The 70,350-nt window shown below is 48.6% G+C and overlaps 2 protein-coding genes and 3 pseudogenes across 2 annotated transcripts; 2 read left to right on the plus strand and 3 right to left on the minus strand.

Moving 5' to 3' along the window:
- The first annotated feature begins 2,006 nt into the window (after positions 1 to 2,006).
- On the plus strand, positions 2,007 to 8,341 carry KRT3 (keratin 3). Its single transcript, XM_003831047.3, has 9 exons — positions 2,007 to 2,639; positions 3,706 to 3,926; positions 4,816 to 4,876; positions 5,233 to 5,328; positions 5,642 to 5,806; positions 6,229 to 6,354; positions 6,619 to 6,839; positions 7,173 to 7,207; positions 7,687 to 8,341. The coding sequence occupies exons 1-9, from the start codon at positions 2,007 to 2,009 to the stop codon at positions 8,004 to 8,006; spliced, it is 1,878 nt and encodes a 625-aa protein (XP_003831095.2). The 3' UTR covers positions 8,007 to 8,341.
- Positions 8,342 to 20,667: 12,326 nt separating this feature from the next.
- On the plus strand, positions 20,668 to 29,854 carry KRT76 (keratin 76). The gene is made up of 9 exons (XM_003831052.4): positions 20,668 to 21,321; positions 22,411 to 22,625; positions 24,369 to 24,429; positions 25,133 to 25,228; positions 25,754 to 25,918; positions 26,016 to 26,141; positions 26,793 to 27,013; positions 28,429 to 28,463; positions 28,902 to 29,854. Exons 1-9 carry the CDS (start codon positions 20,722 to 20,724, stop codon positions 29,294 to 29,296), a joined length of 1,914 nt encoding a protein of 637 aa, XP_003831100.3. The 5' UTR covers positions 20,668 to 20,721; the 3' UTR covers positions 29,297 to 29,854.
- A 4,261-nt stretch (positions 29,855 to 34,115) lies between these two features.
- On the minus strand, positions 34,116 to 34,712 carry LOC100982853 (ADP-ribosylation factor-like protein 2-binding protein; annotated as a pseudogene).
- A 14,158-nt stretch (positions 34,713 to 48,870) lies between these two features.
- Positions 48,871 to 53,346, minus strand: LOC103783743 (BTB/POZ domain-containing protein 10-like; annotated as a pseudogene).
- A 15,722-nt stretch (positions 53,347 to 69,068) lies between these two features.
- The window catches only part of LOC100970993 (probable ATP-dependent RNA helicase DDX23), a 2,451-nt pseudogene continuing 1,169 nt past the window's right edge, over positions 69,069 to 70,350 (minus strand).

Here is a 70,350-nt window from a genome sequence, read left to right on the forward strand (position 1 = left end):
GATATAAGTCAGAGATGCTGGAGAGGGGATCCCAGCAATGAACGGGGCAGATTGTGTGACCTCAAATGTCCAGTCAACTTCAACTTGATTCTGTAATTGATTGATTCTTGATTGATTAGTTCTTGACTCTGTGATTCTACATTTTTTTTCCCCTGAGGAGGTGACACTCATTTTGCATGTAAATTTTTCTAAATCTGAACACCAAATTTGAGAAGTCTGGATTCCTCACATTGAAATAATCTCAATTAGCTTGTGCTACCTCATGCAATGGGAGTTGAACTAGCTTTCAACCAGTTTTATCTGGTTGTAATCCAGTATAAGGGCTTAACCGTTAGTCATTAATAATTAATTGATGGACTAATTCATTTTTTCAACAAACCAAACTTTATGGCACTTACTATTGGCAAAGCACTGTGCTTTGGTCCAAAGCACCCAGTATATTAACAAGACTGGAAACTCCTGGAGAGCTTATGGTTTCATCCTGGGGAGGAGCTAGGATGTTGCACAGCCTGGCAGGTAACACATGGGAGAGATAAGGATAAAATGGAAGAACCAGGCCACTGAAGAAAATTGTACTTCCTTTGCACTTGGGCCACTCCCAGCCCTACCCAGTGGGTGTTGAAGAAGTCTCTATCCTTTCCCCCAATTCTAAGGAGGCTCCTGCCAGGGCCATACAGACCACACCCTTAGAAGGGCCCAATGTGCAGCAGACAGAACAAAAAAGGCCTGTCCTGGAGAGATAAGCAGCTAACTTGGCCAGCTCCAGAGTGTGCAGGATGGCTTTCTTTTGGACAAACCGAGCCCAGTCATAAGCCTCTGAACAACCCCAGACAGGCAGAGTTTCAGGCTTTCGGAGTCAGACATATTCCATAGTGCTTCCGGCTCTGCCAGATCTGGCTTTCTGGGGTTTGGTGGGGCATGGGCGACTCTCAGGAGCACATCTCTCAAACAGAAAATGGTCCCACAGGGGCCCTGTGTGTCTTGTCCATGACTGGGTCTCCAGAGTTTTGCAAAGGGCCTGGCACACATTTGGCAGTCTGTAAATATTTGCTGAATTTGTTGTTGACTTGACATTTGAATTTCTTGTTCCCTAGGCCTTAAGCTAAAACCAGAGAAAGGCCAAAATGTGGGGAGCAAGAAAGGAAGCCGTAGATAAACCCCAAGATGTGTAATAGTGTATAATTTCTCTGGGAAGTTTTAAAGAGAAACAAACATTAGGCATGTTGGATTTTGCCAGTGTCTGGTCAACATGCATAGGTGTTAACTTGACTTTTTCTCCAAAGATAGTCATAAACCAAAAGGTCACTACCTCCTGAACTAAAGCTTGGGGTACAGGGAGAACCCAGGAGGCAGATTTGTGATAGTTCTGGGCTTTTTTCCAAGAAGGGCGAAGGAGAGGTCAGCGCTTCATCCCAAAGACCAGCATAGAGCTGGGCACATACTGTGCGCTCAGTCATCGTGGAGAGACCTGCATCACTCCTTCCATTAAGATACTTTCCCAGAGCTGTGAGTGGGCTCCACTGTCTCCACTACTCAGAGAAGCAGAACCTCCCCACACCTCCTCCACTCTATCCTCTCCAGAGCTGGGCACCGCTCTGCAGGGCCCAGGCGCAGCTAACAGGCAGAGGGATGGCTGCTGAGCACCTGATGCAGGTGAGTGTGCCTCCTGGGTCCTGTCAGACAAAGCCAGGAGGAGGCCATGCCCAAACATGGGGCAACACCAGGCACCACCCCCTCACCAGGTAAGCCTGCCACCTTAGCACTTTTACCATTTCAGCTTATTTTCAAGGTGTGTTTGGTAGCCTGGAACAAACTTATTGCCTTGGAGGCAAACCCAGCCCATGAATATTTGGGATTAATTATCTCTCCTTCGTTTGAGCCCAACAACCTCCTCAAATGTATATAAAGGGATTTATTTTGCACAGCTCTTCATTTCCCATCCCTCTTCCTCTGACTCTCAGCGTCCCTGCTTAACTTACACTATTCTCCTCGCCAAGCTCCTCACCATGAGCAGACAAGCCAGCAAGACATCTGGTGGTGGGAGCCAGGGTTTCTCCGGCCGCTCTGCTGTGGTCTCCGGCAGCAGCAGGATGAGCTGTGCTGCCCGCTCTGGGGGAGCTGGCGGAGGGGCCTATGGCTTCCGGAGCGGAGCAGGTGGCTTTGGCAGTCGCAGCCTCTACAACCTGGGCGGCAACAAGAGCATCTCCATCAGCGTGGCAGCTGGCGGCTCCCGGGCTGGAGGCTTTGGGGGAGGGCGGAGCAGCTGTGGCTTTGCAGGTGGCTATGGAGGTGGCTTTGGGGGCGGCTATGGAGGTGGCTTTGGTGGTGGCAGAGGAATGGGAGGTGGCTTTGGTGGAGCTGGTGGCTTTGGAGGGGCTGGTGGTTTTGGAGGGGCTGGTGGCTTTGGTGGTCCTGGTGGCTTTGGTGGTCCTGGTGTATTTGGTGGGCCTGGCAGTTTTGGCAGTCCTGGTGGCTTTGGCCCTGGGGGCTTTCCTGGGGGAATTCAGGAAGTGACTATCAACCAGAGTCTCCTGCAGCCCCTCAATGTGGAGATCGACCCCCAGATTGGGCAAGTAAAGGCCCAGGAGCGGGAACAGATCAAGACCCTCAACAACAAGTTTGCCTCCTTCATTGACAAGGTAATGAAGCTTTGACTGGCCATCCCTTCCTGGGCTGGGGACTTTGAATTTGACCTTTGTGACACAGTGTTTAAATGTTTCTTGGATGGGCCAGACTGGAGGGTGAGGAGTTAGGTGGAACTCTAGGGTCTGGGAAGATATTCAGGGTTGAGGAGTTTGTCCACATGGTCAAGTGAGGGGAGGTGTGGAAAGAAAACTGTCCCCTATTTGGACCTGAGCACCACACATCCTGTTTGTGGGAACCCCTGCTGAAGTTTCCAGTCATTGCCTCATTGAGGCCCAGGCTGGCAGGGCAGGCAGCCCAAGGCAAGGGCCACGGCTGCCATCAGCGAAGGGTCCATCAAGAATGGGAGGCTTTTCAAATACAAGCTGCCCTCTGAGGCTTTCCAGGAAGCCCTTTCCCCCTCATATTGCTGTGCCAGGCAGAGGAGGCTGATTACCTGGAGCAGGGATTAAGAGCATAAGAACCTTAGTTAGTCCCAAGGGAGCACAGAGAAATGAGTGACTTTGCATTCCTACTCAGCCTAGTCAGGAAGACAAGAGTGCTCGGTGAGCTTCTCCAGACCAGGACAGTTCTCATGGGGCTGCTTCCCCTCCAGGCCCAAAAGAGGTGTTGTCATGCTAACTGTGGCATGCCAGCCAGTGTTGCTTCCCAGCTTCCCAGCATCACTTCACTGTTTTTGAAGAGCTAGCATGTCAGTAGAGTCGTGGGTGGAAATGGTACTGCTGAGGTTTATGTGCATTTTTGTAGAGTGTACTGTAGTTTTGGAAGTTAAGATAGGGTCATGAAGTTCCCAGGAACAACAAGCAATAATTCTATTGCTTTCAGGTAGGAGCTACTTCCCCTTCCTTTGTAACTTTCCAAACCACGCTGCAAGTGTAGTGTCCTGACTCATCACCCATCTGACCATAATCTCTCTGACTACAGTAGGAGCCTATCTTTGCATCCTTTCTAGGCCTTTGTGCTGGGGGCCCAGGAGATAGACACCTAGTCCTACCTGAGTGAAGGCCCCTCTGCTCCTCTGCTACAAGTGTTGCCTGATGTTGCTTCCTGCAACCATTGCAGGTGCGGTTCCTGGAGCAACAGAACAAAGTCCTGGAGACCAAGTGGAACCTGCTCCAGCAGCAGGGCACAAGTTCCATCTCAGGCACCAACAACCTTGAGCCTCTTTTTGAGAATCACATCAACTACCTGCGGAGCTACCTGGACAACATCCTCGGGGAGAGAGGGCGCCTGGACTCTGAGCTGAAGAACATGGAGGACCTGGTGGAAGACTTCAAGAAGAAGTGAGTGACAGGGCAGGGGTGGGAAGATGCCATGGCCCACCCTGTCTCAGAGTCTTGGCCCCTTCTACATGCCCCCTGACTGCTGGGCAGTGGTGTCTCCTGGCCCGTTTCCCTCTCCTTACCTTCATGAAGGACAGCTTGGTTCATTCAGTTCCCCCTCACCTTCCTTCTCCAAGCATGGTGCTTTGCAAATAAAATTGTGGCAAGAGGATGAGTTTAGGCTGGGCTTGGTGGCTCATGCCTGTAATCCCAGCACTTTGGGAGGCCGAGGTGGGCAGATCATTTGAGGTCAGGAGTTCAAGACCAGCCTGGCCAACATGGTGAAATCTCATCTCTACTAAAAATACAAAAATTAGCTGGGTGTGGTGGCACACACCTGTAATCCAAGATAGTCGGGTGGCTGAGGAAACAGAATTGCTTGAACCCTGGAAATGGAGGTTGCAGTGAGTCAAGATTGCACCACTGCACTCCAGCCTTGGTGACAGAGCAAGACTATGTCTAAAAAAAAAAAACAAAAACAAAAAACGGATGAGTTTAGAGTTGGGGAAGCATTTCCTCATGAGCCAGGTTGGGGAAGATCCTGGTTCTGGCATGTGAAAGATTCTGGGACAACTCATGGTATGGTGATCAACCATCCAGAGGTTTGCCTGGGACTGAGGGGTTTCCTGGGATGCAGAAATTTTAGTGCTAAAACCAGACAGTTTGCCTGGGCAAATTGCCTTGGTTGGTCCCCCAACTAACAGGGAGATAGTAAAGAGGATGTGCTCAACTGAGAGAGGCAGGATAGGGATGGAGGGAGGGAAGAGATGAACTTTCAGAGTTCCAGGGAACAATGGTGTTTACGATGACCTCAAAACCAAACTCAGCTGTTTCTTTTTTATTCACACAGATATGAGGATGAAATCAATAAACGTACAGCTGCTGAGAATGAATTTGTGACTCTGAAGAAGGTAAGGGCTGTGTGTGAGGTTTCTGAGGCTTGCAGCTGCAGGTTTCTGGCTGGGTTGGGGGAATCTCCTCACTCCACTGCCACAGAGCTGCCAAGTTCAGGCCTTTGGAGCAATAAACAGAAGTCAGGTGCACCTTAGTCTGGAAGATCCCTAAAAGAGTTAGTTCATCAGTCTTTAGTTTTTTAGTAGGATTAAACTTAGACCATCCTAATGAGATACAAATTGCCCGTTCAAGTGGAGACTGGTCTTAGACAAGGACCATCACTGCACCAGTCCCCTCTGCTCTTTCTTGCTGCAGTTGTGGTTTGCTGTTTGTTCATTGGGAGAATAAGGCCTTTATCTTCCTCTTTTCTCAGGATGTGAACAGTGCCTATATGAACAAGGTGGAGCTTCAGGCCAAAGTGGATGCCTTGATAGATGAGATCGACTTCTTAAGGACCCTCTACGATGCTGTGAGGATGTTACCTACTAAGAAGGGACAGAGGGAGAGTGAGAGTGAGGTGTTTCCAGATTTGAGGCTGGTGCATTTTGGTATATAGGCCCCAGAAGACATCTGGGATGAGCCTGGAGATGAGGACCCTCGGAAGGGATTCCACAGGATAAGCTGCAGACATGGGGTTCTCTGAGTGGCTGGGGACAGGGTGTGGCTGATACACATGTGGAGCAAGGAATCAGTGAATGAGACTGTTGATCAAGAGTCTTTCAGGGCCCTGTGTGCTTGTTACAGGGACCCCAAAAGTGAACAAACTCCCTCTGTGTTGACAGGAGCTATCTCAGATGCAGAGCCACATCAGTGACACATCTGTGGTGCTGTCCATGGACAATAATCGCTCCCTGGACCTGGACAGCATCATTGCTGAAGTTCGTGCACAGTATGAGGATATTGCTCAGAGAAGCAAGGCCGAAGCTGAGGCCCTGTACCAGACCAAGGTGGGTGCTAGTCACCTCTTACGGGATCCACTGGAGATTTCAGAGAGGCCGTGGCCTATTGGACAGCTGGGTAGTGAGTTCCCAGTGGTCACTGGGTGAATGCCTTTTGGTTTTACCCTCTGAAGTCATCCTTCTAATGGTGGTTCAGTTGCAGAAAGTCTTGCCCCTGGGGGAGGTGGTTGCCTGCTATGTGGGACTGACTCCAACTTGCTCAGGAACTACAGGGTAGGAAAATCTTCTACCACAACAACCCAGATGTTCTCTTTCCTGCTGCCTTGGGGGTTTCCCTGCCGAAACACAATGCAGTATCATTTTAGCAAATGCCTTACTGAGCTTCTGAAGGTTTGGTGGGTGATGTTGGAGGTGTAGAAACAAGTCAAGCAAAGCTGCAGGAATACCCCATCTTCCCTTCTGTTCTGTAGTTGGGGGAGCTGCAGACCACGGCTGGCAGGCATGGGGATGACCTAAGAAATACCAAGAGCGAGATCATAGAGCTCAACAGAATGATCCAGAGGCTGCGGGCAGAGATCGAGGGTGTCAAGAAGCAGGTGGGATGGTCATGGATGCTGGCACCTGGGATGATTGCTGAGGGGCAGGGGCTAGGATCTCAGGACTCCTCCCCTGGAATAGACGTCTGGAGGTCATCTCAGGCTGACTGACCCACAGGGCACTATCTCCACAAATGGAGACAAGATGGAGGCACTAGGGGAGGAGTAATGTTCCCTGACTTTAAGATGGGATAATCCATTGCATGTCAGGAAGGGCCTGGGGCCCTCTTACTGAGCTCATTCCTTCTACCTCCCTTGCCCCAGAATGCCAACCTGCAGACGGCCATTGCCGAGGCCGAGCAACATGGGGAGATGGCCCTCAAGGATGCCAATGCCAAGCTCCAAGAGCTGCAGGCTGCTCTACAGCAGGCAAAGGATGACCTGGCGCGGCTGCTACGTGACTACCAGGAGCTGATGAATGTCAAGCTGGCCCTGGATGTGGAGATCGCCACCTATCGCAAGCTGCTGGAGGGCGAGGAGTACAGGTGAGCCTCCAGTCCCGTCTTCCCACACCCCCTGGATCAAGTCATAGGCCAAGGGCCAGATAAGTGATCAAGTAACTGGGGATGGAGCCCTGCTGTATAAAGAGAGGCCTTGTGGTGAAGCATTTGCGTCTACCAGCCCACTCCCTCCCAGGGCACGTATGCAACCAGTGCCCACAGGCTCTCCTTGCTATGGCCCAAAGAGGGGTGGAGAAAGCTTACCTGATTTGCCAGGCTTCTCTGTTCAGCTCTGGTTGCTATTCATGCCCTTGGTCCGTGGACTTGTTGGTGATGTGCTTTGTGACGGGGCCCACTTTCTCTTGCTTTCTCAAACAGGATGTCTGGAGAGTGTCCGAGTGCTGTCAGCATCTGTAAGTACCGAAAGTAGCTAAGAAAATGAGAGTTAATTCTGAAATATCTGCACTAATCCAGGGTAGTAGCAACTAATTTAAACATATTTTTATGGAAGTTGGAGGGGTTTTCTGGGAGAGGAGAGGGAAGCGATTGGCTTTTGTAATTGTTCTGGGTTCAGGGCACTTTTAATAGGCTTCGACGGCCAATGTGGAATATCCAACAGGGGGCCTCTTGATGGGAGGATAAATTCAGACGCTAGATCCCCTCCAAGGGGGTCATCAAGATTGTACTGTGGGAGGAACCACTGGCTAATTCATAATGGCTTAACGGCAGGGGAGTGAGTAGCTAGTGGCCTTGGAACGGCTCGTGGTGAACATCCTGTGCAAAGCTGCCTTGATCAGCTCTGGATAGTCGTGGGCCCGGTGGATCATTGACGATAACATAGCAGCTGGCCTGGGCGCCGTCGCTGATCGCTGTCCTGTCCTCTCCCCCACAGCCGTGGTCAGCAGCAGCACGACTTCCGCCTCCGCAGGTGGCTATGGAGGAGGTTACGGCGGAGGCTTGGGCGGTGGTTTAGGAGGTGGCTTCAGTGCGGGCGGCGGCTCAGGCAGTGGCTTTGGCCGGGGAGGCGGCGGTGGAATCGGCGGTGGATTTGGCGGCGGCAGCAGCAGCGGTTTCAGCGGTGGCAGCGGCTTTGGCTCCATCTCTGGCGCCCGCTATGGAGTCAGTGGCGGGGGCTTCAGCTCGGCCAGCAACAGGGGCGGCAGCATCAAGTTCTCTCAGTCCTCCCAGTCCTCCCAGCGCTACTCCAGATAAAGAGCACGCATCAGCACCGCAGCCACTCCAGCGCCTCCCCTCCGCTCCCCACGCCCCCATATTGGCAACACCCCCAGCGCCACCCCATGCTCCCCAAGAACGCGGCTCTGCGCTGGAAGGCTTGTGGCCTCTTGCTCCTCCTTCCAGATCCCCGGCCAAGCCCAGTCACGAGAATTTCAGGCTCTTCTCTCCGGCTCCAGCCTGTGCCTGTGATTGTCCAGGTGTGGCCTAGGCCGCCACCTTCTGCTGCCCTGGAGTCCCCTCCCTGGGTGGGATGCTCACTACAGCTCTGATGTATATAGCACACAGCCCCCTCCGCCCCTCCGGTCTGTCGCCAATAAAGTGCACTGTGTTTCACTCCGGGCCTCTGAGTATTCGCTCCATGTCCTTCTCCTTAGGGCACTGAGCTCCCTGGTCACCTCCCTGGCCTCCCTGCCTCTGCCTCTCCCATGTGGGCTCTGTGATCCACAGAGCAGCTGGAGAACTCTTCCTCTGAAACAAAGGCAGTTCGTCTTCTCCGTCCATGGTGCGCATCCGGTTGTTCATTATTCTGTGAGCACCGTGGGGACGGAGAGGTCCTGCTCCCCGACGCTGTTGTACCCTGTGTACCCTTACCGTCCTTAGTGGTGAAGGCTGGCCCATGCAGACATCTATCTCCTCCCTGTCTTCTCTCATGTGGGGGAACTAAGAGGGCCTTGGGGACAGAGGGTTTCTTCCCTTGGTGTTGATTCTCACTCCAGCTGACATCGTGAAAGCTTTTCCCCCATCAAGGTGCTCCGGGAAAGTGCGGGCTGCTGGAAGCCCAGGGATGGAAATAGGCCCCAGAGCAGCCTATTTCAAAGTCTGACCCAGGAACACCATTCCATTGAGACACTCTGCAATAAAAGACTCCACGCCCATCACATCTTTTCTTTTTGGAGCACATATTAGAGTTTCTAAGAAGTTCAGTAGCAAGGAAAACCTGTTAGCTTCCTTGAATCCAGCATTTCCTGCAGAGGCCCCCATTCCTGCACCTAGCACTGTGCATGCACTTGGGGCCTGAAAATAGGTGCACCAGCCATGAGAGTTCTTGTCATCCTGGCTTCTGCCCTGCACTAAGAAGCTCTGATAATGTGTTAGTTGGCCGTGGGAGTGCTGTCCAGAAGGTGACTGCTGGAAAGGACTCAGAAACAAGGAGTCCAAGGCCTTTGCTTCCAAATGAAAAGACTGAGGCTCAGAGAGGAGGGGTGACTCCTCCAGGGTCTTACAGCATGTGAATGCCTGAGCTAGGAATGAAGCCCTGCATCCCAAGTCCGGAGCTCCTTCCACTTCCCCACACTGTCTTCGAGGATGCCTTCCAGGCATGTCACACTGCCCGGGCACCCGGAGAGAACACACAGGCTGTGGAATAGAAATGTGTAGTCAAGCCAGGCCAGGCCAGGGAAGCAGTATTTCCATCCTTGGACAAGGTTGAATTTATTTTAGAGATGAGGAAAGGCAGTTAGATAAAGAAAACCTGCAACTGGGGGTTGAAGAGATTCAGCCTGGAAATCCAGCTACTGGATCCACTTTTTGAAGGAGGTAGGATTTAGGAGCTGTTGCTTCACATTTGGGTAGGAAGGTACCTTTTCTGGTTGGTATCCTTCTGTGGAAAGGAGTGGGAGGGACAGGTGGGGAGGCTCAGTGCCCAACCCAGTTTAGGGGGCTCGCCCTATGGGACTGCACCAGGCCAGTCATGGGGCAGCTGCTTCACCCTGGGCAAAGTCTTTATCAATGAATTCCTTCGTTCACTCATTCAACCAGTATTCATTAAGTGTTTATTTTCTGTCTGGAACTGGGCTAAATTCTGGAGACGAATTGGTGAGCAAGAAATCAGATGTTGACCCCACCCTCATTTTAGTAAGGGAGTCAACAAAAAAAGTAAGCAAACCAAATGAACACAATAATTTTAAGCTGTGGGAAGTATATAAAGAAATGAAACTAGAGGCTGAGTTGGATGAATGCCAGGACTGGTTAATGGACTGGATGGAGGTGGGGAGGTTAAGGGAAAGGGGAGATTCAACCAGGATGCCCAGTTTCCCAGTATGAGCACTTGGGTGGTTGGTGATGCCATTTACTGAGGTGAGTGGAGGGGTGGGAGGGCGAGATGGGTGTGGAGAGAAACTTCAGCTGTGCTTTAGAAAAGCAGGAGCTGCTCACGAGATAGCCACATGAGACATCCAGGAGAGATGTGAGCCTGTAGATTCAGAAGGGGGCCCCGTCAGGGCTAGACACTCGCATCTGGACATCATCAGCTTAAGGGTGGATTTTAAAGCCGTGGAAACTAATGAGTTTTTCCAGAGAGAGGGTGGAGAAGAGGGCCCATGCTGAGAACCAAAGCAGACTGGAAGGTAGAGTCAGGGACAGGAGTGCAATCAACCAGAAGGTGGAGCCTAGGCCATGTTCTTCAGAGTGCCCCCACCCAAGCAGTCATGGGGGTTCTAAATTGGCTCCAAGGAAAGCCCAGAGCAGGCCTGGCCTTCCTGGGCGCTATGCACACTGGTTTCAAGTCTCACGTTCAGACTGTGACCTCTGTCCTTTGCTGTTCCTCCCTGGACCTGTGCTCGCTGGCCCTTGTTTCTCCTGTGGGGTTTACAGGAGCCCCTGCTACCTAAGTAACCACTAGTGGTGAGGTGGTGGGATGGGGCTCCATGCAGCTTCTTGAAGGACAGCCTGGTACAGGAGGAGTGGGGTGGAGAGGCTATTTCTTGGAGATGTAATTTTTCCAGAGGAATGGCCAGGGCAGGTTACCTTGGTGCCAGGACCTAGGACCCAAGGAGTTAACTCCATGCTTGGCTGGATATTCTCAGCCCAGCACTGACTGTTTCTTTCTTTATTTTTTGAGATGGAGTCTCCCTGTGTCACTCAGGCTGTAGTGCAGTGGCACTATCTTGGCTCACTGCAACTTCTCCCTCCTGGGCTCAAGTGATTCTTGTGCCTCAACCTCCTGAGTAGCTGAGATTATAGGTGCAAGCCACCAAGCCCAGCTAATTTTTGCATTTTTAGTAGAGATGGCCATGTTGGCCAGGGTGGTTTCTAACTCCTGACCTCAGGTGATCTGCCCACCTCCGCCTCGCAAAGTGCTGGGATTACAGGCATAAGCCACCGCGCCCTGCCAGGTCCTGACTGTTTCTAATCCAGGCTGAAAACCCCTTGCAGGGAACTTCACCTGCTTCTCAGTGCTCCTCTTTTCCTTTGCCTTAGCATTTGCATAGTTTTTTTGCACAATTCTATGTTGACTTTTCAAGAGCTCTTAAGTCACTGGGCTTGAGTTTGCTTTCTTGTACTTGACTAGACTTTTCATTCTTCTAGTACGTAGTGAGTCCTGTGTTGTCCATGCTTTTCCTGTCCTCTAAGGCATACTTTTGCCCATAAAGAGCTCACAGTGATTGTTGAATAATGCCTACTTGTGAGCCTGGATCCTAAACTGGGATTTGGGGTCTTTGGCCAATGGTCAAGAATTTCTTTGCTCTCTCTTCCACATCTCTCTTTCCTGGGTGTGGAGAGGTATATCCACTTGCAATGAAACAGAGGAACCAACTTCTTTTTTTTTTTCTTTCTTTCTTTCTTTCTTTCTTATTATTATACTTTAAGTTTTAGGGTACATGTGCACAATGTGCAGGTTAGTTACATATGTATACATGTGACATGCTGGTGCGCTGCACCCACTAACACGTCATCTGGCATTAGGTATATCTCCTAATGCTATCCCTCCCCCCTCCCCCTACCCCACAACAGTCCCCAGAGTGTGATGTTCCCCTTCCTGTGTCCATGTGTTCTCATTGTTCAATTCCCACCTATGAGTGAGAATATGCGGTGTTTGGTTTTTCGTTCTTGCTATAGTTTACTGAGAATGATGATTTCCAATTTCATCCATGTCCCTACAAAGGACATGAACTCATCATTTTTTATGGCTGCATAGTATTCCATGGTGTATATGTGCCGCATTTTCTTAATCCAGTCTATCATTGTTGGACATAGAGGAACCAACTTCTACCCTACACCTCTATCTATGTATCTATCTATCTATCTATCTATCTATCTATCTATCTATATATATCTATCATCATCTATCCCCTCCAACCACCCCCACACTGTCTTCCCCAGAAGAAATGCTCAGAAGAGTGTTTTCCTGTTCTAAGAGCTTGCGGACTCACTGGTTCACTTCCCATTAGGAAGACCAAGTTGTGTTTTTAGATTTCAGGTTTTCCTTCTATATCTTTGTGAGAATACAGGCTGCATGTCAGAGCAAGTATCAATGGTAACAGTGTCACACCTATGAAAGGCTCAGTTAAGGAAATCAGAGGATTGTTTTCCACAAGAATTTGAAAGTAGTTCAGCGCTTGCCTATGGATAATCTAGACTTGACTGCTGATGATCAAGTTTTGCATGTAACGTTTTGTGTAATTTACAGGTAAATCTCTACATGACTCTTCTCTGTTTTGCCTAGAACTGGGTGGAGTGTTTGTTAGCCAAGCATCAGAGATCTCACTTTCTGGGATTTGGACTGCCTCTTCTCTCTGCCTTCTCAGCACTTCAGCCCATGTGCATTCTCCCTCTATGCAAAGACAAAGACAAAGACAAAAAGTGTGGGAACCTTGAGATAATCTTGGGATGACCGAGAAAAAACTCACTTAAGTTCTGAAAATGCTTCTTCACACATTTTATCTGAATCTTCACTACATCCTTCACAAGCCCTTCTGGCACACACATGGTCTAACACACATCTCTGTTGTGCCTAAGATAGAGCTAATCCCCATCAACACTTCCAGCCCAGGCTGAAGGCTGAAGGTGACTTGGCTCTCCTAGGGAACCATTGATGGTGGTGTGCTGGGAGAATCTGATACTTTTGGAATCTGTGGTGATGAGACTGAATGGTGACAGCTCCGTCAACCACTGGAGAAGACGGCGGCAGGAGAAGGTGACTCTAGGTGAAACTAATGCTGTGACTCTCAGTGGGGGCAATTTTGCTCCCCAGGGAACATATAGAAATGTCTGGTGACATTTTTGGTTGTCACAAGTCGGGGAGTGCTACTGGCATCTAGAGAGTAGAGGCCAGGTTGCTACTATACATCCCACATCACACAAGTCAGCCCCCTTCAACATATAAACAGCCAGCCTCAAATGTCCACAGTGCCACTGCAGAGAAAGCTGTGCCAAACAAGAGGTCGTCTCATTCATTTCTCTCCTTGGGAGAAGATCTTTAGTTACAGTGATATGGGTTATAGTTGAACTGGATAGAGATCCTTCTGGATTTGAGGGAAGTATGTATTCGTAGAAGTTTTTTTTTTTTTTATGAGATGGAGTCTCGCTCTGCCGCCAGGCTGGAGTGCAGTGGCATGATCTCAGCTCACTGCAACCTCCACCTCATGGGTTCAAGTGATTCTCCTGCCTCAGCCTCCTGAGTAGCTGGGACTACAGGTGCATGCCGCCACGCCTGGCTAATTTTTTTTTTTGTATTTTAGCAGAGACCAGCTTTCACCATGTTGCCCAGGTTGGTCTCGAACTCCTGAGTCAGGCAATCCGCCCGCCTTGGCCTCCCAAAGTGCTAGGATTACAGGCATGAGCCACCGTGCCTGCCCGAAGTTTATTTATTTTAAAATGGAAATGCCCTTTTATTCTGGATGAAGACATAGGAAAAAAGCCAAGGAAACAGTGTGGCCTTATGTGGAGACTTTCAAGACCTGTGCAAATGGCCTACAAGGTGCCTGCAGTTCTGGTATCAACCTGGCTTTCTCACGCCTCTGTGCCTTTGATGCTCTGTTCTCTGCCAGGAATGCTCATCCCGCCTTCACCCACTTGCCCTGCCTCACTCATCACTGAGGATTACCCAGGCACTGCCTTCTGAAAACCTTCCTAGACCCTCCATGGCACTGAGCATCTGTCTGGACTCCCATGGGACTTTGTCTATCCCTTTTTATCATGTGCCGTATTATATTAAAATGACTAGTTTCAGTGCCTGTTCTCCACATTAAGATAGAAGTTACTCGAAGGGATGGCTCTGCCTGATTCATCTTTGTGCTCCTCAGTGACCAGCAAAATGCCTGGCACATAGCAGGCACTGTGAGCTTCACTAAGCTAATGAGATTTTGAAAAGGGTAGGGTAGACTCTTAAAGGTAATTACTGCCCTGACATATTTAACAAAAACAACTGGATTAAACAACTAACTTTTGTGACTAGTGCAAGTCATACGCTGGGCATTTTGCATATGTCATCTCATTTCATCCTTTGCAACTGCCATAGGAGGCAGGCAGCAATTATCCTCATTTTCTAGATGAGGACACTGGCTTGGAGAAGCAGAGTAACATGACTGATGGGAAGTGGCAGATCTGGCCTCAAATCCAAAGTGTACACATGCAACTACTGTGCTATGCTGCTGAATGGGGCCGGCTGGTGTCTTCTTGGATTCTAGGATGTCCTCCCTTGTATGTGGACTAACGATTTTCCACAGTTTTGAGCCAGAAACCAAACCTGAAGTTCCTACATTAGCAGACGAGATTTCTACAGCTAAGGCTCTGTGATGGTGAGCAGGCCCACGTTCAACTCTGGGGAGTTCTGATCTCCAGACAGAGAAGCCATTGAGATTGATTAGGAGAATACCTTGATAATGATGGGTGTTCCTCCTTGATGCCACAATGGAATTCACAAAGTTTAAAACTATTTTCATCAACACAGGTTGATGCTTCAAGGCAGATCTGACCATTACCTTCTAAGGTTGGGTTTTTTTTTTTTTAACATGCAACACAAATGTATTATTTAAAGGTGCATCTTGATTACCTGTTTGGTGAGCAAAAACAAAATACGGTGGCTCATGCCTGTAATCCCAGTACTTTGGGAGGCCGAAGTGGGTGGAGCACCTGAGGTCAGGAGTTCAAGACCAGCCTGACCAACATGGTGAAACCCCGTCTCTACTAAACATTCAAAAATTAGCCGGGTGTGGTGGTGGGCGCCTGTAATCCCAGCTACTCGGGAGGCTGAGGCAGGAGAATCTCCTGAACCTGGGAGGCAGAGGTTGCAGTGAGCCTTGATCGTGCCATTGCACTCCAGCCTGAGCAACAGAGTGAGACTCCATCTCAAAAAAAAAAAAAAAAAAAAAAAGTGAAAGAGAAGATTGTGGCGAATCATTCCTGTGGGCCAAGTGGTCAACTCCAACATCTAAGACCCAGCAAGCAGCTAAGCTCAGCGCAAACTCCTGGCCTCTTGCTCTTTCTCCAACAGGGTGAAGACCTTTTACATTGCAGATGATGGAGCGGCTCTTGTCATCTATAAATTCCATGCACACCCATGTGTTCTGTCCCTGAGAGACTGTCCTGACCAGTGCCTTGGTGGCCCTGGCTAGCATGGTAGGTTGCACATGGCTGGTGTCCAACCTATCATGTGGTGGTCAGGTGGAGAGAATATTGGTGGGTTCTTTACATGTCAAAGTGGACTTTTCACTTTGGGATGGTGTAATTTGACTTGCTGAAGTCTATACAGATGAAAAGCATTCATGAATTTACGACAGGCTTTGGGGTTGGGCAGTCTGATTAAAATCCAAGCTTGCAAGTGAATTGACTTGAGGCAAGTTAATTAACCTCATGCCCTTATCTGTAAAATGTGAATGAAAATTCATACCTTACAAAGTTTTTGTGACAATTAGAAATGACGCATGTAAACAACCTGTCAGTGACTTGTATATGTCAGGCAGTCAATGTTAGCTGTTTTAAAATTCTATTCACAGATGGGCAATAGGAGTTAAGATTTGAAAGAGGAAATTGTTTTCACTGAAACATAGTCCCCACACCTCTAGAAAGTATGTAGTAGATCAATAAGTATTTGCTGATTGATAGATTGCATTACTGATGAGGCCCTGTAGTGGGAAAATGGCTTGGCCAGACATGGGAAAATGTAATTCTCAATATAGACACTATGATTCTTTGCAACTTGTTGCAAAATAATCAAAGACTTCACTGTTGCCTTCACCCTAAACTGGGCTACCCCTTAGAACTCCTCCTTCCTCTTCAGCTTCCAAACTGACACCTTCTAGGAGGGCTTCCTACATTGACATCATCATCACAAGGGCTGCCAAGTGTTGAGCACCTGCTTTGTGTAAGGGTTTTCCAACTTTACCTCCTACAGTCCCCACTGCAACTCTATGAGGAGGCTGTGCTAACTCCCATTTGCTGAATGGGAAACTGAGGTCCAGAGGGTAAAACGTCTTGCCTGATGCCATGCAACTGGAAAGTGGCAAGGCTGGGATCTGAACACAGGCTCGTCTAATTCCAAGGCTTCCATATTTTCCATTCTTTCAAGCTGCAAGGGAAGAGAGGAGGAGATGAAATTATTTGAGTTCCAGAAAATCCAGCATGCCCATGAAATATCCACGGTTTTTGGAAATATTCAGCCAAATCCATTTATTGGTGAGAAATATTCATTGACAGGAGAGCTGGTCTTTAGAGAACCTGTTCAGTTTTCAGCATGCCAGTGCCCTTCTTGCTGCACCTTCAACCCCAGGCCTTAGTCTGCTCTCAGCTTCCTGCTATCTCACTTGGAGCAAGTGCTTTCTCTCCAGGGATGAGGAGCTCACTTGGAGCAAGTGCTCTTTCTCCAGGAATGAGGATGTCTCCTTATGCCCTAATCCTCTGATTGGTCTATCTGCACATTCTCATCCATCCTGGATGGCTAGTTGGACTAGTGTTTCCCGAGTATACTTGACAGCATGTTAGTAGATGTTAAGATAGAAAGATTTTGTTGTTAAATTTGGGAAGCTGTGATTAAATTAAGGCAAAAATATTATTTTCTATAGGACTTCTTTGGGCTTTTAATATGCTAAATAACTTTACTAAAATCCCAAGAAAGAGCTATAGATTTTTCATTTCCCAAATTTATGTAATCACAGAACCTTTTAATCAGGGCCATCTTGGGAGATAGAATTCTGCCCTGCATAAGCCCTGGGAGAGATCCAAGTACCAGATAAAGAATTAGGGATGAGCTGGTGTGTATTTTAATCGAGTGTAGAGATAAGACCAGAATCAGAACAAATTGTGGTTGCTAACAGCTAAGACCTTAGTAACATAAGGACTTAGTTGTACTTAGATGTTTGCTTCTTTATCAAGCTTTCACTATAAATCTTGCTCTATATGGTAATTATTTTTACTGTTCATTGGTTAAAATTGCTTCACTAGTGACAAGCTTTTATTTCAACAAGAAAAGAATGCTAATTCCTAGTCCAGGGGCAGCGTACCCAGAACGTTCATTATTCGTTTTTTATTTTTGAGAACAAATTGGCGATTATCTTGAAAATGGGATCTGCGAACCTCCATGGAGAAAGAGTCAGCAGCCATGGCTCCCTCATCCTCAGCAGATGGTGGTGGAGAGGGATGACTGCTCACTTTGGCCAAGGATAATGACTACTGTCTCATGATGCATTCCTCCACTCATAATTATGTTACAGGCAATCTGAAGTCTTCTCACCGCAGTTGACTACCAGAGGGCAATTTGGTTAGAGGGAATAACTCCTTGGTTTTAGTGCCCCCAATTTTATAGGTGGGGAAGTAAAAATCCAGGGTGCTCAGCCATCTGGCAAGCCTTACACAGAATGTTCTGGCAGTGAGAGATTGGAACTCAGATTGCTGGCAGTAGGCAGACCCTTTAGATACTGTTCTGAAAGATCCTACAGTGAATGAGGGCAATGTTGGTGAGGATAGCAACTCTGGGTATTTCCAGCAGCTCCATTCAACTGCTGAGAAGACAATCCCCATCTGCTAAATAAGGTGATGCTTTGGCAGGCTCAGGCGACACGGATTAGGGGACCCAGCCCAAACCCGTGCTTTTGTGATCTGTGCATCACCTTTCTCCACCACACTTCTCCAGCCTACGCCAGGGTGGCAGAGGTGAACCACACATCAGAGGCTGCCATCCACCACCTCAGTACTGCAGCCAAGGGAGGGAAGGGAATCAGAGACATTTATGTCTGTTCTTGTTTGCTTCAGACTCTCACCTGGAGCTTCAGCTGAGCCTGGCTCAGCTTTCTTTCCAGGAAGAGCATGTGATCTTCTGCTTTTAAAGGATCCAGAGGATATGAGGAAAGACCTTACCAGGAGGGGCTGTCATTCAATTGATGGGTGGCGTATAAAAGTCTCATGGAAGAACTCAACATGAAATCCTCTTCCTGGATTATCTGTGGATGAATGATGTTAATTTAAAAATCCAAACATATATTGCTGAATACTATGTATTTAAATTTCAAAACAATCCTGCAAGTAGGATCAATGCCACTTTTTAAAAATAAGGAGAGAGAGAAGTCAAGTACCTTGTCCAAGGTCACCACATTGTGAGAGGTAGACATAGGATTTGAACCCAGGTCTTCAGAATTCCATGATGACAGGTTTTCTGTTACACCACAGCTATCTTACTCCTGTGTGGAATTTTGTGATTTTCAAAGGACTTTCACTTACATTATCCTGCAAGTCTCACCACAAACCAGTAAGGTAGGAAAGTGTTTGGCAGATTAGAACACAGACTTACGTTAAATCGTGGCCCAAGGTCACCCAACCCAACCCTAGTCAGTATAAGTCTCAGTCTTTTCTATCCCAAGTTGGCTTTCTAATTCTTCACTCCTATTCAGCCTCCTTTCCTCACCTTTGGTGAGCTTCTTAGGGATGCAAAGTTGTCTTGAGAACAGCCAGGGCCAAACATGTTATTGCTTCTCCATTCCCCCAAATAGAGTACTGGCAAGTAGCTAAACATATAGTGCTTGCTATGTGTCAAGCACTGGGCTAAGCATTTTATATTTACTTAACTTGTTTAATGCTCACAACAACCCCATAAAGTACTTGCCATTCTTAGCCCCATTTTACAATTGGTAAAGCAGACATATAAAAGTTAAGTAACTTGTCCAAGGCCTAAAAGTTGGTGGATAGTGGATCTGGGATCTGACGCCAGACAAGCTGCAGAGCAGAGAGCTGAGAATTAGCTGCAAAGATCTTGAAGTCGCTCAACTCAAGGTGGTTCCAAGGTTCTCAGACCAATCCTCTCCCCTAGACTGGACTGTTCAGAAACCAGAAACTCAGAAAGACAGAGTGCCCACTGCCAGTTTGGCTGGAATTCTGGAGATAGACCCCCCACCAATTTCTCAGGGAGTCTAGAATCAGTGCCACCTGCTCCTGTCATGTGTGAAATTTCCTATGCAGACGACAACCTGAGGATTTGGTCTTGCCCTGTGTGGTGTGTTTGGGTGTGGAGGTGGGTTGGATGGGGTTTGGGGTCTGCTGAGCTCTTGGCAGTGACAGCAGTAACTCATCATGTGTCATTCGTTCTGCCATCAGGGGTCCTCCATCCTCCTATTCCTGGCCCATATGGAGTAGCCATGGTCTAGACCAGGGTTTCCCAGACTTTCTGCATTATAAGAATGACCTGGAGGGCTTGTTAAAAATGCAAACTCTCAAGCCTTTCCTCTGAAGATTTTCATTCATAGGGCTGGGGTGGGAGCTGGTTTTGGGTATTTGCATTCTTAGACATCAGTCATCAGTCAGTTAACACGTTTGTGCCGTGCTTACCCTATGCTAGGAGCTGGACATTTAGGATAATTTAGAATGGGCAGGACTCAAGCCTTGCCCTCAAGAAGCTCAGGGACCGGAGGGGTATGGACAAGTAAGCAGGTAAGTATACTTTATGTCAGGGCCACGATGGGAAAAGTACAGGGTATGGTGGGAAGACAAGGAGGGGCATCTGACCCAGACCAGGGAGTAAAGCAGGGAGGGGATCCCCTCCAGAAGATCTGAGTTGGGGCCTAGACACAAGATACACTGTCCTCCTAAGATGAATGGGGTCCTTGAGCCGACTCTACCAGCCAGCTGGAGGGTTACCAGATTCTGTCTCCTCTTGCTTCTGGGTCCAGAAATTGCCTGCTGTCAGTCTAGGATGGTGGGGGGAGGGCTTGGTCTGAGGCTCTCCACAGTGCATGCCCCCTCTTCTTCCCAAACCTCATACTTGTTTGCTCCCTGTTCCAGGAGCTAGACGTGTTTACCTCCACTGTAATTTCTTCCCCATAAGTAGCATTTCTCAGCCCAAACTCCAGGTTTGCTGAGATGGATGCCTTTGGCTGAGGTGCTGGCAGAGCAGACTCTATGGGTCTGGGCCCCTCTCACTTCCGCTCCCACTCCAGGCCCTCTGAAGAGTTGGGAACAGGTGACATGCCACTAGAAGAAAAGGCCTAATGATGGGAGAGACGGGCGCAGCCACTGCGGGAGCCTGTGGACACTGTGGTGCTGCAGGGAGGGACCCAGCCCACTCGGAAGAGGTTGCCTGGTCCTCACCCCTGTGTCAGGGAGCTCATGGCTCCGGATCACCTGGTGTCTAAAGCTGCTTCCTCCTGCTGGATCAGGTGCTGCTTGGGTTCCCTGAAACCCTTGAGGACAGCACACAAAGGGAGGGAGGAGAGCTCCAGCATTTTGTCAACTGAGGCAAGTTTAGGTGATTAAGCTAAGAAAGCAAAGCCACTCTGGCCCAGAGGATTATCTTTGAGGTGTGTTGGGAACCAAGAAGTAACTTAATGCCTACGAGGCAAACCAAACCCAAGATGATTCTCAACTAATTGCTCGCCTCTCCTTTTGCCAAGCCAAACTCCCTGTTATATAAAGGCCAGTCTCCTCTCTTGTCCCCATCCCTCTCAGCTCTTGCTAAGTGATCACTAGCTCACCTCCAAGCTCTCTCACTATGAACAGACAAGTTTGCAAGAAATCCTTCAGTGGCAGGAGCCAGGGTTTCTCTGGCCGCTCTGCTGTGGTCTCTGGCAGCAGCAGGATGAGCTGTGTGGCCCACTCTGGGGGAGCTGGTGGAGGGGCCTGTGGCTTCAGGAGCGGAGCAGGCAGCTTTGGCAGTCGCAGCCTCTACAACCTGGGCAGCAACAAGAGCATCTCCATCAGCGTGGCAGCTGGCGGCTCCCGGGCTGGAGGCTTTGGGGGAGGGCGGAGCAGCTGTGGCTTTGCAGGTGGCTATGGAGGTGGCTTTGGGGGCAGCTATGGTGGTGGCTTTGGTGGTGGCAGAGGAGTAGGTAGTGGTTTTGGAGGGGCTGGTGGCTTTGGTGGAGCTGGTGGCTTTGGTGGTCCTGGTGTATTTGGTGGGCCTGGCAGCTTTGGTGGTCCTGGTGGCTTTGGCCCTGGGGGCTTTCCTGGGGGAATTCAGGAAGTGATTGTAAACCAGAGTCTCCTGCAGCCCCTCAATGTGGAGATCGACCCCCAGATTGGGCAAGTAAAGGCCCAGGAGCGGGAACAGATCAAGACCCTCAACAACAAGTTTGCCTCCTTCATCGACAAGGTGAGGACAAGGCCAAGAGGTGCTGTGGAGGGTTTGGGGTGCCCAGGGGTTGGTGTAGAAAGATGCCATGGGGACTTGTGAGACACAGGGCAGGGGTGCTTGGCTCTTGTCCTGGTGCTGTCTTGGTCCCTACAGGACAGTGATCATGCCTCTTTCACTTTTTGGGCCTTCTTTTTCCAGCTGTGAAATGGGGGGAAGAATTCCTGGTCCTGGTTTCCTGCTAAGAATGAGATGAGGGTAAATGAAGTGGGGGTCCAAACATGCTCTTAGTTTTTTGAAGAATGAGCCATTTTAGTCATGAAATTATTGCAGTTACTATAATTGCTCCTGAAAAGCAATTGCTTGATAATCCAAAGTAGCTGGTAATCAAAAACTTGTGTTAGCACAGATCTTGGGGCTGCATCTAAATGAGGTGTATTGGCAGCTGCCTTACCTTCCAAATGATGCTGTGCTTCAGCCAATAATTAAATTGAGCTGTCCATGCTGGGGCAGAGGAGGGTGTTCTGGGTCTGTGTGGGACTGAGCCCAAGATCTGAAGTGAATTCTAGGTCAGCTGCAAGCTGAATAACTGAAAGGAGGTCTTCCTATGTGAAACTTCTAAAGAAATGTTAGACCTCAATGACTGTTTTCACTGCCTTCATGGAGCTGAAAAAAGCTTACATCTAAAAAACAATGACAAACTTTATTTGTGCTTACCTCCTTTAGTGGTATTCTGAAGGATCCCTATAGACCCAGGACAGTCCTGGATTTGATTCTTAGCTTTGTCACTCAGTAGACTTGTCACTTTGGGAAACTTAAACTCTTTGAATCTCGGTTTCCTTATCTACAAAATGGGGATCACAGCAACTCCTTTATAGGTGGTTGTCAGGATTAAATGTGATGGAAATACATGAAAATAACAGGTAAGGCATAATCACTCAACAAATTCTAGCTCTCCCTTTTCTAAATCTTCATCCTTCCCAAATTAAAAAACATGGGAAATTGTAGATTGAAGAACTGGGTTCCTTCTCCACACTTCTACATTTGGGATGGGCAGCCCCACATGCCCAACTCAAGAGGCTGACTCCTTTTCTCCCCTCTTTGATGCAGGTGCGGTTCCTGGAACAGCAGAACAAGGTCCTGGAGACCAAGTGGGAACTGCTCCAGCAGCAGACCACAGGCTCAGGGCCCAGCAGCCTGGAGCCTTGTTTTGAATCCTACATCAGCTTCCTACGCAAGCAGCTAGATTCACTTCTAGGGGAGAGGGGGAACCTGGAGGGAGAGCTGAAAAGCATGCAGGACCTGGTGGAAGCCTTCAAAAAGAAGTGAGGGCTCCTCCTGGGAAGTTTCCCCTTCTGGGGAATTAGCAGGGAGGTGTGGTCCTAATTTGGGATTTCAACTGTTCCCAATTGTGCCTTCAGTCAATACTCTGGGATGGATTTATTGAGTGAAGCATGACAAAGCAGAAGGGGGTGAAAGGGTGGGGACTGAGACTCCCATGTGGCTATGACACAGATTTCAGGCTCCAGATGGGCCCCCTCCTATTCCAGCCCAGAGGGACAAAAGAGTCCTCCCAGAGTTTAGAATCCTTTAGGATGGGGAGTCCGCCCCACTTGACTGGACACAGGAATCACTTTGGATGCTTGTCAACAATGCGTATTCCTGTATTCCAGTCTTAGGTATTCTGAATCATAGGTGTGGACAGGCCCCAGGAGTGTGAGTGCTCCCCTAGCTCCTGGGGATTCTAGGCAGATGTCCAGGGCTGCACTTGGTAAAGGCCTTTATCAGTGTGTCCCGTCCAATCTCCTGTTCTGTAGCTTTGGTTTGCCTCCTCCTCCACGTTCCAAGTTGCAGTCCATAACCGCTGAGGTCTGCAAGGAGCAAACTGGGCCTCTCAAGGTGGGAGGGAGCTCCCGACTTCCCCAGGGATCAGAACCCACAGGGATGGGCACACCTGCTCTGCAGAGGCCCTATTCCTATTCAACCACACAAACGTGGTGGCCACCCACTCTGTGGCAGGCTGTGTGCTGGGCTCTGGGAATCCAGTGGCAACCCAGATTCATATTCCCAAAAGAGATCCAGAGACCTCTTTTCTCCTAGAGGAAAAAAAGAGGTCCTGCCCAGAGACCTCTTTTCTCCTAGAATCAGTCCAATTCCTCAAGCTTTATGAAATACAAACTCTTGGTAGTAGATTTTAGTCCTTAACAGGCAGGAATCCCACAACTTTGATGCATTCAGAAGATATGAATTCTTTCTTAACTGAAATTCCTATAAGAAGTAACTGTAATGAAGGAAAACAGAAACTGAGGAAATAGGCAGAAATGCCCAATGAGAGCAAACATTTCACTGGGTTCCATATGCACACATTGTGCTTTGCAAAGTCAATCAAAGAGCCTAGGCAAGTGGTCAGGCTCCTTGAAGTTTGCCCTCTCACTGACTGCCCATACCTCTGCCCATCACTGGATTTAGAGGGAAGAGGGCCAGGCAGTGCCCTGAGCTCTGAGAGGTCTCTGGACAGGACCAGCTACATGATTTTCAGGCCTCAGTGCAAAATGATAATGCAGGAACCTAGTTACAAAATTATTAAGAATTTCAATCATGCCTGTAATCCCAGTACTTTGGGAGGCTGAGGAGGGAGAATCACTTGAGCCCAACAGTTCGAGACCAGCCTGGGCAACAAAGTGAGACCTTGCCTCTACTAAAAATTAAAAAATTGGCTGGACGTGGTGGTGCATGCCTCCAGTCCCAGCTACTTGGGAGTCTGAGGCAGGAGGATTGCTTGAGCCTAAGGGGTTGAGGCCACAGTGAGCCATGTTTGTGCCACTGCACTCCAGCCTAGGTGACAGGGTGAAACCTTGTCTCAGAAAAAAAAAAAAAAAGAAAGAATGTCAATATGGTGCCAGCATTGAGCTAAGTGTGAGGACCCTGAGCCCAGGGTCCCGTGTAACTGCACGTGCCCATGAAGCTCGTCCTGTCTCTGCACAGGTGAGGAGAGTGCCTGGAATCCTCACCTCTCTTTTTTACTTCTGAAATGCCAGTGTTCAAATGTGTGCCTCTTCTTGTTCCAGGTATGAAGATGAAATCAACAAACGCACTGCAGCAGAGAATGAGTTTGTGGGGCTCAAGAAGGTAGGTGAGCCTGGACCAGCATATCCAGGTTTCCTTTCTGGGAGCTGCCCCCGTGGAGAGAGTGCACAGCCAGCTGTTCTGGGGCACAGGGACCTTATATTGTGTGTGGGATTGACACTTTTCCTTACATTTTTGGAAATGAAATGTTTCATGAAGGAAGCTGCTCTAAGTATATTACCATGGAAAGGTATGTTAAAATGTTACTGTGACTAATGGGCTGATTAGCAATGCGAACTAATAATGAGCGCTTTATGTGTAAGATTAATCAAGATTTTCAGCCTGCAAATGTACTCCAGATGCTATTAAAAACAATCAGCAAATACTTGTAGCATATTTAAACCAGTCATCGTAAAAGTGAAGTAGTGAGGATACCCTAATTTCTGTTCAGGAGGGTGGGATTTCTGGTACTATACAACCAAAGTCACATACATATTAGGTAAATATGATTTTTCTACCCTAAAATCAGATGGTTACTCTGTGCCTTATGGTTTGTATTTTGTTAAAGTATTGGGGCTTGATATGTCAAGCAAGGAAAAGGAAGAAAGCCATTTTGATCTTCCTTATTTTAAAAGGGAAGATGAGAAGTCACAATTAGGAGGAGAGCTGGGGGCGGAACAAAGATGAGACATGAGGGCTTAGGAAAGAGCCACTGGGTGGGAGGGGAACAGAGGGTCATTCTCTGGGTTTCTGACCTCCTCTGCAGGATGTGGATGCGGCTTTCATGAGCAAGGTGGAGCTGCAGGCCAAAGTGGACAGCCTGACAGATGAAGTCAGCTTCCTGAGGACCCTCTATGAGATGGTGATTCCTTGGTTTGCAAGCTGCAGAACCTTCCTGTCTGATTCTTCCCAAGCATAACTTTAGGGGACAGCCAAACAGCACAACACTCACAAAACCAGCAATGGGGCTCAGGACTCAGCTCCACCCCACCTGGGAAATGTTAACTGAGCTCCTTCAGTCTGCATAGACCTGGCCCACAGGTCCTCAGGCCATTTTGCTCTGCACCTTCTCTCTGGCTTCTATACCCATGTCATAGTTGGCTTCTTCATAATACTCCTCCCTGCTGGGGGCCCATGGAAACTTACACAATAAGACTCATTGGCTGATACTTTCAGGCTGACAGCCTAATTATATTTGCATATTTTGCATATTTCCTTTAGCCTTGTTGTCTAACATCCTTTAGGCTGTAGCCAGGCCTAAAATGTGAGCTTATTTTTCCAACTGATCCACCTCTAGCCCCATCCTTGGGATATCTCCGCTAGTAGAGGATTCCCAGCATCCCCTGGTCCAGGCGATGGTAAGAGTAACTATCCATGTTCCCTGCAGGAGCTGTCCCAGATGCAAAGCCATGCCAGCGACACGTCAGTGGTTCTGTCCATGGACAACAACCGCTGCCTGGACCTGGACAGCATCATTGCCGAGGTCCGCGCCCAGTATGAGGAGATTGCCCAGAGGAGCAAGGCTGAAGCTGAGGCCCTGTACCAGACCAAGGTGGGAACCCTCCCTGTGTCCTTGGATCCTGATGACCTTCACTGAGAATGTGCCAACACTTTGCAAAAGCCACGTTGATTGGTTTTTCCTCTGTCAGCTTGGGGAGCTGCAGACCACAGCTGGCAGGCATGGGGATGACCTGAGGAACACCAAGAGTGAGATCATGGAGCTCAACAGGATGATCCAGAGGCTACGGGCTGAGATTGAAAATGTCAAGAAGCAGGTGGGGCTGGGTTTAACGGAGAGATCCCAGAGGTCTTCTGGGCCCCGGAGAGAAGCAGCATAAGCTCTGCTCCTCTGCTACATGCTCTCTCCATCCTTTCATGGTGTCACATGTGGGATAGCGCAGTGTCTGGGAAACTCTGTTCTCCCAGATGTTTCTGTTGGAGGTTGAACTTCTTGGAATGCTCACTCAAGAAAGATGTTTGTTTATTCTAGTTTGCCTAACAAATCTTGCAACTGCAGTTCTGGACTTAAACACTCAGATGTCAGCAGGATCTGCCCTTAGTGAAGCTGTTTCTCACACATTTCACATAACCTTGATGGCTGCTCTGTATCATTGGAATGAAGTGATTAGGCAAGAGAGTTTTTAACAGTCTTGCAAAAAAGATTAGGGACTAACCAGACCACTACTACCTGTAACAGCATAGGAAAGCAAATTAGTGCTCCCTTTCTTGATGAGCCACAAGTTGATTTCAATGGGACAAAGATGAATTAACCAACTGCAAAACTGACTTCTTTTCTCTGAGCATGCTCCATTGGGATTTCTAAGGAAAGGGAGGAAGGGATGCAGGATGTGGGGGAAGAGATCTACTCCTAGTAAAGATCAAGTGTTTGTTTCCGGGTCACTATGCTAATTGATTTTCTACCTCAGAATGCCAACCTGCAGACGGCAATTGCAGAGGCTGAGCAGCGTGGAGAGATGGCCCTCAAGGACGCCAATGCCAAGCTCCAAGACTTGCAGGCTGCCCTGCAGAAGGCTAAGGATGACCTGGCTCGGCTCCTGCGTGACTACCAGGAGCTGATGAACGTCAAGCTGGCCCTGGATGTGGAGATTGCCACCTACCGCAAGCTGCTGGAGGGAGAGGAGTGCAGGTGAGGGGCCATGGGATCACCATTCTCCAGATATGGTTTTAGAGTGACCTTTGATAATGTGGAAAGGGGGCAAGATGATAAGGAGAGGAACACTAAGACAAAGGGCAAGGAGTGTCTTGAATGACAGAGTCAAGGGTTCAAGCCCCACTATTTTATGTCCATCAAGATCATCCAACTCTCAAATGTTTAATGGACATCAATATCATGTTACATATCTCTATTGATCTTCACTATGTGCAATGTATTAGGAAAGTTCTTTGGCATTATGACAAGTGATAGACCAGTGCTGTCCACTGGAACTTTTTGAGATGATGAAAATTTTCTATTCTTGTGCTGTCTAATACAGTAGCCATTGGCCACTTGAGCCCTGGAAATGTGGCTAGTGCAACCGAGAAACACAGTTTTACATTTAATTTAATTTTAATTAACTTAAATAGCATCATGTGGCTACTGGCTACCATACTGGAAAGCTCAATATAGACAGTCCTACAAGCCCCACCCCTGAAGCTGAGTCCATATGGGGAGACGGTTGATACATCCATGCTCTTGGAAAATAATACAGCATTAAGCAGCAGATAAAGTCTTAGCAAGTGGTTATCAAATGCTAAAGGAGTGTCAAGAATTGAGAGATCTTTCTGCTGAGTTTCTGCCCAATGCATCATGTGCTCAGGGAGTAGCTAACCCTCTGTCCTTGGGTAGCTCCCAATCTGATGGAGGAAGCAGAACCCAAGTATGAGAAGGAAAGTGAGAGTGAAGGTGATGTCAAGTGTACTAGGAGTCATGGGATGAGGAGGGAATGGTCAACACCAGTGGGCACACATTGGCAAGATATGCAGACCCATTCCATATCTTCTCAGATATGTGGACGTGCCTGCTCCATTAACAAGAATAAGACACAGGAAGATGGACAGTGTAGGTGGTACATTTCAAATCCATCCTGCGTTGAGTTTCAGCCCCTCCCATATTTTCTCCACCCTGAACAACCCCAATCATGTCACCACCACCCCAGGAGGGCCCAATGTGGAAGCCTTCTTGGAAAGGCAGAATTGGAAATAAAAAATCCAGGGCTGGGTAGAGAAGAATGAAAGGGCATGCTAAGGTGGGAAGATGGTCTTAGCAGGGGATGAGAAGTGGAGACAGGCCAATCAAGGCAGAGCTGGGCATCAAGTAGTTTGCCTAGAGAAGATAATCTCTAAGGGCTAAGGGGAAAAGTGTGGGAATTCTCACCTCTTGAAGCAGCCCCCTTTTCTGGGGAGATATGGTCATGGAAACAGACTTGGAATAGGCTTTCTTCTTGCAGGAGCTTGACCCCTAGTGGGGCAAATGGGAGGGCGTGGCTCCCAAAGTTGTGAACTCTCAACTCTTTGGTTATTGACTCATTACAGAAAGAATTCACCTCTCCTATTCCTTTTCAGGATGTCTGGAGAATGTCAGAGTGCCGTGTGCATTTGTAAGTAGCCCATTCAAAAAACCCTCTTCCTGGGTTGTAAAAGGGCAGCTAGAAACAACCTCACTGACTGACCTTCAGGCAAGAAGGCCTGTTCCATCCAAGGAAGTCAGGCCACCTGACAGCGTCTAGGATCTCAGGCCATGGCCACATGCTCTGCCCCTAGTGTAAGCTGACAACCTCTCAGGCCAAAGCTAAAGCCCCTCTGGTTTGGGGAGTGGCCTAGGTTGGAAAACCAGAAATTTCTGTAGATTTCTGGTTCCTGTTCTTGGGAGAAGGCACTAGAGGCCAGGCTCACTCTCATGGTTTGCAAACTGAGGCATTAGATAAGTTAGCATCTTTCTCGAAGTCACATGGCCAAGCAGGGTGGGGATGTAATACAGTCCTTGGCTTCCAGTTTCCCAGGCCCTTTGCCTGAATTGTGTGCCTGTTGTCTTGTAGCAGTGGTCAGCAATGTCACCAGCGCAAGTGGCAGCTCTGGCAGTAGCCGTGGAGTTTTTGGAGGGGTCAGTGGCAGTGGCAGTGGTGGCTACAAAGGTGGCAGCAGCAGCAGCAGCAGCGGCTATGGAGTCAGTGGCGGCAGCGGCAGTGGCTATGGAGGGGTCAGCAGTGGCAGCACTGGGGGCAGGGGTAGCAGCGGGAGCTACCAGAGCAGCAGTAGTGGGAGCAGGCTCGGCGGTGCAGGTGGCATCTCTGTGAGCCACAGTGGAATGGACTCCAGCTCTGGCAGCATCCAGACTTCTGGAGGCAGTGGCTACAAGTCTGGTGGTGGAGGCAGCACCAGTATCCGCTTCTCCCAGACCACGAGCTCAAGCCAGCATAGCTCCACCAAGTGATCTACTGTTCCAAATCTCTATAACCACCTGCTTCCCACTCAGCCTGCAATAGTGTTTCCCACTCTCTGCTTGGCATCAGTAGATGCATATGGGTCAACCACATTTTTCCTCAAGTTCCCTGGAGAAGAAGCTGAACTCCTGGTTTCTCCATCCCCATGACCTTCCCAGGGCCATGGAGGTCCTGCTGCTGGTCTGGGATGATGATGCCCCTGGAAACCTTCCTGAAATGGCCCCTTACTTTGGACAGCAACCCCTGAGCCCAAGCCAGTTTTGGCCTTCACAGCCTGGCCTGTTCCCACTCTGGCCCATCTCCCTTTCTTACTTGGAGTTGGTGATTTGAAGCCAGTCATCTCAGCACTGTCTGAGGAGGGCAGAGCCATGGGTTCAGTGCTGGAGGGTGCACGGTCAAGATCTCCAGACTGCTGGTTCCCAGGGAACCCTCCCTACATCTGGGCTTCAGATCCTGACTCCCTTCTGTCCCCTAATTCCCTGAGCTGTAGATCCTCTGGTGACGAGTATGTTGCACTTTCTTTTCTCAATAAATTGCACTGAATTTCACATTCTGGTGTTGATCTTTTATTCCAGGAGTCACAGAATAGATCATGACCCAAAAGTGATGAGAAATCAGGTGGGGGTGATGGTCTTCCAGGAATTTAAAAGTGGGTATAAAGGCCACTGAATAGTCTTGGCTTCTCCACCTATTTGGTTAGGTTCCCGTGATAGGTCTGCCCAGGAGTATGTTGTTTAGGGGAGACCTTCCCCACTCCCAAGAAAGTCATCCCATCCCTCCTCCAGCCTCTGAGCAGGCCTCTGCAATTCAGTCTTGGAAGAAGTGAGTTCTGCAGTTCATCAAGGAAACAGATTCCACTGGGACTTCAGTTCCTTTGTTCCATCCCCATCCCAGCCAGACACAGAAGCAATCCTCTTTCTGCAAACACAGCTCTTGGAATCTGAAGGGGTCAATACATAACATCTTCTTTTCCTTGCATAGGTTCTGAGCCAATTAAAAAATAAGACAAATGAATGAGCAGATGGAGGGTCAATATTGCCTTTATTACCAAGAAAGCAGATACTGGAGCATGTGTCTTTTTACCTCGGATGGAAAGGGTTTCTCCTATCACAGGACCTCAGGATTAGGCCAGATTTTCCACCTGGGCAGGGGCAGCCTAGGGCCACTGTGTCCTTCCCTATGGGGTCAGATCCCTCATAGTCGAGGGAGAGAAAAAGAGAGCAGAATATAATCTTACTGTGGACAGCCAGATCCTAAGAGATGGAAGGGCATTGCTCTGCAAACTCAACTCTTCCTTCCAAACTCATCGATCAGGTAAGAGAGTGGGTGGGAGTGTTAAACTAGTAAAACTCACTCCACATGGATGTAAAATTAGGAACAGGCATGATGTGTGCCTGCCCTCACACCAGCATTTACCAGCCATTCTCAGAAAGCTGAAACCCAAACCCAGGGGGCACGGGGTAATGAGACAGTCACTGAGAGAAACCAGGAAAATTGGGGGCCTCAGGGAGATGACATTTAGGATCTGTGATTTTTCCCCACCCTGCCCCCCAACCAATGCCCTCTGCATGCCATTAATCATTGCAAAATACTAGTTTGTAAGTCACTGTAGACCATGTGTTACTGCCCATAAGTCAGGTCAGGGATTGAATAACAAGAGGGCATCTGTACATTTGTCTGATGTCCAAGGGGAGTGCCAGGGCCTGGTCTCCATATTTCTGAGCCTTAGCTCAGCCCGTCTAATCTCTAAAGTACAGTAGCCCTGGCCTCAAGAATTGGAGAAGAGGGCATTTTAAAGTTCCTATACCTGAGTGATCAATAAATCCTTGCCCATCTTTTCATGGCTTACAAGCCGGAGGTAGTGCCCTTTCCACTTTCCCTTGGCCTAGCTCTGGGTACTTTGAGCAGGGGCAGGCAGTTCTGAATTGCTGCTCTTACTGGCCTTTTAGAGATGCTGCAAGAAACATAATCGGTTGTCTCCCCAACTCCCCACAGGAAAACACCCTGGGAGATCTGCTCCATGTGTTGCTTAACTTAATGGGAAGAGGCTGACTGTCTTGAGTCAACACAACTTCTCATAAGACAGAAGCAGCAGGGTTTAGAGACATCTGCTTCAGTCTCTTTATCCATCTGCTCCATGTGTGTTGACAGCTGGGTCCTGGGTACTAATCTCAGGGCCCTGCATAGCAGGTGGGGAACTGAGTGAAAGTTTGGTGGTCAATTGAAAGGATGAATAGAGATGAATAAGGAGAGTGGGCCCCGCATCCCCTTAGCCTGAATGGAAGATGAGATAGGTCACACTCCAAGGTAGGACAGAGTGAAAAGTTTACAGTGAGGGCCTAGGACCCTCTTTTGAACTCTTGTGAGGAGGAATGGTGGAGGGGGCTACCAAGGAAGGTAATGAAAGACTTAAGGATACCTAGAATTAAAGGAAGGGGCCTATTTAGAAAGGCACATTGTAGAAGAAGCCTGGAGCAGGCCTGGGAAGGAAAGAGACTCTGGGCAATATGGAGGAAGGGCAAGGGGTCAGGGCTCAGCTATCCAGACCAAATCCCAGGAGAACTCCAGGACTAGTATCATCTTCCATGTTCTTGACACAGTGGCACTAAATCATGTGCCAGTGGAGCACATGGTGAAGCTCCAGGGTGAAGGCATCAAGTCTGAGGCCAGGATAGGGGCTGGGGAGAATAGAACATTTTTAAGACTGTGGGAGACTGGCAATGTTGGGCTGTCTCAGCCTTGCAGAATCCCTCAACCCATCGCCCATCTGAAGGCAGAACTGGGGCAGCTCTTTGCATTTGAAGGCAGCCAGGGTAAGTAGAGTAGACATTTACCTGTGTGGAATGGTCAAAAGGGTGACAGGAGCCCTTTGGAATTGATACTTGAAATCCTACCAGTTGTCTTTAGAATTAAACAATCTGTCTCCTAGTGGCAACTACTTTGTTGTTTTCCATCCTTTATTCTTTATCCTTTACTCTTCTCCCTCTCCTTCTAGATATCTTTTACTAAATTATAAAAGCAACACACATTTATAGCAAAAAATGCATAAAGTTTTAGCAAATTAAAGAAGATTAAGATCATCTATGATTCTACCATCCTGACATTTTCCTACATTCATGCATGTGCATGCTTACACACATATTCATAGAAATATATAGAATATTTTACAATGGGGTCTTAACAATACATTCTGCTTTTTAACTTGATTTTTCACCTAATGTACTGTGGAATTTATCCATTTAGTTATTCAACAACTATTAATAGACTGAATGCCTACCATTTTCTAGCTACTGTGCCAGGCCCAAGGATACAGGGGAGAACACATATAGTTTCTGCCCTCACAGAATTTGTAATCTAGCTGATAAGAAATTTACCAAATAGCATCTTTCCACAACAGCAAATGTAGATGGAGATCATAATTTTCTTTTTCAGTGCAGATTCTTATTTTTACTTAAAAAACAAAATCAAAGGTACACATTAGGAACTATAAACAATTATGTGTTTTTCTTCTTTCTAGAGGTGTGACATACATGTTTTCTAGTCAGTAATGTCCTACCAAACATTTTATTAACAGGAAGCCAGACAGATGACCTTTGGTACCTCTGAAGCCTTTTGCTACTTCCTCTTACTCAGGCTGAACTAGACCAGTGGAACATTATTTTTTTGCAAGAAATATTTTGAAAGGAAGAAGGATAGAGTTGGAATTACAGAGCCTGAAGAATCACATTTTAGCAAACTCACCCCCACCCCAACCAAAAACCTAACAGACGGATTTATATGGAAAGGATTTTAAGTAAATCTGTACAAACACACTTAACATGGTATAAATAAAAGATACCTTTTAGTTGATTTCCAGCACATAGCACATATCCATTGATGTCCAGTAAAATAGGAATTTCAATAAAGAAAACATTTTTGCCATCATAGCACTACAATTAAAAAGTACAAGCCATTTAATACTTAGATCTTTAAGGGGCTAATCAGAAATTCTAAAATCAGATCTACTGTATTAGATCTACAGCTTGAGTATTCATCTACAAAAAGATTTTTTCAACAATGATGCTTAAAAAAATAAAGGCTTCTCTAGAAACTGTGGGACTATATGAGGACTAGCAGAAGACAGTGATAAAAGAACTGCAAACCCACACCTAGGAATTGATTTTTCCCATGTAGCTTTTAGTTAACGACCTGTTTTTCAGTTGCTTCTTTTGGCCAAGACTGGCTCTAGTTTTCTCGTAATAGTGGGCAGAAAATAGGAGCTTCAGAAATCTCAAGTCAGGGGCAGTTGGTTTGAATGACATCCTAGATAAATACTCCCAAAAAGTAAAATACTTGCCCAGGTGGATCCCTAGGGTTGATGGACTACAAATCTTACCCAAGTGAAAGAGCTGTGAGCACACGAAAGTTTAGTGCAAAGCCTGCCTGTGGTATCTGGGACAGGGAGGGTTTATGATGGTGTTATTTTCCATATTGTTGACACAGGAACATGTATGGTGAGAAAAGGGGTCTTCCAGGTGGATTGCTTGACACAATCTCTTGTCACAGAGTAGTCTGACCCTCAGAAGTTCCTGAGAGAGGTGTGTCTACTTTGGCAGGGGCAGTAGTGTTACTGAATACAAGAAGGTGTTTCAGGAAAAGCAGAGGTCCCTGGAGGGTCAGGTAATTACCTTTTTGATTCATCAATGCTTAACATTAATGAAGAGCTGCAGTCAGTCTTTCCAAGACATATTCTGTCATTAAGAACAGACGCCTCTCCCCGCCTACTGGGCCTATGATGTCCAGAAGTCTCCCACTGCCTGGAGATGCAAGCTAGTGCCACAGATTGTTTTGGATAGCTGGCGTGGAAGGTGTTTTGCACAACGAAGTCACCACTAAATCGCCACTTAAATCCAGTCCCTGGCCTTCTTTTTCTGCTCTGTAGTCCAGAAACATCTCTTTAAATGCCAGAAAGTCTGTAAATGTGACTAGTATGTTGAATATGTCATCAGCCACTTCATTTTTATGGTGCTTTAATGTTGCTGTGAAGGTCGCCATGTTGAATTCTGGAATCCGCTCCAGCAGCTGTTCTTCAATATATTTTTCTACCAAAGAAAGGTATTCGTTAAAGATTGGTGTGTAGGTGAGTTTATTCTCTTCTGTGTCTTCAAATTCCTGGTAGTATTTGTCCATGAAATTTCTCTGTGGTACTGGAACTCGGGATCCATGATGATGGCCTCAATAGAACCAACCACAGTATTGAATTTGGCTTCAGAGGTGGAAGAGATGGGTAGTGCAAAGCTCTCTTCCTCTGGGGCTTCCGTCACTTCCACTGCTGCATCCATCCCTGATCTAGGAGCTGGCAAGCAGCCTCCCATCAGCCTGAGACCCACAGAGCCTGTGCCTGTGCATCCCTCCCCTTCCCTGCACCCCGCCCCCCCGATTACTGAGCTGTAGGTGCCATGCCCTGCCACCTGTTACCCTCATGGCCAAGTCGTCTTTCTTAATAACTGCATAATATTCCATTATATAGATGTAGCACCTTTTTACATATATGTTTATTTCTACTTTTTCCACTGTAATAAATGTTGCTGCAATGAACACACACTTCTCTGGACACTGGTCCTATTCATTCTTTAAGGCAACTTTTTAGAAGTTATTGGAATTGCAAGGCCACTTAAAATTTTTGATTTATATGGTCAGGCTGCTCTCCAGAAAGATTGTACCAATTCATGCTTTTGTAAGTAACGTATAAGGCTTCCTATTTCTCCACAGTCTTCTGAACACTGTGTGGTATTCTTTTTAGTTTTTTTTTTTTTGACAGTTTTCTGTTTTATTTTCATTATTTGATTGCTAATGAGGTTGAGCATTACAAATATGTTTATTTGCTATTTAGCTTTCATTTTCTGTGAATTGTCTCTTCAGTTATTCAGTCCATTTTCTCTTTGGGTGATCATTTTGTTTTTCTAAATAATCTGTACATACTCTTTGTAGATTAACAAAACTAGCCATTTGTTTGTAAAAGATATTATAAACAGTGTCTTATAAATGCAGATAAATATTTCTTCTAACTGTTGCCATGGTATCATGACTGGATGAAAGAAAGACACATTTTATTGGCTACCTACTGTGTGATCAGCCTAGTGGTAGGTCTGAGATCAAAGGCCCTATCAACATTTTGAGCAGAAAAAGATAATGATTTCTTTTAATCCCAATTTTAGCAGAGGCTGTCCAGGGCACATTGCATTGTTTAGACTATGTCTGGATGGTCTATTTAGATCTGGATCCCCCTAAAGAGACAAAGGCAAAGCAGAACCTACTGGGGAAGGATGACGTGAATGGAGAGGATTTTATACTAATATCATATGCTGAGTGTTGACAGGACTGGAGAAAATTCCCTAAAGGGGGCCCACTGACTGTCCTCTACAACCTGAGCTTTCAGTCTCCACCCTGTCTTGCTTTTCTTTGCTAGGGGCCCTGGTGTTGTCTAGTCCACCTTCTTCAGGGGAGCCTGATCCCTGTACCACCATACCTCCTGGCAAGTCACCTAGAAGCCAGTCCTACATATATCCTAGTCCCATTCTGTGGTTCCACATTGGGAAGAAGCTGCTGCTCCTGTCTTCTTGCTTGCCTGAGGCAAGGACTCCAACAGCACCTTAGTCACTCAAGAATCCAGCAACCATTCACAATTGTGCCAGAATCAGTGCGCTGTTGGGGATGCTGAGAATAGTTGGGGTGGGGTGACAAAGAGAGAACCTAGTGTTGTGGGAAGTCAGGGACCCCAAATGGAGGGACTGACTGAAGCCATGGCAGAAGAACATAAATCGTGACTATTTCATGGACATTTATTAGTTCCCCAAATTAATACTTTTATAATTTCTTACGCCTGTCTTTACTGCAATCTCTGAGCATAAAATTGTGAAGATTTCATGGACATTTATCACTTCCCTAATCAATACTCTTGTGATTTCCTATGCCTGTCTTTAATGTCTTAATACTGTCATCTTCGTAAACTGAGGATGTATGTTGTCTCAGGACCCTGTGATAATTGTGTTAACTGAACAAATTGTTCGTAAAGCATGTGTGTTTAAACAATATGAAATCTGGGCACCTTGCAAAAAGAACAGGATAACAGAGATGTTCAGGGAACAAGGGAGATAACCATTAGGTCTGACTGCCCGAGAGCCGGGCGGAACAGAGCCATATTTCTCTTCTTACAAAAGCGAATAGGAGAAATATTGCTGAATTCTTTTTCTTAGCAAGGAACAGCCCTAAGAAAGAGAATGTGTTCCTAGGGGGAGGTCTCTAAAATGGCCGCTCTGGGAATGTCTGTCTTATACAGTTGTAGATAAGGGATGAAATAAGCACCGGTCTCCTGCAGCGCTCCCAGGCCTATTAGGACGAGGAAATTCCTGCCTAGTAAATTTTAGTCAGGCCAGTTGTCTGCTTTCAAACCTTGTCTCCTGATAAGATGTTATCAATGACAATATGTGCCCGAAACTTCATTAGCAATTTTAATTTTGCCCTGGTCCTGTGATCTTGCTCTGCCCCCATTTGCCTTGTGATATTTTATTGCCTTGTGAAGCATGTGATCTCTGTGACCCACACCCTATTCGTATACTCCCTCCCCTTTGAAAATCACTAATAAAAACTTGCTGGTTTTGTGGCCTGGGGGGCATCATGGAACCTGCCAACATGTGATGTCTCCCCCAGACACCCAGCTTTAAAATTTCTCTCTTTTGTACTCTTTCCCTTTATTTCTCAGACCAGCCTATACTTAGGGAAAATAGAAAAGAACCTACATTGAATTAAGTGGGGTGTTTCCCCTGATAACCTAGCTTAGCAGGAGGGACAGCAGAGGGGCTTACAGGATTGCAGGGAAGTGGGGCCAAGTTGTGGGAAGAGGCCACCTCCAAAATTATGTCTGTGGTAGTAGATGAGATGAAAGAGTGAGGCAAGGCTGGGAGAGAAACAGAAGCAGGATCAGCCCCCTAGGGATGTGGGGTCTGTAGTGGATGGGTGGTGGGCTCTCACCCTTTTGAGAACCTAGCACTCACTTCTCCAGCTGCTGTGGCTCCTGATTGCTCTTAGAAGAGTGCCTTTCCAGGAACGCCTTTCCCTAGGCTATGATCTCTCCCCATTGGCAGGTCTAGTGCTTGGTGGGATTTGCTGAGACCTTTGTTGCAGCCAACCCAACTACATAGCAGTTTAACTTTTCCCCAATCCCCAATCCTGCTTCATTCACTTCCTTACATATTGATCCTCTCCAATAAACTTCCTGTACACAAATCTTCATCTGAGTCTGTTTTTCGGAATTTGAACTGAGACAGGGCCAGAGGGAGCTGGTCAGTTGGCTGGTTGACTGGGATTTGGATGGGGAGGTTGCCTTTTTTTTTGGTAAAAGCTGGTGCCCTGGGAGCATGGAGAAGACCCTGGGATCCTTGAAGACCCTGGAGGTGAAGGCCCAGGGATGGCAGGCAGCCCACCACACATATAGAACTCATGAGAACATTCTGCAGGGATTCTGGAGGGGGTGGGCTTCTCTGGCATGCTGCCATTTGATCAGTGGTAAATGCTTGCTTGGGACATTCAGGAAAGCCAAGCTAGGGCTGGAGTAGGGATTGCTGCTACTTAGGCCAGGCTTCCCAGGCCCCCTCCTGCCTTCTCTGTCTATTCCAGATGTTCTTTCTCCCACTGGCTGAATTTCTGAGGTCCAACTCTGGTGTCCCAGCTCACTGAAGTAATGGCTCTTGCTAACTCATCCCTGGCTGACAGAGACAAACTCCTAACTGTCCTCCTTGCCTCCAGGGGGCTCTGGTTGACCTCTTCCAATTCACCTTTGCTGGCAACAGGGGAGAGCAATTAACAAAATGTATGTATTAGAGCTCCTTTCTCACTCCCACTGTTTAGACTAATTATTTGGTTGCTTCAAGCCAGGCGTTTTGCCCTATTAAAGCTGGGGTTACTCACAGTCAAGGCCAAATAGTCCACATTTGAATTCCCATAAATTTATTTCATGCATGTTTTGCCCTGCAAAACTGGTAATTAAGATGCAGGGTCTTAGCTGGCCAACAATAATGCTTTGTAATAGAAGTACAGAGAAAACCTAGGACTTGAGGCATTTTTAGTTTATTTTCAGCTTTGTAAAATCAAAGCTGAAATGGTTTAGTTAGAATTGGCATGGTTTTTAATATAGGGCTGAATCGGTCTGCTCATTTTCCCTCTGCACACTTGGCCGATGCCCTGAGCCTTCTGACTGTAACCCTTGCCTTACCTCCCACACACATAGACACACACACCCTTGTACTCACTTGCCTTTTTTTTTTTTTTTTTAAATTTATTTATTTTTATTGATCATTCTTGGGTGTTTCTCACAGAGGGGGATTTGGCAGGGTCATAGGACAACAGTGGAGGGAGGGTCAGCAGATAAACAAGTGAACAAAGGTCTCTGGTTTTCCTATGCAGAGGACCCTGCGGCCTTCCGTAGTGTTTGTGTCCCTGGGTATTTGAGATTAGGGAGTGGTGATGACTCTTAACGAGCATGCTGCCTTCAAGCATCTGTATAACAAAGCACATCTTGCACCACCCTTAATCCATTTAACCCTGAGTGGACACAGCACATGTTTCAGAGAGCACAGAGTTGGGGGTAAGGTCACCGATCAACAGGATCACAAGGCAGAAGAATTTTTCCTAGTACAGAACAAAATGAAAAGTCTCCCGTGTCTACCTCCCTCTACACAGACATGGCAACCATCCGATCTCTCAATCCCTTCCCCGCCTTTCCCCTGCTTCTATTCCACAAAACCGCCATTGTCATCATGGCCCATTCCCAATGAGCTGCCAGGTACACCTCCCAGACGGGGCGGTGGCCGGGCAGAGGGGCTCCTCACTTCCCAGCAGGGGCGGCCGGGTAGAGGTGCCCCTCATCTCCCGGACCGGGCGGCTGGCCGGGCGGGGGGCTGACCCCCCCACCTCCTTCCCGGATGGGGCGGCTGGCTGGGCAGAGGGGCTCCTCACTTCCCAGTAGGGGCGGCCAGGCAGAGGCGCCCCTCACCTCCCAGACGGGGCAGCTGGCCGGGCAGGGGGCTGACCCCCCCCACCTCCCTCCCGGACGGGGTGGCTGGCCAGGCGGGGGGCTGACCCCCCCACCTCCCTCCCGGACGGGGCGGCTGGCCGGGTGGGGGGCTGACCCCCCCCACCTCCCTCCCGGACGGGGTGGCTGGCCGGGCGGGGGGCTGACCCCCCACCTCCCTCCCTGACGGGGCGGCTGGCCTGGTGGGGGCTGACCCCCACCTCCCTCCTGGATGGGGTGGCTGCCGGGCAGAGACGCTCCTCACTTCCCAGACGGGGTGGCTGCCGGGCGGAGGGGCTCCTCACTTCTCATATGGGGTGGTTGCCAGGCGGAGGGTCTCCTCACTTCTCAGACGGGGCGGCTGGGCAGAGACGCTCCTCACCTCCCAGACGGGGTCGTGGCTGGGTAGAGGTGCTCCTCACTTCCCAGACGGGGCGGCAGGGCAGAGGCGCTCCCCACATCTCAGACGATGGGCGGCTGGCCAGAGACGCTCCTCACTTCCTAGATGGGATGGTGCCCGGGAAGAGGCGCTCCTCACTTCCTAGATGGGATGGCGGCCGGGCAGAGACGCTCCTCACTTTCCAGACTGGGTAGGCAGGCAGAGGGGCTCCTCACGTCCCAGATGATGGGCAGCCAGGCAGAGACGCTCCTCACTTCCCAGACGGGGCGGCGGCCGGGCAGAGGCTGCAATCTCGGCACCCTGGGAGGCCAAGGCAGGCGGCATGCTTCGCCGGGTGGTCAGAGCTATTCGCCCATAGTCCGTAGCCCAGAGCCGGGGCTCCTCGGCTCTCCGTCCCGGGGGGCCGGGGCCGGGCTGGAGGCGTGCGAGCCTCTCATCGCCGCCTCCCAGCGCAGCCACCCGAGCCGCCGCCGCCGCCGCCGCCTCCCTCCATCCTCACTTGCCTTTTTAAAACAGGAAAGCACTGAACAAATGTGGCAACAGCACCCACATGCAAACTTTGGAGAACAAAGACCCCGCTGATGAGAGGGTGTGTTGTGTGGTTGATGGTCCAGAGAAGATTTTCTGTCATTGTACATAAGGATGACACTACTAGTTAAAAGCTAATGTGCACTGAGTACTTGTTATGTACCAGGACATGTTCTAAAATAATTTAATCCTCACAGCAAATTTTCATCTGATAGGTGGAATTCAAGGCATAGTGGGTTAAACAACTTACCTGAGGTAATGTAACTAGGAGGTGGGGAGCCAGGATTTGACTCATGGGGTTTCACCACAACATGACTTAACTGACCTGAAGACCAGTGAGGCACAAGTGAAGGTTTTCTAGCGCTAGATTCTTCTCATGCTGAAACTCATGATGTTAAACTGGTGTTCTGAAGTCTTCTGGACCTCTCAGGTCTTTTTGTGAATTAGAAATAGATGTCCATTCTGTGCAGACAGCTTCATTGTTGCATGTCTTAGCAAAGGATAGCACTTGTGTAAAGTAACATATGTTTGTGTTCTTCTGGGTGGACATAGTCCATGGCAGAGCACACAGCTCGGTGACTAGAGTATGGGCTAGATTTTTGCTCCCTTTCACATCCTTGGCCTGGAACTCTTATATATGACACAATACACACAACTGACATGGTGGTCTGGTGGTTTTGTGTTAGTTTGTCACTATCCTGAGCCCTGAGATCTGGAGAAGAGGGGCCTTTCCTCAATCTAATGTTGAATCTCCTCAGTCCTCAGTTTCTGCAGCTGGCCTGCCTCCACACCACTCAATGTAAGGTCAGCACTGCCTTTCTAGAACAAGATAGTAATGACACCACAACTTCTCTATACCTGCTCTCCAGTGGCTCATTGCCACTCTAGGAGCTTTAGAATCTCCTGGTTTTAGATTCATTTCATCAAGGAGCACTGTGTTCACGTTCTTGACAAACTGGACCTGCCCATGGGTTATCCACCACATCCACAAGGAAGTTGCCAAGTTGTGCCAGAATGAAGCTGGAAACCTATTAATGCACACTTTTAAGGAATGTAGGGATTTAAAAAACATGTGCAAGTTACTGTTGTGATGATACTGCAAAGAATGGCTTATGCATATACCACATTTCAGCTGCAGTAGAGAGATCTGGTGGCATGAAGACTGAAGGTTATCTATCGGGTTTGGCTTTTAGGAAGTCATGGAGAAAGGCATTCTTAGGAATGTGGTATCCATGATGTCAGGGTTGTGTACAGAACTAGATTTCATGGGTTTAGGAGCTAATCAGAGACAGGTAAGTGGACAAAATGGGGTTATCCTCTTGAGACATTTAGTTGAGAAGGGGAAGAGAGACAGAATGATAGCAAGAAGGTGCCATGGGGTGATAAGAGGTACTGTAAGGGTGGGAAAGACTTGGGTATGAGAGGAGAGGTTGAGAGGAGGGGCAGGAGAGGGAGGAGGGTAACTGATGGAGCAAAGAATTAGAGGAGATGGGTGGGGATACACCTTGAAGCCTTGTACAAGAAAAAGGAAAATCAGGTGGGTGTGGAGGCAGGCAGGAGTCAAGGCACGGAAGGGATGCTGAGGGGATCACTCCTGATGGCTTCAGTGTTCTTGGTGAAGTAGGAAGCTAGGCTTGGGTGGTCTCCCTTAGCAGAGCTCAGTGCCTGCAGCAGGTGGGGGAAGGAAGTTGTAGTCATGGCCTTGAGAAGGGACTTTGTTAGGCTGATGGTTGAAAGATAGGGGAATAGGGGAATTGATGAGGCTGGTGAGAAGGTCGTCCAGGTGGTGAAGTCCAGTCTGTTCCTTCTATGAGGAATGAGATAGCATCAATTTTGTTCACCACTTTCCACCACCTGGTCAATGCCTAGCATATAGTAGATGCTCAGAAAGTATTTGTTGAATGAATGAATCATGCTTAATGTGAGAAGAGCAGGAAAAGAAACTAGGAGAGAGCTAACAGCCTTGGAAAAAATGAAGGGGTTAAGACAATGAGATTATTCACATGAGTGAAGAGCAGATGTAATGAGAGTTAGGTGGGAGAGCCCTGGGAGATGGAAAGTTATGGCCAGAAAGTGGGGCTTGGGAATTAAGCTTCTAGGAGGCAGCAGTTCTTGGTGATGGTCCAGGCTGCAGGCATGGAGTGTGTGGTTGAGGTGGAGTGAAGGAGAAGGTGACCGGAATTGAGAAGACCCAGGGATTCCATGGCCAGGCTGCTGAGTGGGTCATCCTCTCAGAGGTGGAACTTAGCAAGGACGATGGTGGTGGTGGGGAGGAGATGCATGGTATTCCAGAACCCAACAGGGGGAAGAAATCGTGGAGGTAATTTGTTCAACTTCCTACCAAATGATAGCAAGAAGATTGGCTTGGATGGAATGACAGAGTTTTAACATTAAAGTGGTGGAATCAGGATGGAGGAAAGAAAAAGGGAAAGGGGAGGGCATTTAAGGTCAAAAGAGGAGATCGTTCTGCTAGAAGAGGCAGGCTAGTCAACTTTTGGGTAGGAGAGTGACATTTTGAAAATGGTACTTGCATAAGATCATGTTGGCAGGGGTGGATGGGAGCAAAGAGAGACTAGAGACTCTGGGTTATCTTTGGGGAGCAGTAAGCCACATCCAAACTCATGACCCACTGCAGTTTGCCAGGCTGTCAGAAACAGCATAAATTCTTCCCACTCAATGGGTCAGGCTGGTACATATCCCTGCATTCGTGGATATACCACACTCTGCTTTGTAGCCTTCAGCAGCCTTTGATGATCTTGCTTCAAATGAAGCTGTAATATTTGCTGCACAGACGGGTTTCTGCAAGTCTCTTTACGCCCGCAACATGGGATACTCTTTATCCTCTCCATCAGCTCACCTCAAGATACCTTCTCTGGGAAGTCTTCCTTGACTAACCGCCCTCCACAGTTCCCATTTCAATCCCCTCCTGCAACTGCAATAGTCACGTGGCTGTTTCTGGTCCCATCCGTGTCTGCCTCATGCTCTGGGTGACAGTGTCAGGCTGTTTGCTTTCTGGGTATTAACAGAACACATTTCCTCCTTCCTGTAAACTTCTTGTTATATGATCAAGAAGCTATTCAATAAATGGAACAGAACTGGGTTTGCTTAAACTTTAGCTCCCATGTTGTCTTCTGTGTCTTGCAATGAGTGCCCTTCCCAAAATCTTTGAGAGCTGACTTGCCATCCCATGACCTACTCCTGTGGTGCTGTCTACAGAGGCAAGGACAACATTAGATTCCTGTTGATGTGGTGGTGCCAAAGAATGTGTCTGTTCTAAGCCTGGTATAAGCACCTACCAGAGGTGGAAAGAACTGCAGCCTCCAGGGCAACCTGAGCATGATCTTTATTTTTATTTTAATTTTAATAAACTGTAACTAGAAGGTTCTCGGTCATCAAGTTGTTTATCCTCGTGCACAGGGTCAGTTGGCAGTGAACCTACCCCTGACACCCAGTCAAAACTTCTCTTCCTTCCAGAGGCAATGGCATGGCAGCTTGGAGTGCCCAGCTCCCTGGCCTCTCTACAGGGAAGGCCTTCTAGCACCCCCGCTACTGTAGCGTAACTTTTTTCTTGGCCTGTGCTCACCAGAAACCACTGGATTCAGATCCTCTCTCCTTATAGCCAGGATGACTGTTGCTGTAACCCCTGGTTAGAATTCTTCATAAAATTGCCTCCCTTTTGTTTATTTTGAGGATAATCTTCAGCCTCTACCCAGGCCCCTGAGGGTATCAGGCTGCCAAGACAAGCATCCAAGCTGGGATGTTAGGGGCTTCTAAGGGTTGAGAAAATGTGAGGGTGTGAGGTGAGATTCAAGACCTTCCAATCAGCTGGGTCTCTTTTCCCTCCAGTTGGATGATTTGGCTGCATTTCCCATGTGCTTAACATGGGCTTGGTACACAGGTGGGCATGTTTAGCAGACAGGGCAGCCATTCCTACAAGTGGCAGCTGATTTAGTCAGTCTGTATCTCAAAACCCCATCTTAAGTTCATGCATACAGGCTCCTGTCCTGGGTTTGGGGCAAGAGATGATTGGGTAGAAGGGTGTCTGGAGGGCCAAGACTTTTCTTCTCCAGCATGACAGTGGAGGCGGGACACACAACTACCCACACAGAGGACAATGCTATAAGCAGGAGGAACCGAATAGTTGCTGATCCCACAAAATCTGGGAGCTTACCATGGGCCAGGCACTGTGCTAGGCAATGGGGAGCCCTGGAGAACCAGGCAGAGAGGATCCTGTCATCATGGCATCTGTTGTCAGGTGGACAAGGGTGCAGTCCTCCCTGCAGAGGAGAGGCAGGAAGGGAATGCAGGCAGCAGAATACATAGGGGCCTGAAAAGGGGACTAAGAGGGCGTGTTTGAAAGTGGAAGAGACTGGGCATGGGATGTGAGATGAGTGACATGAGGCCCCTGGGCAGCAGGTTGAAAAACAGGATCAACAGAGCCACCCAGGGAGCCACAGGCAGACAGAGGGGATGTTAGGAACTCTCTTGGTCACCAGAATGGTGAGCATTGCTCAGTCTCAGATGAATGAATGCCTTCAAGTATCCAGTCCATTCATTCAGACCCCTGGCTCAGCCTGGGATATTCTGGCTGAATCCCCCTCTCCCTGGCTAGAATAGTGAGAGTGCTGGTTGTGTTGCAGACCCAGGGACAAACTCTCTGGGGAGTTCCATGGACACACATGGTGTGAGACTTGGAGGTGCTAAAATTAGGAGGAATCTACCCTTTCATTTGATCCTCTCAACTCTTTCCAGATTCCTGGGTGAGCCTTGTTCATTCCGAGAGGCAGACAGCAGAATGACAGGAGTGGATGCCCAGGGTTAAGGTGGAATGAAAAAGCCACCAACTCACCTAATTGGACCTGCTGCCTCCTGAGAAGCCAGTGCCCAGGGTGCTGGGGTTGGGGCTGGGCCATGTCTGGCAGGAACCAAGCTCACTTAGCAAGGGAGGGCCTGGGTTTGTTCCTGCAGGAAGTCTATGCAGGACTAACTATAGGAAAGACCTGAAATGGAGATTTTCAGGATTACAGTACAGGAAGTTGCTATGGGGATTAATTTCAGCCAGATAATGAAACCCAGGAAATTGTCAAATGAATAAATCAATCCACTGGACCTATAAAAGGGGCCACCCTTCTCCCTGTGCCTTTCCTCTGAGGCTTCTGAATAAGGACATTTCCTGCATCCAGAGAAAATGATGAGCCAGTAGTCCAGCAGGGCCTCCCAGGCTGCCTGGGTCTCCAGCAGCCACTCTGCCTTCCTTGTGTCTGGCCAGAGCCATGGCAGTTCCACCAGGTTCCAGTTGGCCTCATACTCTGGGGAAAGCAGTGCCACTGAGGCCAGTGTCATGTTAGGGGACACCTTTGGCAGCAGTAGTCTGTACAGCCTTGAGGGGAGCAAGAAGATCTCACTGAGGGTGGCTGGAGGTGCCATCCAGGCTAGGGAAGGGCACAGGGGTGCTGAGGTGCCTTTGGGGGCAGCCTGTGTGGGGCAGAAGGAAAGGGCACAAGAAGTGGCTTTAGAGGAATCTCCTTCAGTATTGGAGGAGACCTGGCAGCTTTGGAGGAGCTCCTGGTCGAGCCTGGGGCTTTGGGGGTTCGGGGGCCTTTCTCTTTGGCATCTAGGAGGTGACCATCAACCAGAGCTCCCTGCAGCCCCTGAATGTGGGGATTGACCCCTAGATTGAGAAGGTGAAGACCAAGGAAGACCCTCAACAAATTTGCTTCCTTTGTCGACAAGGTGAGTGTCTGAGGTGGGGGAGAGCCTGTGGTCCTGAGAGCCTTTGGGGCCTTGGCATGGGAGGCCTGGGTTTGGGGGGCAGATCTGCTCCTGAGCTGGGGACTGGACAGACCATGACCCTCTCCAACATGGTTGATCACAGGTGCGGTTCCTGGAGCAGCAGAACAAGGTTCTGGAGACCAAGTGGTGTCTCCTGCAGTAGACGGCCAAGGCTAGTGCCAATGACCTGCAGCCCTTCTTGGGGTCCTACATTGGCTGCCTCCAAGCCTACCTGGACAAGCTACTGATGGAACAGAGCCTGCTGGATGGGGAGCTGGGCACAATGCAGGCACTCGTGGAGGAGTAAAAGAAGAGGTAAGTCATGGAGGTGCCTGGGGGACAGTCACTGGGGTGACCATGTTGCAGGTCAGGTGGTGTGTGGGTTTTCCAACTGGAGAGTTCCTGTGTGTTCTCATGACTTCTGAGTCTGTAGGCCACAAGATGAGGTGTCTGGAAAGGGCACTGATGAAAGGAGGGTCTGCCCTCTGTTGATATTTTGTGTTGGTGCCAAGGAGAATGAGACGTATGTCTCAGAGATGGGCATCTTAGTTGCTCCCCAGTAAACAGGGACAGATATTCAGGCACTCCATCATTTAGCAAAAATGGATTGCACATTTTGCTGTTTACTAGATCACTTTGGGAGCTTTACAAATTTGCACTTGTAACCCATTAAATCAGGATTTCTGGGCATGGGAGCCAGGCTTTGGTAGCTTTTATTGAGTTCCAGGTGGTTCCAATGTATAACCAAAGAGAGGACCAGTTAGAAAATGTGTTTGTCTTGGGTGGTGAGGGAGCTTCAAGCGGGGGCCAAGACAGGAAGGAGCCCTGTCCTGATCTGATGTTGAGGGCAGGATGCACACTCAGGACACAGATGGAGCTGGGAGCTTTGGGGGCAGATTCAAGGGGAAGATGGCCTTGGGATTGAGCATTGGCCCTGGCTCATGAGGACTTGGGTGATCTCCAGCAGTGGAGAATCCAGAGACCTATATGAATGTGCCACCCAGGGACAGCAAGGGCTGTGTGCCAGTTCCATTACATTTTTATCTCCTTCTAGTTTCAGTGTCTGGGAGTGTTGGAAATGGGGTACCATTGTGCTCTTAAAGATCCTACCATTCGGCCAGCTGCGATGGCTCACACCTGTAATCCTAGTACTTTGGGAGGCCGAGGCAGGCGGATCATGAGGTCAGGAGATCAAGACCATCCTGGCCAACATGGTGAAACCCCATCTCCACTAAAATACAAAAAATTAGCTGGGCGTGGTGGTATGCACCTGTATTCCCAGCTACTTGGGAGGCTGAGGCAGGGGAATCGCTTGAACCTGGGAGGTGGAAGTTGCAGTGAGCCAAGATCGTGCCACTGCACTCCAGCCTGGTGACAGAGCAAGACTCCGTCTCAAAGAAAAAAAAAATCCTACCGTTCTAATAACCCATGCCACCCACTGGCATGTTATCCAGAGAATATTCACCATCAACCCTGCCCCAGCTGAGCTTCCAACTCCTGGGATAAACACCTTTCTCTGCACATCTGTGCATATAACCTTGGCTCTGCTGCCACCTGAGCCTTATTTCTTTTCTTTCTGGTAGGTATGAGGATGAATTTCACAAGTACTCAGAGGCTGATAATGACTTCATGGTTCTGAAGAAGGTGAGCAGGGCAGTGGAGCTATGAAGAGAGGAGATGGAGCCAGGAAAGTGAGGAATGGTGGTGTCTTCTCAGGGCTGTGAGGCTGGATAACACTTTCTCCAGAACAGGAATTCCAAGTGTTGCTGTTGCTGGTGGCCAAAACCTAGGACAGTGCCAGTCTCAATGCTGAGCCTCTGCCCCAGGGTTTTCTTTCCGGAGTTAACATCCCTCCAAAGTGTGTTTTGCTTGCCAGTTGCCAAACCGCTTTGAGCCCTTCATTACACCAGTTCACTACTGAACTGTAGATAATTACCATTATAATCATCCAGGTTATAGAAATTAATAGTAACGTGCCTTCTCTAATATTGAGCTCAATTGTCAAACCTCTTTCTCTACTGCAAGGGTACTGTCTGTTTTTTTTTTTTTTAATTTTTGCTCCTGTAACCATGTAAACATGCTGCTGATGTTATCAAATGAGAGTAATATTGAAGCAAATAAGGCTGATTATCTTCAGGAGGTGGATCTTTCTTACATGACCAAAGTGGACTTGGAAATCAAAACGGAGAGTCTGGCCAGTCTGAGAGCCTCTATGAAGCTGTGAGGACCTTCATTATTTCTTCTAGGATTGAAGCCACATGTAGGGTGTCAAGTCTTGCTTGATTCTGGGGATTCTTCTTCCTTTGTGAAATCTATTTTCAGGAAACATTTGCAAAGTGTTTCCCATCACGATCCATATTCTTCCATCATTTCTTCAATTTTACAGCCCCCTTCCCCATATTGCTTACTTCCTCCCTCTTGTCCTTCCCAAGGCTCAGGGTACCTAGCATCGGCAGTTCAGACTTTTAGAATCCCTATGTCCACAGCATCCCAAGGGGAATATATGAAGAGTGGCCAAGAGGAGAGTTATGGGTAACCCTTTATTGTCTGCTGGATGATTTTCTGCTGCCTGGCTTCTCTGGGTTACTGTCTCTTGTTACTTTCCTTTCTCTTCACTAAGATTTAGTTTTCTCTTTTTTCTTTCTTTTTTTTTCAAGGTGGTTATAAATTTGGTCAGAAACATTAAAACAATGGAATTTTATTTTGACGAAAAATTGAAGTTTATAATCATTTAGTAAATGAAGAGCAAACAATTCATTTTCCTATCCCATAACTCTTAAGAAAAAAAAGCATAAGTAAATAAATATCTGTGAACAGATTAAGGGTAAGGCAGACTGGATAATAAACCACCTCTGACATTCACACTCCCTGCATATGACTCACTCTAAAGGGTGAAACAGCCCTGGAGATAACTGAACTGATAAGATATGGGCATTAAATCTCATCCAGATCATTCGGGTAAGTCCAACATAAATACTTTTTGCTCATCAAGGGCAGCAAACTATACAAATTTTACTGGAGGAATACTTTGACAGAAGCACTTAAATTATATTGTGCATCACAACTATAAAATGGCTTGAACATTTCCATTTAACCACCATCTATAAAGTGCAACTATATAATACTCTGCATTTTATCTGGGGTGTGATGAATATCAATCCAAACTGAAAGTACCCCAGCTGCCAATTTCCACCACTTTTGAAAAGACCTAGGTGTGTGAAAAAGGACCGTCCGCCATACAAAGAACCAATTTCACAAACCTACTGGTAAACAAATACATTTATATAACTGGAACTTCAAAATGCTAGAGTTGTACTCATTTAAAAAAACCATTCAGCTACCTTTGGTCTTGAAAAAGCCTACACTGCAACATCCTAAGCATTGTTACATGCATCTCAATGAAGAAGAGTGGCCTTGCATTGCAGAATGAGGAGAGTACAATGTCACTGTGAAGAGTAGCATGTTATGGTTTCAGGGAACATCAACATTACAGCATTGGATTCTGTGCATCAGGATCGAGGCCACCATTGCCAGAAGGCAGATGGATAGGGAGAATATTCAGCTCATCCACTTGTGGAGTTGGGTGCATGACTACCAGCTGGTCCTGGGGAATGTCTGCCACAGCTGCTGCAAGGTTGGTGATAGATTTACTCTTTACACACTGAAAGTCTACATGCCGACTCTTTCCTTCTTCCTTCTCCCAGGACATTCAAATAAAGGGTCTTTGGACATAGTGTAGATAACTTCTGGGTGGCCTCCAGGCCTTTTCTTTACTTTTTCTTTGTAGGTAGGTTAACCTTCTATTCCCAGTCTAATCTTCTTTTTTTTTTTTAAATTTTATTTTATTTTTATTGATCATTCTTGGGTGTTTCTCACAGAGGGGGATTTGGCAGGGTCATAGGACACTAGTGGAGGGAAGGTCAGCAGACAAACAAGTGAACAAAGGTCTCTGGTTTTCCTAGGCAGAGTGTTTGTGTCCCTGGGTACTTGAGATTAGGGAGTGGTGATGACTCTTAATGAGCATGCTGCCTTCAAGCATCTGTTTAACAAAGCACATCTTGCACCGCCCTTAATCCATTTAACCCTGAGTGGACACAGCACATGTTTCAGAGAGCACAGGGTTGGGGGTAAGGTCATAGATCAACAGGATCCCAAGGCAGAAGAATTTTTCTTAGTACAGAACAAAATGAAAAGTCTCCCATGTCTACTTATTTCTACACAGACACGGCAACCATCTGATTTCTCAATCTTTTCCCCACCTTGCCCCCCTTTCTACTCCAGAAAACCGCCATCGTTATCATGGCCCATTCTCAATGAGCTGTTGGGTACACCTCCCAGACGGGGTGGTGGCCGGGCAGAGGGGCTCCTCACTTCCCAGTAGGGGCGGCCGGGCAGAGGCGCCCCTCAGCTCCCGGACCGGGTGGCTGGCCAGGCAGGGGGCTGACCCCCCCATCTCCCTCCCGGACGGGGCGGCTGGCCGGGCGTGGGGCTGACGCCCCCACCTCCCTCCCGGATGGGGCAGCTGGCCGGGCGTGGGGCTGAGTCCCCCACCTCCCTCCCGGACGGGGCGGCTGGCCGGGCAGGGGGCTGACCCCCCCACCTCCCTCCCGGACGGGGCGGCTGGCCGGGAGGGGGCTGACGCCCCCACCTCCCTCCCGGATGGAGCGGCTGGCTGGGCGGGGGGCTGAGCCCCCCACCTCCCTCCCGGATGGGGCGGCTGGCCGGGTGGGGGGCTGAGCCCCCCACCTCCCTCCCGGACGGGACGGCTGGCCGGGCGGGGGGCTGACCCCCCCCCCACCTCCCTCCCGGACGGAGCGGCTGGCCGGGCGGGGGGCTGACCCCCCCACCTCCCTCCCGGACGGGGCGGCTGGCTGGGCAGAGGGGCTCCTGGCTGGGCAGAGGGGCTCCTCACTTCCCAGTAGGGGCGGCCGGGCAGAGGCGCCCCTCAGCTCCCAGACCCGGTGGCTGGCCAGGTGGGGGGCTGACCCCCCCATCTCCCTCCCAGATGGGGCGGCTGGCCGGGCGGGGGGCTGACCCCCCCACCTCCCTCCCGGATGGGGCGGCTGGCCGGGAGGGGGCGCTGAGCCCCCCACCTCCCTCCCGGACGGGGCGGCTGGCCGGGCAGGGGGCTGAGCCCCCCACCTCCCTCCCGGACGGGACGGCTGGCCGGGCGGGGGGCTGACCCCCCCCCACCTCCCTCCCGGACGGGGTGGCTGGCTGGGCAGAGGGGCTCCTGGCTGGGCAGAGGGGCTCCTCACTTCCCAGTAGGGGCGGCCGGGCAGAGGCGCCCCTCACCTCCCGGACGGGGCGGCTGGCCGGGCGGGGGGCTGACCCCCACCTCCCTCCCGGACGGGGTGGCTGCCGGGCGGAGACGCTCCTCACTTCCCAGACTGGGTGGCAGCCAGGCAGAGGGGCTCCTCACTTCTCAGACGGGGCGGTTGCCAGGCGGAGGGTCTCCTCACTTCTCAGACGGGGTGGCCGGGCAGAGACGCTCCTCACCTCCCAGACGGGGTCGCGGCCGGGCCGAGGCGCTCCTCACATCCCAGACGGGGTGGCGGGGCAGAGGCGCTCCCCACATCTCAGACGATGGGCTGCCGGGCAGAGACGCTCCTCACTTCCTAGATGGGATGGCGGCCGGGACGAGGTGCTCCTCACTTCCCAGGTGGGATGGTTGCCGGGCAGAGACGCTCCTCACTTTCCAGACTGGGCAGCCAGGCAGAGGGGCTCCTCACATCCCAGACGATGGGCAGCCAGGCAGAGACGCTCCTCACTTCCCAGACGGGGTGGCGGCCGAGCAGAGGCTGCAATCTCGGCACTTTGGGGGGCCAAGGCAGGCGGCTGGGAGGTGGAGGCCGTAGCGAGCCGAGATCACGCCACTGCACTGCAGCCTGGGCACCATTGAGCACTGAGTGAATGAGACTCCATCTGCAATCCCGGCACCTCGGGAGGCTGAGGCTGGCGGATCACTCGCAGCTAGGAGCTGGAGACCAGTCCGGCCAACACAGCGAAACCCCGTCCCCATCAAAAAAACACGAAAACCAGTCAGGCATGGCGGCACGCGCCTGCAATCGCAGGCGCTCGGCAGGCTGAGGCAGGAGAATCAGGTAGGGAGGCTACAGCGAGCCGAGATGGCAGCAGTACAGTCCACCTTTGGCCCGGCATGAGAGGGAGACCATGGAAAGGAGAGGGAGAGGGAGATGGGAGAGGGAGAGGGAGAGGGAGAGGGAGACGGGAGAGGGAGAGGGAGACGGGAGAGGGAGAGGCAGACGGGAGAGGGAGAGGGAGACGGGCCCCAGTCTAATCTTCTTAAGACCCCTCTCCTTCAAAACTGACTTGGCCACATCTCTGTTTTCAATGTACTTGAAAAATCTATATAATTTTGTGCTATAAATAATTTGTGAATATTCTTGTGCTATAAATAATTTGTGAATATCCATCTGTGGTGGGTATTCTTCATCCCGATCAACCACATCATCATCTGTAAGCACCACTATATGACATTCCCGTTCCCCACTCTGGGCACTAGCTACCATGAGAGGAAGGATCATTTCTTCCAGATAAAATTCAGATTGTCTATGAGCACCATCATTTGATAACTCATGCATTAGGGCACTGAGATCTCTACATTTAACAGTACTATATTCAAAAGAGATACAAAGACAGTCACATGCTTCTCTCACCTCAGGAATAGATATGCCATCAGGACAATGGATTATTCCTGTTTTATAGTAATCCAGAATAGCTCAAAACACAGTGGAACCAATCCCCTCTGCCACCTCATACTCTTCTTTCTTATTGGGTCATGTAAAGTTATGTTCTCGGCCAGATCCAAACATCCTGCCCAACATTGTATTTGGCTGTGCAGTAAAAATGGATGGGTCTACAACAAATCTAGTGTTATCCACTATTAGTGTCACTCGTTCTGACATTCTTATATTCTGAGCTCCTTCTTTTGCAATTTCATATACAAACACCATCTCCCCAGATGTCTTACAGCTACCACCTGAACTTGACTGACTACTGTTTCTGCTGCTGTTCCCAGCACTGCTAATGGAACCATTTGGGGATGCTTTTTGAGGACGCAGACTGCTTGGATGAGAGGAACTGCAATCTTTTTCTTGTTCAACATGGTGCTGTTGTGTTGGAGAAGTCACATTTCTAATACAAGGAGTGAGTTGAGACTCTGTTCTTTCATGAGATGAATCTCGTGATCTGTCACTTGACCTTCATCTATCTCTTGATCTCTTATGTCCCCCACTAGCATCATGTAGACTCATTTTGGTGTGGTCAACTCCTTTAGCAGTACGCGAGGAAGTACTTCAAACCTTTGAATCCCACGGTTTCCCCTTGACTTCCTGTCACCATTAGAGAAAAGCAGACAGCGTTTCAGTCACAGAGTTGGAGAAATACCGCAGGGACTACTCAGGGAAAGCATTTTCCTCATCAAAGCAAACTCCAAAATCGCTTCTGCCGGTGTGGACCAACTGGAACTGATGAGAGTTGGTCGTCTTGAGGGACACACTCTGTTCCCTAGCGCCCCCTGCTGCTTATTTTTAAATGCTCGGTTGGCGGGAACCCATGTGCCAGCTGAAACTCCTTCAGTTTGGCCGCCTAGGAAACATCCAGAGTCATCTGCATGGGCTGGCTGGGCAATAAAAACAGATTTAGTTTATTCAACCTCATAACATTCCTGAGCCAATGGATGGTTGGTTCAGGGCATCCTAGAGAGATGGTTACAACCGCCCAGTGGTGTGCCCCTGTGTGCTTGTAGGAGTATAACCAGGCCTGTCACAATCCAGTGATATGTCTGTGGTCCTGTCTGTGGACAATAACTGGCACCTGGACCTCAACAGCATCATTGCCAAGGTCAAGGCCTAGTATGAGGAGATGGCTTAGAAGAGCAAGGCCAAGGCCCAGACCCTGTACCAGACCAAGGTAAATAAGGATCATTGGATCAATCTGGACCCCACCAGCCTTCTCCAGGGCTTCTGAACTTTACCTCCAGCCCTTCTGGCACCATCCCAGATAATACATATTTTATTCACTAGGAAACCTATTGAAATTTCTTTCACAAATTTCCATAACTTGCAGAATCTTTTTTTTTTTTTTTTGAGATGGAGTCTCACTCACTCTGTTGCCCAGGCTGGACTGCAGTGGCACAATCTCGGCTCACTGCAACCTCTCTGCCTCCTAGCTTCAAGCGATTCTCCTGCTTCAGCCTCCTGAGTAGCTGGGATTATAGGCTTGCACCTGTATGCCCAGATAATTTTTGTGTTTTTAGTAGAGACAGCATTTCACCATATTGGCTAGGCTGGTCTTGAACTTTTGACCTCAAGTGATCTACCCACCCTGGTCTCCCAAGTATCTGGAATTACAGGTGTGAGCCACTGTGCCCAGCCCCATAAACTTGCAGAGTCTTTATAGTGCTTTTCATTCGACTACCCGATATCTTTAAGGGCAACTCTGAGTTTCAGTTAAGTGATTCTTTCCACTCTACGTGCCTGGTGGGCTTTATGTGAATTAGGACTTTCTGGATTGATTCTATTGCCCTTTTCATACACATGTTTCAGGGTCAGGATAATCTCTCCCTACCTGCTCTCTCTGTTCACCCAGCTGTAGCTTGGGGAGCTGTAGACCACAGCCAGAAGACATGATGATGACTTGAGGAGCACCAAAAATGAGATTGCAGAGCTCAGCAGGATGATCCACAGGTTGTAGGCAGAGATTGAGAACATCAACAAGCAGGTGGGGGCAGCTCCTCAAAGCCCAGGATTATGGCTCTGATGAAAGTGGTGTCCTGGGACGCCAGAGGGGCCACCTGGACCTAGCAGGTAGGGCAGCTTTTCAGACTCCTCATTGGGACCTTTTGGAACTGGGCTTGCCAAGTGGCACCACATAGAACAAGGACTTTACGCTGTCTTAACTTACATCCATCAACTTAAAGGCAGAATGATCTTCTCTCAATCTGGTAGACATGGTCCCCAAAACTTCATAAACTATGAGGCATTGAGTTTCTGGGATCTCAGAATATGGATTATTCCTTCCCAAGAGGTGGGAAGCAGGTGACCACTATCTCTGGGTAAAGGCTCGACAATCACTGGAGTTTCCCAGTATGGTTTATTTTATATGGATGTGAATGCTATGAGCAGAAGTTAGCATCACCAGCCACATAGCACACAGATTAAAGATTTTCACTAACTGGAAAGATGGAGACCTGTGTTCACCTGGCTACATATGCAGTTGGATCCAGGGACTCAGTGCACTTCCTCCTCCTGCTTCGGAATGCTAACCTGGAGGTGGCAATTGCTGACACTGAGCAGCATGGCGCAGGGGGCAATGCTGACCCTCAAGGAGGCCCAGGCCAAGTTGGCAGAGCTCAGAGAGGCCCTGCAGCAGGCCAGGGAGGACCAGGCTCATCTTCCGTGTGACTACCAAGAGCTGCTGAACATCAAGCTGGGCTGGATGTGGAGACTGCCACCTACCAGAAGATGCTGGAGGGCGAGGAGTGCACCAGCGTAGGCACTGTCTGGTCAAGGCACAGAATCCAACTTGAGAAACCCATTTCACAGGATTATGTGGTCCTTTGGTTAGCTATACTGTGTTACAGTGATTTTTGTCTCTGCATTTCCTTCCCCTTGGTATATGGAGGCTCTAACACAGTGGCACGGGACAAAGGAAGGGCTCAACAAGTGCTCGATGAAGTGGACTGTACTGCTCAGCACTCTCTCTTTGGGCTCAGGGATACAACTTTTATAATATTTGCTAGAGCAGAACACTCAGAGCCTGCCTCCTAATAGGCATATAGTGCACCGAAAGGCAAATGTCAGTGAATCCTGGTGTGGTGGAGAATACAAAGATGAGTACCAGGTAGTCCTAACAGCCTGCTGTCCCTACACTTTAAACTGGAGTTTCCATTTTCCTCAGAACCAGTCACTCTTCCCCACCTTCCCTTCTTTGTTAATGTTAACATTGGACAGTTGGAGTCTGTGCAGTGCTCTGGAAAAGATACCCGGCCAGCTAGGTGTGATGGCTCACGCCTGTAATCCTAGTGCTTTGGAAGGCTGGGGCAGGATCACTTGAGGCCAGGAACTCCAGAACAACCTGGACAACATAATGAGACCCCATCTTTACAAAAAATAATACAAAATTAGCCAGGCATGGTGGTATGTGCCTGTAGTACCAGCTACTCGAGAGGCTGAGGGAGGAGGATCACTTGAGCTCAGGAGTGTGAGGCTGCAGGGAGGCGTGATTGCACCACTGCATTCCAGCCTGGGTGACAGAGAAAGGCCCCATCTCAAAAAAAAGACACCTGCACCTGGATGCAGGTGGTGTCCAAGGGCCCAGAAGGATGATGCAAATAGGAGCTGTGTCATTTCTGATATGGAATGGGGAATGTGCGGGGCACTCTACCCAGGTTGATGTACTCATCACACACACTGCTGAATAGCCATGTTATCCCAGTTTTGCCCATGCAGTAACTGAGGCCAAGGTGATGGCACAGCCATGTATCCAGAGACATATTACATTTCTATTCTTTGCATTCCCCATCCTAGAATCTCAGGGAAGTCCCTTCTCATGTCTAAACTCAATCGCTGATGCTGGAGCTCATATCATTGTATCTTGGCATCCCAGGGGCTAATTCCAAAAAGAACTTGTCCCACCTGGGTAATTTCACCATAACCTTTCTGTGATATTTATTTTGTTCCTGAATAGGATGTCTGGGGAGTGCCAGCATCCGGTGTGTATCTGTGAGTATGCTGTGCACTTCTTTTCTATCATTTTAGATGATTTCTCATGGCTTTGTATTAGCTTTTAAACCCTAGAATTGTCTTCTACAGCCTTGTCCCTAGAGTAACACAAAGGCAGGGGCACAAGGGAGAGACACATAAGTCATATTTAGGTAGGATTTATCTGATGTCCCATCCAGTGTATGTCCTGGGCCTCCCTCAGACAGGGAAGGCCCATAGGAGCATTGTCTCTCTCTCTCTCTTTTTTTTTGGTCTTTTTTTGTAGTGTCTTTTCACAAGTCTTTCCTCTGTGGCTTTCCTTGACCACTCATTTCTCAGACAGGGATTGGCATGCAATGGGCATTTAAGAAGACAGACTGTGACCGAGCAGTCCATTCTCATTGCAGCTGTGGTCAACCGCACTTCTAGCAGCAAAAACATTAGTATGGGGGACAGTAGCAGCTCCAGCAGTGGCGACTGGAGCAACAGAGGTACCCAGGGTCTCCAAGGGGGTATCAACTCCACGGCTATTGGGAAGGATGTCTAGTTCAGAAGCACAAGTCTCTCCATGGATCAGAATCCCAGACTTGGCAGTTCATCTCCATCCTCCTTAGCCAGGATTGTGCAGACCACCACCAGCAGTGGCCAGTGCTCCTGCACCACATACTGAGCCTGAGACCTAATTCATGAATACAGAAAGTCCCCCTGACCTTTGCCACTCCTCTGTAATAACTCCTTTCTCCTCAGAGTTAGTGACACCACAATCCCATCCCCTTGGAGGTTCAAAGCCAAGCCAAGAAGGGACCCAGAAATACACTGTCAAGCTAGGGGGTTGGACCTGAGCCAAGCCACTATGGCCTTCTTTCTTTCTTTCTTTCTCTTTCTTTCTTTCTTTCTTTCTTTCTTTCTTTCTTTCTTTCTTTCTTTCTTTCTTTCTTTTTCTTTCCTTCTTTCTTCCTTCCTTCCTTCCTCCCTTCCCTTCTTTCTTTCTTTTTCTTCTTTCTTTCTTTCTTTTTCTCTCTTTCTTTCTTTCTCTCTTTCTCTCTTTCTATCTCTCTTTCTTTCTCTCTTACTATATCTCTTTCGCAGAGTCTCACTCTGTTACCCAGGCTGCAGTGCAGTGGTGTGATCTCGGCTCACTGCAACCTCCACCTCCTGGGTTTAAGCAATTCTCCTGCCTCAGCCTTCCAAGTAGCTGGGATTGCAGGCACTCGCCACCATGCCAGGCTAATTTTTTGTATTTTTAGTAGACACGGGGTTTCACTATGTTGGCCAGGCTGGTCTTGAACTCCTGAACTTGTGATCTGCCTGCCTTGCCCTCCCAAAGTGCTGGGATTACAGATGTGAGCTACTGTGCCTGGCTCACCTTTATGTTGTCTTATATAGAAACTCTGCCTTTCCTTCTTTCAGCTCTTTTTTTCTCCATCAAACTGTAATATGTTATGCTGCATTTTGGCTCTAAGTTTTGTAGAACAATAGAAACCCATTGTGCCTTCTGAATTGGAGGGTGATAAAAAGACTGCAGAAAGTTATGGTAGCAGTTGTGTGTGGACTGAGCGAGAGATGAGAAGAGAATGAGAGCACTGAGGGAGTCTTTGGGGTTAAGCAACCTGGGTCAGATAATTGGCCTAATTGCAGTGATATGCTTCCCTCTTTCTGGATCCACCCTAGGGCAGCCCACACCCTGAGGCTGGCACACTTCTTGCAGAGGCCTCAGTGGTCCTTGCCAAGAGCTCCAAATGGCTCAGTGACAGTCAACTGTCACTTCAGTGCCCAGCCTGGGTCTCTTCAGGGCCTTCCTCAATGCTCCCCTTGAGGTTTTTGGGCCAAGGTGGTGGGAAAATGTGGTCAAACACTGCCCATGTATCTTCCTTCCTTATTATTCAAGAGAAGCCAATCCTCTCCCCAGCAAGACTTTGCCCACAACACTTCACATGCCCTTTTCCTCCGCATACTGAGATCTCAAGGTTATGGAAAACCAATAAATGAAGCAAATATATACTACCTAGTTATATACATAATTACTAACTGCCAGAAATTGTTCTGAGAACTTCAATATAGCTAACCTAATCTTCACAGTGATCTTACTGTTATGGGATCCTTGGGGTGTCACTTTTGTGGCCAGAAACCTCTGTGGCTGGTGGCACCTTTACCCAAGTTCTTGTCCTGTGTCCAGGAAGAGTTAGGTGTACAGACAAGTGGAAGGTGAACAAGATGAAGAGGAGTTCATTGAGTGTTACAACAGCTCAGAAGTGACCCACAGTGGGTAGCTCCCCTCTGTGGGCAAGTTGTACCATGTAGAGTGTGCAGCTCTCAGCAGAGAGGAGGCCCTGGAAAGGGTGGCTCCTTTCTGTCGGGACGTCATCTCTACAAGTCTCTGAAGCTCTCAGCAGAGAGCGCTGCTCCTCTCTGCAGCTCGTCGTCCTGGCATCTCCAGCTATCAGCAGAGAGGGTAGCTCCTCTCTGCAGCTGGTCCTCCCTCATCTCTCCATCCTCTGTGTCCTTTCCCCTGCTCTGGCTGTGCCCTGGGCTTTTATGGACTTCAGAGGGGAGGAAGTGTGTGCTGATTGGTCCATGGGCTGCCCCAAGGAGGTACCACAAGTCCCCACTCCAGTTGGCGGGATTGGCCGACCGTTCCCCAGCCTTCAGGCCCTCCCTGACCTGAAGGTGAGATCTTACTGGGGACTGCTCTTTTCCACCCAGTAATCTGCCTGCCTCCCACTGCCATTCATGGCCCTGGGGCTCAGACCCAACCCTGCTTGGAGATCAGAGCAGGCACCAGGAGAGGAGAGAGGCCAGGCAGTGGAAGCAGACACCCCCTGAAGCAGCAGGGACTGGAGGGGGGCCCTTCCCGGGCCTCTGAGGGTGCACGCTGCAGAGATGCCCAGGTCCTGCTCCTGGGAGGGCAGTGGCAGCTGTACCTGGGGAGCTTCTGCCCCACCAACTTGGAAGGGGCGGGGCTCCTGCTTGTGCCTGGCTCCTGCCTCCTCTGCAGAGTGGGAGACCCAGGTCTGCTGCTGTAGATCAGGCAGCTGCCGCTGCACCCAGGAAGGCAGACCCTGCCTACTCCTGGACCTCTAAAGAGCACAGGGAGGCTCCGATCCACAGCCACAGTTTGGGGGGCTGTAGCCCTGACGAGGAGGGCGGGGCTTCTGCTTTCTCCTTAGAACAGGAGGACTGGGTCTGCAGCAGCAATTTGGATGGCTGCAGCATCACCTGGGGAGGTCCCGCCCCAACTCAGAAGAGGTGGGGTTCCCACTGGCTCCATGGAGTACGCAGCCCCAGCTGTGCCTCCCTGCTGCAGCCGCTGCCATCACTATGAGGTGGGTATGATTATCCTTATTTTACAGATGTGGAAAAGGAGGTATAGAGACGTGAAGGTCACATTGTGTCACAGGTTAGTTAGCAAGTGATAGAGCCAGTGTGTGAACATAGGCAGTTGAGCCCCGGAGTCCATGCTTGTCACTCCCATGCTATATTAATAACATAGGTGTAGTTTTGTTTCTTCAAGACAGTGTGTGTGTGGGGGGTGTGTTTCTGGTCTTCAACGGCACAGCGTTACTTTAGTGAGAGGCCTTTGAGTCTTTAGACGCCTTCCAGGAAGCGGTGCTCTGTCCTTGGTGCTGAAATCTGGCCCAGGTATCCGGTGGCCTTTTCTATTTCAGGAGGCTGACACTGTAGTCATTTCCTCCAAACTCAACTCTCCCCATCCCCTGCTTCAGCTCTGACGATTTGCATTTGGGCACACAAATTTCCTGTCTAAGATCAGGTAAATATTTGGTCCAGAGCCCGACTTTAAAATAGTCTCAGACTTTGTCTATTTTGTTATATTCCCCATAAAACCAAGACCAAAAAAATTTGCCTCTGTCTTTATGAATAATAAAACCTATGAATATTGGCATGTTTTCCTTTCTGCCTCCTGCTACTGGAAAGTATTTGTCATTGGTGATTAGAGTATTATATTTTCTTCCTATTTTAACATGGATTGTTATTTTAAGTTAACTCCCTCATTATTGTGGTGACAGGGATATAAAAATAAAAAAGTCTAAGAAGCTAGTCTTCTCTTGATTGAGGCTAGGTTCATGCTGAGCCACATTAGAAACTGGACACTTCCAGAGGAGGAGAATGATTTAAAACATTAAGTATTATTATTCACTAATGTGGTAATAAAAAGAATATCTTCCTCTCTGGGATGTGTTGAAGAACACATGAAGTAATATATGTAAAAAACACTTTATAAGACAAAAGATGTTCATACTGATATTGTACTATATGTACGCAAATTTTGATTAGCAACTTTATTCTAAATTCTATAAGGAAAGCAACTGTGTCATATAGTGTTTCTGTGTTACACAATACTGAGCAGGAAATGTGCACTCAGTAAGCACTTGCTGACTGATGGACTGATTAAATGACATAAGGCATGCTAGAGCTTGGCACAGCTCCTAGAACAAGATAAGTACACAATAAATGGGAGATATTGCTATCATTATTTCTAGGGTTACCACTGTTAGTTGATTTCTGAGGAATAAGACTCTCAAGACTAGAAGTGACTTCAGAAGCCATCAAGAGGAGCCTCCATTTAGATACCTATGTCCTCTCTAAAACATTGTCTACAGTGGTAGCCCACCCTGCTGTGGTGGGGAAATCCTCTTCCTCTCACAGAGAAGGTTAAGCTGAGTCTTACCATGTAAATTCCACTAATTGGTCCAAGTTTTCCTGTGGCTATAGGTAACAACCCTAAATCCCTTTGCGCAGGAGAGTCTACAAATGTTTAAGGAAGGTTCCCCCTTTATCAGGGTCCTTCTCCAGGTGGGACACTTTCATCTCCTCTCAGCTGGGGGATGCCCCCAGCCATCCTCGGTGCTCTCCCATAGACATCTTCCAGGTGCCTAGAACCAAACCCTTCAGGTGAAGCCTGACTAGTTCAGGAAAAGGGTGGGCACAGAGCTTGTCTTTGTGCATCCTCTGACCTTGCAAGTAATTTTGGCAGCTGCTTTCTGCCACTGACTCACCTTAAGCTGGCATGACTTTATGTAAGCCATTGTGAAACCTTATCTCCCCATGGGGAACTGTGCAGCTGCTTTGCTTGAATGCACATGTGGGGTCTTACATTAATCTCTGTTAAATCTTTCTTAATAGTTTTGGCTCAAGCTTCAAACTGTCAAATTATTTTTGGATTCTGACCCTGCCGTCCAACTTACTTGTTACTCTTACTAGATTCAGGCAAGCTATATATTTGAACTACATGCAAAGATGTCCTTATTTGTGTGTACTGGAAAAAGAAACTGCTATTTACAGTAAAAACTGCTTATTCATATTAGGAAAGAAAGGTGTCATAATTATCTAAAGCAAGGTGGCTCTTCAAAAACTTTCTTTTTTTGTGTGCACAAAAAATTGGAATAAACAAAAACTTTCTTATGGAAAATGTCAAGCAAACATCAAAGTAGAATAGTGTAATAAACACCTGTGTACCCATCACCCACCTCAACAATAAACTCATCTTATTTCATTTCTACCCATTCCATGCCTCTAGATGGTGGAGCAAATCTCAGACATCATATTATTTCATTCATAAATATTTTATAAGTTTTTGTAAAAGATAAGGACTCTTTGAATAATATAACCACATTATAACCTTATCGCCCTTAACAAGATAAACATTAATTATTTAATATGATCAAATATCCAGTCAGGTTTCACATTTCCCCTCATGTCTCAGGAATGTTTTCATTAAAATTGCTGGCTTGCATCAGGGTCTAAACAATGTTCATACATTGTAATTGGTAGATATGTGTGGATTCCCATTCTTCTTCTTGTTTCTTGTAATTTATTTGTTGAAGAAACCTGGTCATCTGTGTGTAGAGTTAGCATCCTAAGTTAGTGATTTTTTCCTCCCCACAGTGTGATATTGTTTAACATGTTTCTCCATCCTTTGTCCATATTTAAAAGAATTTGTCGCCAGGCGCGGTGGCTCACGCCTGTAATCCCAGCACTTTGGGAGGCCAAGGCTGGTGGATCACGAGGTCAGGAGATCGAGACCATCCTGGCTAACATGGTGAAACTCCATCTCTACTAAAAATACAAAAAAATTAGCCGGGCATGATGGCAGGTGCCTGTAGTCCCAACTACTCAGGAGGCTGAGGCAGGAGAATGGCATGAACCCAGGAGGTGGAGCTTGCAGTGAGCCCAGATCATGCCACTGCACTCCAGTCTGGGCTACAGAGTGAGACTATGTCTCAAAAAAAAAAAAAAAGGTTTTAATACATTAAAATGGACTTTTTGGGTGTATAGTTACATATATACTTTTTCTTTTGAGACAAGGTCTCACTCAATCGCCCAGGCTAGGGTGTTGTGGCAGAATCATGGCTCACTGCAACTTTAACCTCCTGGGCTCAGGTGATCCTCCCGCTTCAGCCTCCTGAGTAGCTGGAACTATAGGTGCACGCCACCAGGCCTGGCTAAGTTTTGTATTTTTTGTAAAGATGGGATTTTGCTACGTTGCTTAGACTGGTCTTGAACTCCTGGGCTTGAGTGATTCTCTCCCAGCCTCCCAAAGTGCTGGGATTACAGGCATGAGGCAATGCGCCCTGCCACCAGTTCCATGAATTTTAACACAGTTATACATGTATAGATTTATGTACCCACTCCCACAATCAGGGTATAAACAATTTCATCACCCCCCAAAACCCCCTCGTGCTATTTTTTATAGTTGTTCACTACCCCCACCCCTAACCTCTGGCAACCACAGATCTGTTCTCTGTCCCTATAGTCTTGTCTTTTTTTTTTAAAGCAAATTTTTATTTATTTATGTCAGTAGCACCCCTTTCCCAGTCATGACAATTTTTTAAAAATTATACTTTAAGTTTTAGGGCACATGTGCACAACATGCAGGTTTGTTACTTATGTATCCATGTGCCATGTTGCTGTGCTGCACCCATTAACTCATCATTTACATTGGGTATACCTCGTAATGCTATCTCTCCCCCCTCCCCACCCCCCCACGACAGGCCCCTGTGTGTGATGTTCCTCTTCCTGTGTCCAAGTGTTCTCACTGTTCAATTCCCACCAATGAGTGAGAACATGCGGTGTTTGGTTTTTTGTCCTTGTGATAGTTTGCTGAGAATGATGGTTTCCAGTTTCATCCATGTCCCTACAAATGACACGAACTCATCATTTTTTATGGCTGCATAGTATTCCATGGTGTATATGTGCCACATTTTCTTAATCCAGTCTATCATTGTTGGACATTTGGGTTGGTTCCAAGTCTTTGCTATTGTGAATAGTGCCACAATAAACATATGTGTGCATGTGTCTTTATAGCAGCATGATTTATAATCCTTTGAGTATATACCCAGTAATGGGATGGCTGGGTCAAATGGTATTTCTAGTTCTAGATCCCTGAGAAATCGCCACACTGACTTCCACAATGGTTGAACTAGTTTACAGTCCCACCAACAGTGTAAAAGTGTTCCTATTTCTCCACATCCTCTCCAGCACCTGTTGTTTCCTGACTTTTTAATGATCGCCATTCTAACTGGTGTGACATGGTATCTCATTGTGGTTTTGATTATCTCAACAGATGCAGAAAAGGCCTTTGACAAAATTCAACAATGCTTCATGCTAAAATCTCTCAATAAATTAGGTTTTGATGGGATGTATCTCAAAATAATAAGAGCTATTTATGACAAACCCACAGCCAATATCATACTGAATGGGCAAAAACTGGAAGCATTCCCTTTGAAAACTGGCACAAGAGGGATGCCCTCTCTCACCACTACTATTCAACATAGTGTTGGAAGTTCTGGCCAGGGCAATCAGGCAGGAGAAGGAAATAAAGGGTATTCAATTAGGAAAAGAGGAAATCAAATTGTCCCTGTTTGCAGATGACATGATTGTATATCTAGAAAACCCCATCATCTCAGCCCCAAATCTCCTTAAGCTGATAAGCAACTTCAGGTCAGGGAGGGCCTGAAGGCTGGGGAACGGTCGGCCAATCCCGCCAACTGGAGTGGGGACTTGTGGTACCTCCTTGGGGCAGCCCATGGACCAATCAGCACACACTTCCTCCCCTCTGAGGTCCATAAAAGCCCAGGGCACAGCCAGAGCAGGGGAAAGGACACAGAGGATGGAGAGATGAGGGAGGACCAGCTGCAGAGAGGAGCTACCCTCTCTGCTGATAGCTGGAAATGCCAGGACGACGAGCTGCAGAGAGGAGCAGCCTAGAACGTACAGTGCATTCATTTGATGGTCTGGGCGGGAGTTAGGCTTTACTCTGAACTACCCAGGCATGAGATGATTGCAGGTAAAGCCCCTGCAGGGCAGAGAGTCCTGTTCTTGCAGGCTAGGCACCGTCCAGAGGTAAGGAGAGTCACTTCCTCAGGACAAAAAGGGAAAACATTATCTTAGAGACTCTTGATGGCCCCTGCATCCCGAGGACCCCACCGCAGTGGATGTGGTTCCCGGGAGAGCTGAAGGGCTTTCTTTCAGGACCACACTGCACAATTAACTGAGACAAGGTCTCCTGTGAATATTTTATGTTTTAAGAGCTGGGATCTGACTGGCAGAAGTTAATGACTCAGGTCACCGGAGACAGGAGGAGCATGGAAAATCACCTAATTACAGCAAATGCCCTGATGTTTTGGGCTAGGTTCCAGTAGGAAGCAGCCCATCCATTGTAGGGAGCCTAAGTGTTTTTCTGCCTTGGATCTGGTGAAGGAAAAATGAGGCCAATGTCAGAGAAAAATCAAAGCAACTGGTGGCTCCAGGGTTAGGACCAAGACGAATTTGGGATTTGAGGCATTGACCTGTTTTGGCTAGAAAATCAAGCTCAGGAAATTGTCAAATTAGTGAGCCAATCCACTGGGACTTATAAAAAGGGCCACCTCTCTCCTTGCATCAGAAAGTGCCCTTTCCTCAGGTTTTCTGAACCAGGACATCTTCCTGCATCCAGAGAAAATGATGAGCCAGCAGTCCAGCAGGACCTCCCAGGCCACCCAGGGCTCGAGTGGCCACTCTGCCATCCTGGTGTCTGGCTAGAGCCATGGTGGTGCCATCAGATCCGTCAGCCTCATGTTCTGGGGGAGGCAGTGCTGCTGCGGCCTGTGCCGTGACAGGGGGCACCTTTGACAGCAGGAGTCTGTACAGCTTTGCAGGGAGAAAGATCTCACTGAGGGTTGCTGGAGGTGCCGCCCAGGCTGGGGGCAGGGCACAGGGGTGCTGGGGGCAGGGCACAGGGGTGCTGGGGCACCTTGGGAAGCAGTCTGTGTGGGGCTGAAGGAAGGGGCATGAAAAGTGGCTTTGGAGGAAGCTCCTTCAGCATTGGAGGGAGACCTGGTGGCTTTGGAGGACAGCCTTGAGGAGCCTCGGGCTTTGGAGGTTTGGGGGCCTTTCCCTTTGGCATCCAGGAGGTGACCATCAACCAGAGCCTCTGGTAGCCCCTGAACATGGGGACTGACGCCTAGATTGAGGTGAAGACCCAGGAGAAGGAGCAGATCAAGACCCTCAACAACAAATTTTCCTCTTTCATTGACAAGGTGAGTGTCTGAGGTTGGAGAGGGTCAGAGGCCCTGAGACCCCCTGGGATCCCAGGCATGGGAGGCCTGGATTTGGAGACCAGGTCTGCTCCTGAGCCAGGGACTGGACAGAGCATAACTCTCTCCTCCATGGTTGATCACAGGTACGGTTGCTGGAGCAGCACAACAAGGTGCTGGAGACCAAGTGATGCTTCCTGTAGGAGCAAATGGCCACCTCCAATGACCTGCAGCCCTTCTTTGAATCCTACATTGGCTGCCTCCAGGCTCACCTTGACAAGCTACTGATGGAGCGGGGTCGGCTGGAGGGGGAGCTGGGCACCATGCAGGCGCTCGCGGAGGCATACAAGAGGAGGTGAGAGGCAGTGCACCCGGTGGTGAGGCTCAGGTGCCCAGAACGTGAAGGTCATCTGGCCTCTGTGGGCATCAACAAGGAGCTGGGGCAATATGGATAAGGAAGGCACTTGACGGGGCTCATTGGTGGACCTGCCATGCAGCACTGTGTGTATGAGCAAAAGCTCTGCAACCAGACTGCCCGGGTTTAAGCTTGACTATGTCTCTTTCTAACTGCACAATCATAGGTAATTTATTTAACCAATCTGTGCCTCAGTTTCTTCATTTGTAACACGGGGGTGATAACTGTACCTACCTTAAAAGTTTGTTTGACAGCTAAATAATTTAATATATGCTGTTCAAACAGTGCCTGGCAAATAGTGACACCTTATTAATTAATTAGTTAATACTAATGAAAGGCTCATCAACCCAATAGCTTGTTAATAATGCTGGTTTTATTATTACTGAATGACATGAACTACGAAGGACATAATAATGAAAGGTATTAAATGTCTACTCTGTGCTGGCCCTGTGCTTGGTGCTGGGGCTATAGCTGTACATGTGGAGCTCATGGGGCCGGTTGTTCCCATAGGGCCCTGTGGCTGGGGTAGCTGACTGCATTAGTGTGGCAGAGGCAGAAGAGTGGGGCCCTCAGTCATCGTGGCTGTGGTGTAGGGCCTGGACTGAGTGAGGGGCCCCGGAAAGAGAAGCTCAGGGGTGCTCTCTGGGAGTTCCCACCCTGTGGGACTGGAAGGGACATTAACTTCAGTGCTGACTGAGGAACACTGAAAGACTCCAGGGCTGTGGGAGGGGCCCAGGCCTCAGTGTGGGAGATGGGGAGCCATATGGGAGCATGAGGAGCAGGTGGGAGAATGGAGACTGCATTCCATGCAGTGTAGCTGGGTTTGGAGGAGGACAAGCTCTCACGCTTTTACCTCCATCACCAACATCCTGAACATTTATGCCAGTGCTGAGAAGGGCTGGGAGGACTCAGGGCTTCATGGATCCCTATGACTCAGAGAGATTTCTGCTTGGCTCACCCCTGAGCTGGACTGGCCAGGGACCTCTCCTAGTACAGCCCTCTGGTACAGCTGCAGCTGACCCAGGCTGTTCCTCTTGCAGGTACTGTGAAGAGCGGAGCAAGCGTGCAGCAGCTGAGAAGGACTTGGTGCTTCTCAAGTAGGTGAGCAAGGATGGGGGCTGGATGGGGACTGGGATTGGGGCTACAGCTGCCAAAGCCAGGTTGAACAGTGCTCCTCAGGGGTCAGCCAAATTCCCATCGTGCCTATGAGGCTTCCCAACGTTCCAGGACTTTCTCAATGCTGCCAGCCTGGTCACTTCTCAAATGTCACACTCTGCTTCCTTCATGATTAGATCAGTGCCAGAGGGTCCTGGGTGATGGGGGCAAAAAGTGATGAAGAGACAGAGAGATATGGAGGCTCTCCCTAAGACTGAGAGACTTCCCGGGAGAACATGCCCCAGGGTCACATGAACACTTACAGGTCCCCCATCACTGGTGTCTCATCTATCTCTTTCAAAGGCAGAAATTCTGCCGTCTTTTTTATTGGCTCCTGTGTCTGAGGGCTTCCAGAGCCTATAAGGGCTCATCAGTTGCCAAATTGCTTTGAGCTCTTTGGAATATAATGCCACTTTCCTGCTGCGATGAGGCATTAGTGTCATACATAAGAACTCTCTTTAATTCCTGAGTCTCATTTTCAAGTCACTTTTTAAAAATATTCATAAATTTATTCTCAGAACATACAAACATCTTCTCAGAGAATAGAAAACAGAGATTTCATTCAGTGACAAAGAAGGACACAGTCAGTTCACCCTGTCCCCCCATCTACTTAGAAAATCCCTTGGGGAAGGGATGCCTAGAGCACACAGCACTCCTTGGTGCAGGGCTGTGCACAGGTCTAAAGGTTCTCAACTTCCTTTACCATCCAAACAGGAAAATGGCTGTCCAGATGACAGTAAGATTCCACTGTCCATAATCCTCATGGTGCCAGGTCTCCTGGGGCATCTAGGGCAACGATGCTGCTGCAGTTTATACACTTACACAGTCAAGTCTGTGCCAAAGGAGGTCCCATCAGGCAGCCAGGTTTCTGTTCAGTCTGGGGAGCAATGCCAACTGGCTGCCCCCATAGCCTGGCATGAGCTTATGGCCCAGTGCAATCCCAAAGCAAAGAAGGGCAGAGCTGGGCCAAAAAGCTGTGGTAATTTGCTCTCCCTGCCTCCTACAGCATCGTCTTCTCCTTTTGCAGCCCCACATGCAGGCTTCCCGACCTGAGGGTCTGGGCTAGGGAGTCGGATTGTTTCCCTAAGCCTCCATAACCCAAGAGTGAGGACCTGGAAAAAGGGATGTGAGGGTTCTGAAGAACAGGCATGAGGCAGCTTTGGAAATGCCCTCATTCAACAGGAAGAATGCTGTGTCAGGCAAAGATGGTCTCTCCCCGGCGCTTCTTGGTGAGGATGGTGCCTGGCTTATGCTGGGCATCTGGGTGATTGGCTAGTTTGGGGGGACAGGAAGACACTGGGCTTTCCAGGATGGCTTGCTTCAGCTCGTAGAAAACTGCAGAGTCCTCTTTTGTGAGGAAGGTGATGGCCACCCCACTCTTGCCTGCTTGTCCCATGCGGCCAATGCGGTGGATGTAATCGTCAAAATTTTTTGGCCATATCATAGTTGACAACCATAGACACATCTTGGATGTCAATACCACGACCAGCCACATCTGTAGTCACCAAGACATCCTTGGCCCCAGGCTTGAGGTTGGACAATGCAAACTCTCGCTGCTCCTGGCCTTTTCCACCGTTCAGTGTACAGGCATTGTACCCCATCTTCTCCAGGGATTTGGCCAACACGTCGCAGCCCTTCTTCTGGTTGACAAAAATAGTGATGGCTGGGTCAAAGCCTTGCTTCAAGATTGCCAGCAGCTTTTTCCTCTTTTCTGACTCTGACATGAGGAAGACCTGTTCCACACGCTCATGGGGCTTGCCTGCGGGGTCAATGTACACCACAGCAGGTCGCCGAAGATAGCTCCTGGCCAGACACTCCACTGCTGGGGGCTTGGTGGCCATGAACATGACTTTGATGGTACTTAACGTTTTCCTGACTCAAAGTTGGCCAGCATCTTCTCAGGGTCCTCAGACTCATCGTGTCTGGCTTCTGATTGCTGACAGGCATGTGCTCCAGGATCTTCTGGACATCTGGCTCAAAGCCCACATCAATCATCCTATCTGCCTCATCCAGAACCACATAGGTACAGCAGCTCAGCACCAGGTAGCGATTCTCCAGCACATCAATCAAATGCCCAGGGGTGGCGATCACAATCTCACAACCCATGAGCAGCCTGAAGCCCCAGTCTTCTCTGGAGATGCCACCAATGACAGCCACAGTTGGATATCTAGCAGCTTCCCAAACTTGACGGTCTCTTCCTCAATCTGTTGAGCCAACTCATGGGTGGGAGCCAGGATGATGGCATAAGGGCCTTGGTCTGACTCTTTGACCCTGTCAATTTTGGGAAGTGTGGTGATCTAGACTAGCAGTGGGATGAGGAAGGCTGCTGTCTTGCTGCTGCCAGTCTCAGCCACACCAATGATGTCACGATTCTGTAGCCCAAAGGGAATTGCCTGATGCTGGTTAGGTGTTGATTCCTTGTAGCCAGACTTATCAATGACCTCCAAGATGTGTGGCGGCAGAGAA

This window comes from Pan paniscus, chromosome 10 (assembly GCF_029289425.2).
Source record: "Pan paniscus chromosome 10, NHGRI_mPanPan1-v2.0_pri, whole genome shotgun sequence".
Taxonomy (NCBI): domain Eukaryota; kingdom Metazoa; phylum Chordata; class Mammalia; order Primates; family Hominidae; genus Pan; species Pan paniscus.

Excerpts from the sequence above, each read along its gene's own strand:
- KRT76 (XM_003831052.4), top strand. The coding sequence starts at position 20,722 with ATGAACAGACAAGTTTGCAAGAAATCCTTCAGTGGCAGGAGCCAGGGT. Across the intron at positions 25,919-26,015 it reads AGGCCCTGTACCAGACCAAG|CTTGGGGAGCTGCAGACCAC; the intron begins GTGGGAACCCTC and ends TTCCTCTGTCAG. Across the intron at positions 28,464-28,901 it reads TCAGAGTGCCGTGTGCATTT|CAGTGGTCAGCAATGTCACC; the intron begins GTAAGTAGCCCA and ends GTTGTCTTGTAG.
- KRT3 (XM_003831047.3), top strand. The coding sequence starts at position 2,007 with ATGAGCAGACAAGCCAGCAAGACATCTGGTGGTGGGAGCCAGGGTTTC. Across the intron at positions 5,329-5,641 it reads TAAGGACCCTCTACGATGCT|GAGCTATCTCAGATGCAGAG; the intron begins GTGAGGATGTTA and ends CTGTGTTGACAG. Across the intron at positions 6,840-7,172 it reads CTGGAGGGCGAGGAGTACAG|GATGTCTGGAGAGTGTCCGA; the intron begins GTGAGCCTCCAG and ends TTTCTCAAACAG.